At 40.1% G+C, this 72,089-nt stretch overlaps 1 long non-coding RNA gene across 2 annotated transcripts; it reads left to right on the forward strand.

Annotated features, from left to right (window-relative positions):
* Positions 1-1,743: 1,743 nt before the first annotated feature.
* Positions 1,744-43,696, forward strand: LOC134731410 (uncharacterized). 2 transcript variants are annotated; one of them, XR_010113635.1, is made up of 6 exons: positions 1,744-1,829; positions 2,189-2,249; positions 19,009-19,149; positions 37,315-37,678; positions 42,464-42,639; positions 43,348-43,696. It is a non-coding gene; the product is annotated as an uncharacterized lncRNA (long non-coding RNA). The 2 variants fall into 2 exon arrangements; XR_010113636.1 differs by lacking the exon at positions 37,315-37,678.
* Positions 43,697-72,089: the final 28,393 nt, after the last annotated feature.

Raw genomic sequence — 72,089 nt, forward strand, 5'->3', positions numbered from 1 at the left:
AAGGGAACACTTAAACACTGCTGGTAAGAATGTAAATTTGTTCAGCCACAGTTTGAAGACTTCTCAAAGAATTTAAAGTAGAACTGCCATTTAACCCAGCAACCCAATTACTGGGTATATATTCAAAATAAAATAAGTCATTCTACCAAAAAGTTACATACACTTGGATGTTCATTGCAGTACTATTCACAATAGCAAGGATGTGAAATCAACCTAGGTATCCATCAGTGGTGGACTGGATAAAGAAAAGGTGGCACACATACATCACAGAATACCATGCAGCCATAAAAAAGAGTGAAATCATGTCCTCTGCAGTGACGTGAATGCAGCTGAAAGCCATTATCCTAAGTAAATTATCACAGGAATAGAAAACCAAATCCCACATGTTTTCACTTATAAGTAGGAGCTAAATATTGGGTACTCGTGGACATAAAGATGGCAGCAAAAGAAACTGGAGGCTGCTAAAGGGGAAGGAAGGAGGCAGACAAGGGTTGAATAACTATTGTATGCTCACTACTTGATTGATGGAATCACTCACACCCCAAACCTCAGCATCCCACAATATACCCAGGTAACAATCCTGCACATATACCCCTTGAATCTAAAATAAATGTTGAAAGTATTTTAAAGAGAGATTGAGGTTCAGTGGTAGGACAAAATAATAGAAAAATCAGTGGCTCAAGATCCACCTAGTAGGCAGAGCCAAGACTAATTACTATTCTTATCACATGCTGGGCATGCACCGTTACTTCCACTTGAACCTATTCTTTTCTGTCTTCCACTCTAACATGCAAACTTGGAGTAGGTCATTGAGTTCTATGAACCTTGGTTGTGTCGCCTGTAAACTAACGTTATTGGACTAGATGATCTCTAAGCTCCCTATTCTAATGGCCCCTTCTTCTATAAATAAGAGGTGGGCAGGTTCTTTTAACAATTCTTGAAAAGTAACAAGTGAGAAAGCAATGCTCAGAGATCATCAAGTTGGGCTTGATCAACCCTAGCTAATGATTACCACACTTTAGTGTGCAGCAAAATCATCTGTAGTATGCTTAGGATTCAGGCTGCGTATGTGGGGAATACAGTAGAGTTGTGTATAAGAATTACTTCAATCTCAGTGTTTTAAGTTCTCAACTGAGGAGCAAAAGGTCTCAGCCTTTTTATATAGGGCCTTCTCTCTCCAAATAGCTGAAAAAGTTCCAGAAGTACCCACATGTATCATTTAAATGGCCCCTAACCCTCATCAGGATTGGACCCCTTATAAAAATCACTTTTTCAGTCTCCAAGGGAGGGATTAGTAATGGAGGAGTTCACCAAACACCATGAGAGCAACTCCTTACAGCTCAGGTCTGGGATCTTCTAGTGATGCTGGTCTCGGGCCTCTGCCTCCCTACGGGTGCTCATTTGGGATCATTGACTGTTAGCCCTGGGATGTGTGTGGTTTATCATTCTCTCCAGTTAGTAGAGAAATGCTTTCCCTTTTCCTGTACAGTTTTATAAGATTATCTCAGAGTAAAGCTGTTTTGAACCCAGACAACAGTGGGGTTTTTCTGTTTGTTTTTTCCCACCCCTCATGAGACTTATGCAGTTATGTTTATCTTCCTAGAGCACCCAGAGCTCATTGGTGGTGGAGGGCGTCTTACAGCATAGGTGGCCTCTCAGAGTCTCAGCAAAGTCACTCTTTTCCATATGTAATAATGAGCCATTGTTCTATTCATCATTACCTCATAGAGCCCTTTCTTTTTCTCAGTTCTCATTTACTTCCTCTTTTTTTTTTTCCTTTTTCTTTTCCTGTACCTTGCTTTGGTCCTTATAAGTATCCAAATTGCACTGTAAGTATGAATTTTAAAATAATGTCCTCAATTTGGTATATCAAGACTGATCTTAGTAATTTCCTTGCACTAGGTACGTTCAGCTTAAAAACAAAAAGTGCAATCTGTTTTCAATAGGAAGAGATAATGTTTTCCAAAAGCCTGAGGATAACAGTTAAACCCATTGAAAATCACTAAAAAGCCCTTTAAAGGCTACTATTTCCTTTAATGACATTTTTTCTTAGTGTTGGATGTCCCCTACCACCAGACAATTGGTAATAGGATTGCAACTGGTATAGGGAAGGTGGAGGGACTGAGGAGAAAAGAGAAATTGAATTTATGTGTCTTCTCCTTAGCACAGCCTCAAATTTCTTTTTCAGAAAATAACTTCTGCACATAAAGCATTAGGAAGCAGTGTTTCCCAACCACTACATTTGAATGGTGAGTACCCAACCCAGAGGTCTCAGGAACCTACTAGATTCCCAACTCTGCCATGATTTTGCACCAAAAGGCACCCTCACTTAACTTCTTTGTGGATGTAAAATGAAGAGAAAGATGGCTGTCTGTCAGAAGCCAGCACCATGCTCCAGGCATAGGGCTTCAAAAAAACACAGAACATTCAAAAATGAGGATTGTCATGTCAGAGAAGTTTATGAAATTATTAAAATTTGCAAAAACAATTTTAATCCTATCCAGGGGTCAGCATGACAAAGCATTCTCCCCCAGTCAAGCAGCAAGCAAGGGAAAGGAAGATCTGCTCATCTTCCATCTGAGGGACTGGGCCAGGGACAGTTTTATCGAATGTGAATCTAGGCATTGCACCTCCAGACATGACCATCAATGTTTACAATTTTCTTTTCTGCATTTACTCTGGTTTCACCTTTCATATGGGACTCCTCTGACCTTCAATTCTCTCCCAACTCATGTCTTATCAGGCTGGCTCTGACATCTGATAACTGACATCATCTGGCCCTATGACTTCTCTCTCTCATGAATAGGCAGTCAAGGTCTGGCATATCCTGACTTCTGTAATCAATTGTTGTGATGAAAAAATTCATTTGAACAAACATAGAAGTGTCAGAAACATTTTTAGGAAGGCAGGACCGACCCTGGAAACAGAGTGGGAAACGATGACAACATGCCAACTCGAAAATAATGTAAGTTATTCTACAAATAAAACCTAGTCAACATGAACAAATGACTCAACTGCTTCTCCCAACAGTAGCTGTAGAAAATATTTTTTTAAATGTTGAAAATATAAATATTTGGGTAATTACCCACTGCCATTACTCCACACAGTGTCTGGATTTTCAGCTTTACCTTCCAGTCAGATGAAAGATTCTTGAACTGGTATGTGAGTTCCACATCTTCTTTTTAGGAGAACTATTTAGACAATGCTCAACTTACAAAGAAATTGCCACTACTCCTGTGTGAGAAAAGGGCACACAGGAGAAGTAGTGGCAATTTCTTTATAAGTTTAGAGGAACTCTGCTGGTTGAGAGGAACTGCTCAAGCTTCTCTCAACTAGCAGACATTCCTGGACTGCCTGAATCCCTGTCTGCTGTAAGAAGAGAATTTCAAAACGTGCTGGTGCTCTTGGACAGCTCCTGGGTTCAGAAGTGAGGAAAGGGAAGATGTTTCAAGACCTATGTGTATCAATTAGTAATTTTTTTTGCAATTAAATGAAAAACTCTGGTAACAAAAAACATTTGTTTCCTTAGCAAGAAATTCAACAGGAGGACTGAGAGAAAGGCCCCAATTTAGCAACTGGGAACCCAGAATCAAATAGGTTCAGCGGACTTCAGTAGAACGGTCAGGGTAGAGACCATGTTGCAATGGGTTGTCTGAGAATAAGCAGTTTTTTTTGAAGTGCAGAGATAAATTATATACTCTAGACCTTAAAAAAACTTAAAAGACACACAAATGGCCAACAAGTATATGAAAAAATGTTCAACATCACTAATCAACAGAGAAATGCAAATCAAAACCACAATGAGGTATGATCTCAGCCCCTATCATCGAAAAATAAAAACTAATGAATGCTGGCAAGGATGCAGAGAAACAGAAAACTTATATGTGGTTGGTAGGACTTATACTAGCAAAGCTACTACAGAAGACAGTACGTGGTTCCTCAAAAAACTACAAATAGGGCTACCACATAATCCAGCAATCCCACTACCAGGGCATTTATCCAAAGGAAAGAAAATCGGTGTAACAAAGAGACCTCTTCACTCTCATTTTTATTACAGCACTATTCACAATAGCCAAGATATGGAATCAACCTAGGGTCTAACAACAGATGGCTGGATAAAGAAGATGTGGTATATACACACAATGGAATACTATCAGCCATTAGAAAAAGAGGTTTAATTGGACTTACAGTTCCACATGGCTGGAGAGGCCTCAGAATAATGGCAGGAGGCAAAAGGCATTTCTTACATGGCGGCACGGGAAGAGAGAATAAGGAGGAAGCAAAAGTGGAAACCCCTGATAAACCCATCAGATTTCATGAGACTTATTCACCATCACAAGAATAGCACAGGAAAGACCAGCCCCCATGATTCAGTACCTCACCCTGGGTCCCTCCCAAAACACGTGGGAATTCCAGGTGATACAATTCAACTTGAGATTTGAAAGGGAACATGGCCAAACCATATCATCTATATATATGACATTTCATGAATGGAACTGGAGGACATTATGTTAAGTGAAATAAGCCAGGAACAAAAAGTTAAACACCACATGTTCTCATTCACATGCGGAAGCTAAAGAAAAGTTAACCTCATAGAAGTAAAAAGTAGAACACAGGATACTAGAGGGTGAGAAAGGTAGGGGAAAAGGGATGGGATGTAGGGAGAGATTTGTTAAAGGATACGAAATTATAGCTAGATAGGAGGACTAAGCTCTAGCATTCTATAGCACTGTAGGTAACTATAGTTAATAACAATATAAAGGTTCAAATAGCTAGAAGGAGGATATTGAATGCTCCTAACACAAAGAAATGATAACTATTTGAAATGATGGATATGCTAATTACTCCAATCTTATCATTACATTGTATGTATTGTCATATCACTACGTACCCCATAAATATGTACGATTATCTATCCATTTAAAAATTTTTTTAATTTAAAAAATAGAAGAAAAAACCTTAGCTTTAGAATTTGGCAGAGTCACAGAGACAAGAAAAATTTCCCAAAAGGTATCTATAGATATTAAAAAACATAACAGAAGATTAAAAAGGGAAAGGGTAGGTCTTATGGTAAAATAATTTAGGGTTATATGGAGTAAGCAAAGGTAAGCAGATGTCTTTTCATTACTGCAGAACTTCCCAACACCTTTAACAAGCTACTGTGAGTTCTAAATATTCAAAAGGAAGTTAATAGTATATGAATGACTCAAATTTATTTGACGAAATGATTTTTTCCACTGAGTACCTCCTGAAACTAGTGTTTAGAAGACAGGCTACAGAAAATGTGGCTTAAAGGATAGAGGATACCATTTTATAACCAGGTAGAAACACGAAGTAAAAAAGGAGAGATTAAAGAAGCATTAAGGGATACCTGATGGGAGAAGGGCTCAGAAAGTATAAGAAGGTATGTGGCAAAAGTGAACAGGTGGAGGCTAGAAGGGTGCTTCTTCCTCAGCTGTCTGAGAGGCATAAAGAGAGAGGGAGAGAAAAAGGTGTCAGCACATCTACACAGAGCAAAGAGAGTTGAGGAAATTCACAGGGGAAGACTTCATTCTTTTCACAAAAGAAAAGGTTAGATGTGCATAAAGGACAAAGGGCATGGCTGACTGAAGGAAAGAGAAATATAAAGCCGTCAGGGCCTGGGAAGGGGCACCAGGAACAAGGAATAAGTGAAGGAAGGGAGATGGGACAATATCAGTTTCAAAAATATGCTTTTATTAACTGTCAAGATTATAATTCTGCATGAGCTTTGACCTAAAATTTTATTTTAATGGCATTTACTCCATATATATGTATATATATGTATATACATACTTGTATAAGTCTGTAGTTACATGCCCTAGGGTGTTTATTAAAACACTGTTTACAGTAGTAGAAAAATTTAAAAACATCTACATGTAAATTACTTAAAGATAGTTAATAAATTAGCCCACATTCTTATATTAGAAGAGTAGATACGCAGACAATAAGCATATACTGACTTGGGCCGGGCGCGGTGGCTCATGCCTGTAATCCCAGCACTTTGGGAGGCCGAGGCAGGTGGATCAGGAGGTCAGGAGATCGAGACCATCCTGGCTAACACGGCGAAACCCCGTCTCTACTGAAAATACAAAAAAATTAGCGGGGCGTGGTAGTGGGCGCCTGTAGTCCCAGCTACTCGGGAGGCTGAGGCAGGAGAATGGCGTGAACCCGGGAGGTGGAGCTTGCGGTGAGTCGAGATTGTGCCACCTCACTCCAGCCTGGGCCACAGAGTGAGACTTCGTCTCAAAAAGAAAAGAATATACTGACTTGGAAAGATGTCCAAGGGTGAAGAAATCAGTTTATAGAACAATATGTATAACATGAACCCATGTGAAATAAGTGTGTGTGTGTGTGTGTGTGCGTGCGCGCACGTGCGCACATGCGTGCACACAAAAAAAATGTCTGGTGGTTGCATGTCTAAGTACATAGTTCTAGTCTATGGTTTTGGCAGAACTCAGGCTGGAAAAAAAGAGGAATTTTTACTTTTTACTTCATATCCTTCTGTTTGGACATTTTTACAGTAAGCACATACTGCATTTATAGTTTTTACAATTTGTTCCTTCCTGGATCCACACTCTTGAGACCCTCCTCCTTCTCTCCTGCAGCATGGCTTTGCTTCCCAGCTCCCAAGAATCAAGGGCAGGCTGTACTCTCCTGCTGTGACTCAGGCCCTCCTAGACCTCAGGGCCTCATGAAAGACAGAGTTCGCTTAGATTTACTGATAATTTCACTTTGTGACTTCACTTTGTGGCCAATCCTTTCTGGCTCTCTGATCTTCAGACCACAAAAATGTCATCCAGCTCTAAGTTTGATCCCAATTCTACGCAGACTAGAAAGGGCATGCTGGGACAATGACATTAATTTTAGGGGCAAACAAGCTTTGTTTCCAATAAATAACATAGAATGAATTCCTGGAACATAAGTGTGTTTATAAGTCCAGCCTGATCACATAGTACTAAAAAATCAGTAAAAATACCGATCTGGAAATTATTTTTATAGAAACATGATTTTACCTGAAATTCCCTATTATTATTTCTTCTATGGACTCAAAATTCTTCTCTCATTTTTATTTTATTTATTTTCAAGGAGAAATTCATTGTCCGATATTCACTTTTCAGAAAATCCAGTCAAAATTCGCTTACAATAAGCCATGCAGATGTTTCTTATAACCACTAGGGGTCAGACTACTACATTAGTAGAAGTCAAACCCGACTTGAAACGTGGTATTAATTGGTCGAGGATCAGGCTAACGTTCTCCTGCATAAAAACAGAAGACTGACCATTTAAATTAAACATTTTATAAAGGAGATAATGAGAAAGAATGAATTTGACAAGAGAGACTCAGAAAGTTGAAACTGTCATATATAATAAATATAATATAGTAAAGAAATTTCATCCTTAATAAAAATTTCAATTATTCACTTGCTCATTCTCGTTGGCAAGATATTACTCCGATCTAAGTGGGCTCAGATCAGAGGATTAATCATTGAACTGGGCAAATATTAAGAGAGCAGAAACAACTAAAATCGTGAAACTGTCAGCAAAAAAGAAGAAATCCTCATTTATAAAGGATAAACCGCATGACTAGCAGAGGATTGAGATGAATGGCAGAAACATTTTTCCAATGGATTTCAGCTATTGTAACAATAAATCTGAGTCATCTCACAGCAATGGGTGGGTTCAGGAGTGTGGGCAGAGGGCAGCTCTGGACTTGGCCTCTGTTCCACTCCCAGCCCTGCCACAAATTGACCCTGTGGTCCTGAACACACTCCTTCTCTTCTCCTGGTCTCAAAATGTCTTGAGTAAGATTACATAATTTATAAAGAATCTTCAGGCCTTAAAATTAAACAGACTTATCTAATAATATTGTTACATAAAAGGTAAGAAAGTGAGGGGAAAACTTGCCAAGATTTAATTTTTAATAAAAATTTTAAAAATGAGGGTATTCACTCTCAAGATACATTATTACGAATTGTTTTTTAAAAATGGAACAAACTGAGATCATAGACCATATTACTGTCAAAGTAATAAAAAGTCAAAATTTATTTACATTTTTAATGGTAGTGTTTTGAAGTAAATACTCTAAGTGTATATGTAAACATATATGCAGGTTATTCCCTGGAATGATAAACAAATTAAAAACTGGTTTACCTGTTGGGGGTGGGGTAGAATTAAATGGATATGGATAGTGTGGCTGTAAGAATATAAGGTTTGCTTCTTCATATATTGTTTTGATGTTTTTGTGATTGTATTACATGATGCATTACATTTTTTAAATTTTGAATATATCCGTTGCCTATTCAAATTTTTTAAAAATTAATTTTAAACTTTATACATAGGACAAAAATGTGGGCCAATACAAAAATAAACACAACTGAATATGAAAATCCTCCGTGATTTGAATGGGGGTTAGAAATGACACAAGGATATTCGTTACTAATATAAGTTGGCAATACAACAGTGATACTGTGTTTTAAATGGGCTGCATCAAAATACCTCAACCAAATTGGTCACATCTTAATGGTTGTATCTAAAGATTTTATTTGGTAGATTTTTCACCTGTGCCCCAAACCCTCACTGAGCTGCTTATACCTCATATGACACTAAATCAGGAGAAGGAAGAAGTTCCCCCCTCCCGTTTTTTCTTTACATACACACATGCATGCACACACTGGCTTGTGTGTCAATGAATATTAATGTATGCAAATAAACAATGGAGATGGTTACAGGGAAATTGGTTCTGCAAATTGCTAACCTAACTCACAGCCTTCTCAATATACAGGTCAAATGTAATTTCTATCAAAATTCCAGCAAGAGAATTTGTAGACGTAGACAAGATTATTTTAAAATGTACATGGAAAGGCAAAGGAACTAGAATAGCTACAACCATTTTGATAAAGAATAAAGCAAGAAGAATTATTCTACTTGATTTCAAATTATATAGCTACAGTAATCAAGGCTATATGGTGATAAAATAGACATATAAATCGATGGAACAGAATGGAGAACCCAAAATAGACCCATACAAATATGTGCAGTTTATTTTTCACAAAGGTGCAAAAACAATTCAGTGGAGAAATGATAACTTTTCAACAATGGTGCTGAAACAATTGGACATCCATAAGCCAAAAAGATGAACGTGGCCCTAAGCTTCAACATTAAATTAAAATTAACTCAAAAAGTATTAGCCTGAGCAACATGGTGAAACCTCATCTCTAAAAAAAAGTACAAAAAATTAGCCAGGCGTTATGGCATGTGCCTGTGGTACCAGCTACTCAGGAGGCTGAAGTGGGAGGATGGCTTGAGTGTAGGAAGTCAAGGCTGCACCCCAGCCTGGGTGACAGAGCAAGGCCCTGTCTCAAAAAAAAAAAAAAAAAAAAAAAAAAGGATTAAATATTTAAGTGAAATTTTAAAACTATGAAACTCTTAGAAAAGAGTCATAAGAGAAACTCTTCAGAATCTAAGACTAGGTAAAGAATTTTTAGATTTGACACCAAAATCATGATCCATAAAAGAAAAGATTGATAAATTGAATTTCATCAAAATTTCACACTTTTTACAAAAAATTAGCCGGGCATGGTGGCAGACACCTGTAGTCCCAGCTACTTGGGAGGCTGAGGCAGGAGAATGGCGTGAACCCAGTGAACCCAGGAGGCGGAGCTTGCCGTGAGCCGAGATCGCACCACTGCACTCCAACCTGGGCGACAGAGTGAGACTCTGTCTCAAAAAAAAAAAAAAAATTCACACTTTTGCTCTGTAAAAGGTTCTATTGAAAGGATGAAGAGACAAGCTTCAAATTAAGAGAAAATATTTGCAAAAATATATCTGGCAAAGGACTAATATCTATAATATATAAACTATTTTAAAATCTTTTTTTTTTTTTTTTTTTTTTTTTCTTCTTTTCTTTTTTTTTTTTTTTATTTTTTTATTTTATTATTATACTTTAGGATTTTAGGGTACATGTGCACAATGTGCAGTTTTGTTACATATGTATCCATGTGCCATGTTGATTTCCTGCACCCATTAACTCGTCATTTAGCATTAGGTGTATCTCCTAATGCTGTCCCTCCCCCCTCCCCCCACCCCACAACAGTCCCCGGAGTGTGATGTTCCCCTTCCTGTGTCCATGAGTTCTCATTGTTCAATTCCCACCTATGAGTGAGAACATGCGGTGTTTGGTTTTTTGTCCTTGCGATAGTTTACTGAGAATGATGTTTTCCAGTTTCATCCATGTCCCTACAAAGGACACGAACTCATCATTTTTTATGGCTGCATAGTATTCCATGGTGTATATGTGCCACATTTTCTTAATCCAGTCTATCGTTGTTGGACATTTGGGTTGGTTCCAACTCTTTGCTATTGTGAATAGTGCCGCAATAAACATACGTGTGCATGTGTCTTTATAGCAGCATGATTTATAGTCCTTTGGGTATATACCCAGTAATGGGATGGCTGGGTCAAATGGTATTTCTAGTTCTAGATCCCTGAGGAATCGCCACACTGACTTCCACAATGGTTGAACTAGTTTACAGTCCCACCAACAGTGTAAAAGTGTTCCTATTTCTCCACATCCTCTCCAGCACCTGTTGTTTCCTGATTTTTTAATGATGGCCATTCTAACTGGTGTGAGATGGTATCTCACTGTGGTTTTGATTTGCATTTCTCTGATGGCCAGTGATGAGGAGCATTTCTTCATGTGTTTTTTGGCTGCATAAATGTCTTCTTTTGAGAAGTGTCTGTTCATGTCCTCTGCCCACTTTTTGATGGGGTTGTTTGTTTTTTTCTTGTAAATTTGTTTGAGTTCATTGTAGATTCTGGATATTAGCCCTTTGTCAGATGAGTAGGTTGCAAAAATTTTCTCCCATTGTGTAGGTTGCCTGTTCACTCTGATGATAGTTTCTTTTGCTGTGCAGAAGCTCTTTAGTTTAATGAGATCCCATTTGTCGATTTTGGCTTTTGTTGCCATTGCTTTTGGTGTTTTAGACATGAAGTCCTTGCCCACGCCTATGACCTGAATGGTATTGCCTAGGCTTTCTTGTAGGATTTTAATGGTTTTAGGTCTAACATATAAATCTTTAATCCATCTTGAATTAATTTTTGTATAAGGTGTAAGGAAGGGATCCAGTTGCAGCTTTCTACATATGGCTAGCCAGTTTTCCCAGCACCATTTATTAAATAGGGAATCCTTTCCCCATTTCTTGTTTTTGTCAGGTTTGTCAAAGATCAGATAGTTGTAGCTATGCGGCATCATTTCTGAGGGCTCTGTTCTGTTCCATTGATCTATGTCTCTGTTGTGGTACCAGTACCATGCTGTTTTGGTTACTGTAGCCTTGTAGTATAGTTTAAAGTCAGGTAGCGTGATGCCTCCAGCTTTGTTCTTTTGGCTTAGGATTGACTTGGCGATGCGGGCTCTTTTTTGGTTCCATATGAACTTTAAAGTAGTTTTTTCCAATTCTGTGAAGAAAGTCATTGGTAGCTTGATGGGGATGGCATTGAATCTATAAATTACCTTGGGCAGTATGGCCATTTTCACGATATTGATTCTTCCAACTCATGAGCATGGAATGTTCTTCCATTTGTTTGTATCCTCTTTTATTTCATTGAGCAGTGGTTTGTAGTTCTCCTTGAAGAGGTCCTTCACATCCCTTGTAAGTTGGATTCCTAGGTATTTTATTCTCTTTGAAGCAATTGTGAATGGGAGTTCACTCATGATTTGGCTCTCTGTTTGTCTGTTATTGGTGTACAAGAATGCTTGTGATTTTTGTACATTAATTTTGTATCCTGAGACTTTGCTGAAGTTGCTAATCAGCTTAAGGAGATTTTGGGCTGAGACAATGGGGTTTTCTAGATATACAATCATGTCATCTGCAAACAGGGACAATTTGACTTCCTCTTTTCCTAATTGAATACCCTTTATTTCCTTCTCCTGCCTGATTGCTCTGGCCAGAACTTCCAGCACTATGTTGAATAGGAGCGGTGAGAGAGGGCATCCCTGTCTTGTGCCAGTTTTCAGAGGGAATGCTTCCAGTTTTTGCCCATTCAGTATGATATTGGCTGTGGGTTTGTCGTAGATAGCTCTTATTATTTTGAGATACGTCCCATCAATACCTAATTTATTGAGAGTTTTTAGCATGAAGGGTTGTTGAATTTTGTCAAAGGCCTTTTCTGCATCTATTGAGATAATCATGTGGTTTTTGTCTTTGGTTCTGTTTATATGCTGGATTACATTTATTGATTTGCGTATGTTGAACCAGCCTTGCATCCCAGGGATGAAGCCCACTTGATCATGGTGGATAAGCTTTTTGATGTGCTGCTGGATTCGGTTTGCCAGTATTTTATTGAGGATTTTTGCATCAATGTTCATCAAGGATATTGGTCTGAAATTCTCTTTTTTGGTTAAGTCTCTGCCAGGTTTTGGTATCAGGACGATGCTGGCTTCGTAAAATGTGTTAGGGAGGATTCCCTCTTTTTCTATCGATTGGAATAGTTTCAGAAGGAATGGTACCAGTTCCTCCTTGTACCTCTGGTAGAATTCAGCTGTGAATCCATCAGGTCCTGGACTCTTTTTGGTTGGTAAGCTATTGATTATTGCCACAATTTCAGAACCTGTTATTGGTCTATTCAGAGATTCAACTTCTTCCTGGTTTAGTCTTGGGAGGGTGTATTTGTCGAGGAATTTATCCATTTCTTCTAGATTTTCTAGTTTATTTGCATAGAGGTGTTTGTAGTATTCTCTGATGGTAGATTGTATTTCTGTGGGATCGGTGGTGATATCCCCTTTTTCGTTTTTTATTGCATCTATTTGATTCTTCTCTCTTTTCTTCTTTATTAGTCTTGCTAGCGGTCCATCAATTTTGTTGATCTTTTCAAAAAACCAGCTCCTGGATTCATTAATTTTTTGAAGGGTTTTTTGTGTCTCTATTTCCTTCAGTTCTGCTCTGATTTTAGTTATTTCTAGCCTTCTGCTAGCTTTTGAATGTGTTTGCTCTTGCTTTTCTAGTTCTTTTAATTGTGATGTTAGGGTGTCAATTTTGGATCTTTCCTGCTTTCTCTTGTGGGCATTTAGTGCTATAAATTTCCCTCTACACACTGCTTTGAACGTGTCCCAGAGATTCTGGTATGTTGTGTCTTTGTTCTCGTTGGTTTCAAAGAACATCTTTATTTCTGCCTTCATTTCATTATGTACCCAATAGTCATTCAGGAGCAGGTTGTTCAGTTTCCATGTAGTTGAGCGGTTTTGACTGAGTTTCTTAATCCTGAGTTCTAGTTTGATTGCACTGTGGTCTGAGAGACAGTTTGTTATAATCTCTGTTCTTTTACATTTGCTGAGAAGAGCTTTACTTCCAACTATGTGGTCAATTTTGGAATAGGTGCGGTGTGGTGCTGAAAAAAATGTATATTCTGTTGATTTGGGGTGGAGAGTTCTGTAGATGTCTATTAGGTCCACTTTATGTAGAGCTGAGTTCAATTCCTGGATATCCTTGTTAACTTTCTGTCTCGTTGATCTGTCTAATGCTGACAGTGGGGTGTTAAAATCTCCCATTATTATTGTGTGGGAGTTTAAGTCCCTTTGTAGGTCACTGAGGACTTGCTTTATGAATCTGGGTGCTCCTGTGTTGGGTGCATATATATTTAGGATAGTTAGCTCTTCTTGTTGAATTGATCCCTTTACCATTATGTAATGGCCTTCTTTGTCTCTTTTGATCTTTGTTGGTTTAAAGTCTATTTTATCAGAGACTAGGATTGCAACCCCTGCCTTTTTTTGTTTTCCAGTTGCTTGATAGATCTTCCTCCATCCCTTTATTTTGAGTCTATGTGTGTCTCTGCACGTGAGATGGGTTTCCTGAATACAGCACACTGATGGGTCCTGACTCCTTATCCAGTTTGCCAGTCTGTGTCTTTTGATTGGAGCATTTAGCCCATTGACATTTAACGTGAATATTGTTATGTGTGAATCTGACCCTGTCATTATGATGTTAGTTGGTTATTTTGCTCGTTAGTTGCTATAGTTTCTTCCTAGCCTCGATGGTCTTTACAATTTGGCATGTTTTTGCAGGGGCTGGTACCGGTTGTTCCTTTCCATGTTTAGTGCTTCCTTCAGGAGCTCTTTTAGGGCAGGCCTGGTGGTGACAAAATCACTCAGCGTTTGCTTGTCTGTAAAGTATTTTATTTCTCCTTCACTTATGAAGCTTAGTTTGGCGGGATAGGAAATTCTGGGCTGAAAATTCTTTTCTTTAAGAATGTTGAATATCGGCCCCCACTCTCTTCTGGCTTGTAGAGTTTCTGCTGAGAGATCAGCTGTTAGTCTGAAGGGCTTCCCTTTGTGGGTAACCCGACCTTTCTCTCTGGCTGCCCTTAACATTTTTTCCTTCATTTCAACTTTGGTGAATCTGACAATTATGTGTCTTGGAGTTGCCCTTCTCGAGGAGTATCTTTGTGGCGTTCTCTGTATTTCCTGAATCTGAATGCTGGCCTGCCTTGCTAGATTGGGGAAGTTCTCCTGGATAATATCTTGCAGAGTGTTTTCCAACTTGGTTCCATTCTCCCCATCATTTTCAGGTACACCAATCAGACGTAGGTTTGGTCTTTTCACATAGTCCCAAATTTCTTGGAGGCTTTGTTCATTTCTTTTTATTCTTTTTTCTCTAAACTTCCCTTCTCTCTTCATTTCATTCATTTCATCTTCTATCAGCGATACCCTTTCTTCCAGTTGATCACATCTGCTACTGAGGCTTCTGCATTCTTCGCGTAGTTCTCGAAACTTGGCTTTCAGCTCCATCATCTCCTTGAAGCCCTTCTCTCCATTGGTTATTCTAGTTATCCATTCTTCTAATTTTTTTTCAAAGTTTTTAACTTCTTTGCTATTGTTTTGAATTTCCTCTCGTAGCTCAGAGTAGTTTGATCGTCTGAAGCCTTCTTCTCTCAACTCATCAAAGTCATCCTCCATCCAGCTTTGTTCCGTTGCTGGTGAGGAACTGCGTTCCTTTGGAGGAGGAGAGGTGCTCTGTTTTTTAGAGTTTCCAGTTTTTTTGGTCTGTTTTTTCCCCATCTTTGTGGTTTTGTCTACTTTTTGTCTTCGATGCTGGTGATGTACAGATGGGTTTTTGGTGTGGATGTCCTTTCTGTTTGTTAATTTTCCTTCTACCAAACAAGACCCTCAGCTGCAGGTCTGTTGGAGTTTACTAGAGGTCCACTCCAGACCCTGTTTGGCTGGGTGTCAGCACCAGTGGCTGCAGAACAGTGGATTTTCGTGAGACCACAAATTCAGCTGTCTGATAGTTCCTCTGAAAGTTTTGTCTCAGAGGAGTACCCGGTTGAATGAGGTGTCAGTCTGTCCCTACTGGGGGGGTGCCTCCCAGTTAGGCTGCTCAGGGGTGAGGGACCCACTTTAGGAGGCAGTCTGTCCGTTCTCAGATCTCCAGTTGCGTGCTGGGAGAACCACTACTCTCTTCAAAGCTGTCAGTCAGACAGGGACATTTAAGTCTGTGGAGGTTCTCGCTGAGTTTTTGGTTGTCTGTGCCCTGCCCCCAGAGGTGGAGCCTACAGAGGCAGGCAGGCCTCCTTGAGCTGTGGTGGGCTCCACCCAGTTCGAGCTTCCTGGCTGCTTTGTTTACCTAAGCAAGCCTGGGCAATGGCGGGCGCCCCTCCCCCAGCCTCGTTGCCGCCTTGCAGCTTGATCTCAGACTGCTGTGCTAGCAATCAGCAAGACTCTGTGGGCATAGGACCCTCCGAGCCAGGTGCGGGACACAATCTCCTAGTGTGCCGTTTTCCAGGCCCGTTGGAAAAGCGCAGTATTAGGACGGGACTGACCCGATATTCCAGGTGCCGTCTGTTTCCCCTTTCTTTGACTAGGAAAGGGAACTCCCTGACCCCTTGCGCTTCCCGAGTGAGGCAATGCCTCGCCCTGCTTCGGCTCGCGCACAGTGCGCTTCACCGACTGTCCTGAACCCACTGTTAGGCACTCCCTAGTGAGATGAAACCGGTACCTCAAGCAGAAATGAAGAAATCACCCATCTTCTGTGTCGCTGGGGCTGGGAGCTGGAGACCGGAGCTGCTCCTATTCGGCCATCTTGGCTCCACCCCCATTTTAAAATCTTAACAAGGAAAAACCCAATTAGAAAATGAGCAAAAGACATAAACAGACATACTAGTGAAGAGGATATACAGGTGGCAAATAAGTACATTATAAGACATTTCACATCATTAACTGGCAGGGAAATGTAAATTAAAACTACAATGAGATGTCATTACACACCTATTAGAACGGCTAAAATAAAAAATTGTGACACCACCACATACAGACAAAAACGTGTAGAAACTGGATCACTCATACATTGCTGGTGGGAATATAAAATGCTACAGACACTCTGGAGATTATTTTGGCAGCTTCCTATAAAACTAAATATGCAACTGTCATACAACCCAGGAACAGAATGGAGAACCCAAAATAGACCAGCTTTTAGTCAGGGGGGGAAGGGGGTGGTAAAAAAACTTCCATCCGCAAAAAAACCTATACATGGGTGTTTTTAGCTACTTTATTTGTAATAGCCTAAAACTGAGTACAGCCCTGATGTCCTTTCATGAGCGAACAGTTATACAAAATCTGGTCTATCCATACATGCAATACTACTCAGCAAGAAAAAGGAGTGAACTATTGATACACACGACAACTTGAATGAATGTCCGGAGAATTACGGTGAGCCCAAAAAGCCAATCCCAAAAGGTCACGTACTGTATGAGCCCATTTATATAACACTCTTGAAATGACAAAATAATAGAAATGGAGAACAGGTTGGTGATTTCCTGAGGCTAAGAATGAGGTTGGGAATTGGTGAGAAAGAAGGAAGAATACTATAAAAGAATGCTACAAGAATCTTTGTGATGAAAATTCTCTGCATCTTGACTGTATCAATGTCAATATCTTAGTTGTAATATTGTACTAAAGTTCTGTAAGATATTAGCATTGGAGGAAAGTAAGTAGGGTATATGGGATTTCTCCATGGTATTTCTTAGAACTGTGGGTAAATCTACACTCATCTCAAAATGATTAAGTTTGGTTTTATATATATATATTATATATATATACTTATATATGTGTGTGTGTAATTTTAATTTTATACCTATATAAATATGTTTACTTTACATAAAATATTTCTAAAAGAATAATATAAACTATGACCTCAAGTTGTTATGGAAATGAGGATTATAGTAACTATGCATATTTTTTCCTTGCTGGATGTGAGTGTGTGTGCGTGTGTGTACAAATTATTAAGTTATTGTCTACAAGTTCCAAAGCTACTCTTCTCACTGCCTTATGTTTCTGGAACTAAGACTTCATAAACCACACTTCTACTTTCCCAACTTAGGCTTTCCCTCTTAAGCTCCACAAACATAGGGAAACTAAAAGAAGGAGAATAAAGGAACTTCCTCCTTCTCATTTGCTTCCTGTGGACTTCTCTGTTCCATGTCCCTCTGGGCATCGCACAATAATAGGTCTTCTTCATCTGAGAGTATCAAGGCCTTCCAGTAGCAGCAGCTGAATCCAATTTGCATGTTTTCCAATCCTTGCAAAACCAGTCACATTGAATGGGTGTCAGCAAACTTTTGCTATAAGGACCACATAGAAAATATTTCAAGTTTTGCAGTCCATTCGTTTGTATAGCAACTACTCAACTCTGCTATTGTAGAAAGTTGTAGATAATATTTAAATGAATATGCATGGCAAGTATAACTTTATTTTTGGACACTGAAATTTTAATCTTATATGAATTTCATGTGTCACAAAATATTATTATCATTATAAGTGGAATTGTGCTCTCAAAAAGATATGTTTTACTTCTAACCTCCTATATCTGTGATTGTGACCTTATTTGGAAATGAGGTCTCTGCAGATAATCAAATTAAGGTGAAGTCATTAGGGTGGCCCTAATCCAATATGACTGATATCCTTCTTTTTACTTTTTTTTTTTTAGAAATGAGGTCTTGCTATGTTGCCCAGGCCAGTCTTGAACTCCTGGGCTCAAGTGATCCTTCCTCCTCCACCTCCTAAAGTGCTGCAATTACAGGCATGAGCCTTCATGCCCAACCAAATGGTGCCCTTATAAGAGAAAAATGTCATGCAAAGACATGGACACAGAGAGGAGTCCATTCTGTGAATGGAAGCCAAGATTGGAGCAATGCAGCTACAAGCCAAGGACTGACTGCCACCTCCAGAAACTAGAAAAAGTCAAAGAAGGATTCTACCTAGACTCTCCAGGAAATCATCGCCTTGTTGCTAACTATTTTGGATTTCTGGTTCCCAGAACTGTAACAGAGTAAATTTCTGTTGTTTTAAGTCATGTAATTTGTGGTACTTTGTGACAGGTGGCCCTAGGAAACTAACACCCTTATTCTTCTATTTTTTAATCAATGTTTTAAAAATATAAAAACCATTCTTAACTCCCAGGTTACACAAAAAAACAGGTAGTAGGCTGGGCGGGCCTATAGACACCTGACCCCCACCTCAAAACATCAACATGTGCCAAGCAATGCCCATACAGTCTGAGTTTTAGACCTGCACTACTAAATTTTAAGAATTTCAATCTCTTCCCTTTTCCTCCACCCTGAGGGAAAGGTAGATGCTTCTGTAATTGCTACTTATATTACACTTTGCTATTCTCTCTTTCCTTTTCAGTTACCTAGCTAATAATTGTATACCTCGTTAACAATTATTTATGTTAAATTTTCTCTTGTTAAAATATCTTTATTTCCTGGCTGGATCCTGACTGATATAATTTTCTTTTTAAAAGATTATTCAAGATTTTATATGAAGTACATTGACCTTTAAGGCTTTTGGAACGCCATGGTAATTATTAAGTTTGATTTTAGGTAATTAAGTTTGATTTTAGGTAATTGAGACAACTCTTTGCAGAGCTGAAATCCCTGACACAAAAATTGCATACTTTATTTGTCACAAACTTTAATTAATAATCATTCCTGCTTTAATAGATTCATTCCTCTGAGGACCCTCAAGTACTTCAGAAGAATGAAAAAATGAATACCACGTTACACCAAAGAAGAAATGAAAGCTGCCAGTGTCTTCTGAAGTTAAACAGGCTCCTGTTCTTTGACCCAGCAATCCAATCCTAGGTACTTACCCAAGAGAAACAAAAACATGTATTTACAAAAAGACTTGTATAAAATGTTCAAAGCAGCCTTATTCATAACAGCCAAAATCTGAAACAACCCAAATGTCCATCAATAGGATAATGAATAAGCAAACTGAAATATAACCATACAATGAAATAGAACTCCATCAATAAAAAGGAATGAACTTCTGATACACAGAACAACGTGAATAAATTGTAGGGACATTACGTTGAATAAAAGAAAAGATACAAAAGAACATATGTAATTTTGTTTATATGAAGTCCAAGAACAGGTAAAAAATAATCTATGATGATGGAAACCAGAAGAATGGTTGACTTAGGGCACAAGAAGAATGTTGACTGGAAATGGGCACAAGGGAAGTTTTGGGGTGATAGAAATATATCCCAGTTGAGATAAGGATGAAAGAGGCTTATATATTTGTCAAAGCTCATCGATATGCACTTTTTTTTTTTTTAGATGAAGTCTCACTCTGTCACTCAGGCTGGAGTGCAGTGGCACAATCACTGCTCACTGCAGCCTCAACCTCCAGGGTTCAAGTGATCCTCTCACCTCAGCCTTCCCAGTAGCTGGGACCACAGTTGTGCACCACCACACCCGGCTAATTCTTTTATTGTTTGTGGAGATGGGATCTGCCTATGTTGCATAGGCTAGTCTCCAACACCTGGGCTCAAGCAAACCTCCCACCTCAGCCTCCCAAAGTGCTGGGATTACAGGCATCAGCCACTGTGCCCAGCCAATCTGCATTCTTAATAGGTGCATTCCACTTTATGTAAATTTTACTTTAAAATCTTAAGAATAAGTAAAAGAAAAAAAAAGGCATAGGTAAATCTCTAATTTTCAGATCTGAAATTCATAGATAACCTTTGGAATTATAGACTCTAAGCCTGTAGAAGGCAAGCACTAACACTATCTTGTTTATTTTATATATAATTTAACATGCTGTAACATATCTATTGATCCAATAGGTGTTAATATTAGAAGCATGAGCATTTTTCAAACATGTAAAGTAGGTGTCACTTCCAAATAAAATCTGCATAAGTAATTCAAGTTTGGCTTTCCCTTTCATCCTTCCTCTTTTACAGTATAAAAGATTCTGAGAATTTTTTTTTTTCTGAGAGATTTTTTTCTCACCAGATTTTGATTCCCAGCAAGCATCACCAGTATACAATAACTCATTGAAGGAAAATATTCCTCCTTTGGGAAAAGACTAAAATTAAACATTTTTCATCTACCTAAAAATCATTACAATGGCATCAAAATGTGAATAATTTATTCTGCTCATAAAATATTGCCTACCACTGACGGTGCTTGGCCGTAAGTTCAGATTGACCCAATTTAAGAATTTCTAGACACAGGCTGGGTGCGGTGGCTCACGCTTGCAATCCCAGCACTTTGGGAGGCCGAGGCGGGTGGATCACGAGGTCAAGAGATTGAGACCATCCTGGCTAACACGGTGAAACCCCGTCTTTACTAAAAAATACAAAAAATTAGCCGGGGATGGTGGCGGGCGCCTGTAGTCCCAGCTACTCGGGAGGCTGAGACAGGAGAATGGCGTGAACCCGGGAGGCGGAGCTTGTAGTGAGCTGAGATTGCGCCCCTGCACTCCAGCCTGGGCGACAGAACAAGACTCCGTCTCAAAAAAAAAAAAAGAATTCCTAGACACAAAAAGTCAATTTCAAGTTGAACATTTGCCTTGTGTCATGAATGGCTAAGTGCTCCTTGTCTTTTTTTTAACCTTACTTTTGATTAAACAAATAATATATTGTTGGGGGCTGGGCATGATGGCTCACACCTGTAGTTCCCAGTACTTTGGGAAGCCAAGACAGGCAGATAGCTCGAGGTCAGGAGTTCAAGACCTATCTGACCAATATGGTGAAACTCCATCTCTACAAAACGAACAAAAAAAACCCAAATAACAAAATAACATATTTTTGGGTGTGTGTGCATGTAACTTAGAGAATAAATTTGAAACAACCCAAGTGCTCATTAATAAGAGAATTGATGAAATAATTATGGAAACATGCAGCTTTTTTCCTTCTTAATGAGATACCTTTAAATGTGGTGGTATGAAAATTTTTCCTGGATATATTAAGTTGTTAAAAAGGAAGTCACAGAAAGATAGGCATAGTATGATCATATTATGTTCAAAAATCTATAACTGCATAAAATAAAATGTATATAAATACTATCAAAGGAAAAAAGAAAATATTTAGAAGGCTCCATCTGCACTGTTAAAGTGGTTAACTAGAAAGAAATGTTAAAAAGAAGGCGTACACAAAAGGATTTGCACTTGAATTTTATAATCAGCACATAAATCCAGTTTCTGGAACAATGCTTGATACAAAGTAGATAACAAATAGTTGTTGAATGAATTAATAGATTACTTAAGGAATCAATGGCTTCTATAACTTTAAAACAAAACAATTATATGAAAAAAACACAAATAAGTAAAACAAATAGAAACCACTTAAAATCTGCCACCCGAAGAACTGTTGTTTACATTTTGGAATATACATATGGGCCAATATTTTTATTTTTAATTTTCAAAAATTGTATATATTTATGGTGTGCAACATGATGTTTCTATATATGCACACATTGTAGAATGGCTAAATCAAGCTAATTAACAGATCTATTACCTTACATACTTTTCTTTTGTGTATGTGATGAGAAATCTAAAATCTACTCTAAGCAATTTTAATAAGTATACAACATATTATTAACTATATTCATCATGTTGTACAATAGATCCCCTGAACTTATTCCTCCTATCTAAATGAAATTTTGAATTCTTTGCATCCAATATTTTTCTTTTTCATATACAATATTAAAACACCAGGCCAGGCATGTAGCACAAGCCTATAATCTTAGCACTTTGGGAGGCAAAGACAGGTGCATCTCTTGAGGTCAGGAGTTCGAGACCAGTCTGGCCAACATGGTGAAACCCCATCTCTACAAAAAATACAAAAATTAGCTGGGTGTGGTGGCTCCAACTTGTACTCCCAGCTACTCAGGAGGCTGAGGTGGAAGGATCACCTGAGCCAGGGAGATGGAGGTTACAGTAAGCTGTGATCATGCCACTGCACTTCAGACTAGGCAACAGAGGGAGACCTGTCTCAAAAAACAAAACAAAACAAAACCAAAAAAAAGATAAAACAATGCACAATATTTTGTAAATCGTCTCTTTCCCCAATCAAAAATATACCAAGGTATGTTATCTTTTTTTTTTTTTTTTTTTTTTTTTTTTGAGACGGAGTCTCACTCTGTTACCCAGGCTGGAGTGCAGTGATGTGATCTCGGCTCACTGTGCAACCTCCCCCTCCCGGGTTCAAGCGATTCTCCTGTCTCAGCTTCCCAAGTAGCTGGGATTACAGGCATGTGCCACCACACCCAGCTAATTTTTGTATTTTTAGTAGAGACAGGGTTTCACAATGTTGGCCAGGCTGGTCTTGAACTCCTGACCTCCAGTGATCTGCCTGCCTCGGCATCCCAAAGTACTGGGATTAGAGGCGTGAGCCACTGCACCCAGTCACCAGGGTATCTTTCTATGCCAATAAATACATGCCTCAATAATTTTTAATGTCTCATTTTATTTTAGCATTCATTTTTTTGTTCTAACAGAACTACTCCCCTTAATTTAAATGCCAATAATGTTCATTCATTGTGTCAGTCAGTAGCTCAATCAATAAATAGTTTTAAAGACCATGCAATATTTCAGGCAGGTACTCAGGCGAGCATAGGAATACAATAGTTAGTGAGGGGAAAAAAGGCACCGTCTTCATAGCAACTTGAGTCTATGAGGTGAGATAAACATTATATGAATAAATAGAAAGATAAATACATAGTTTTAAAATATAATAAGAAACTTTTTTTAAATTTTGGGGACAGGGTCTTGCTCTGTCACTCAGGCTAAGGTGCAATGGCAAGATCACAGCTCACTACAGCCTCTATCTTCTGGGCTCAAGTGATCCTCCTACATTAGCCTCCCAAGTAGCTGGGACTACAGGTGTGCACCACTATGCCTGGCTAATTTTTTTAAAAAAATTTTTTAGTAGATATGAGGTCTTGCTGTGTTGCCTAGGCTAGTCTTGAACTCCTGAGTTCAAGCCATCCTCCTGCCTCAGCCTCCTGATGTGCTGGGATTACAAGTGTGAGCCACAGCACCCAGCCAAGAAACTTTTTTAGATGATACTATTCATAACAGAAAAAAATACGTTTAGAAGATGTAATTCAATAATTTCCCTCTGTGAGTGTCCAATTTAAGGTGAACTTGCAGGATGGGTTGAATTTGGCCAGGCAAAGAGAGCAGAGAACACTGCAGACAGTGAGAACAGAATCGGAGAAGAGCACAGCACTGTGGAACAGAGAGAAAGCAGAACTGAAGAAACTTCTGGAGGAAGGGGGGTGGCACTAGACTAGGTTGCAGGGTAGAACTTTGGATTTTATTATAAATGCAAAGGGGAACCATCAAAGAGGGGTTTTGTTTTTGTTTTTTTCCCCTCCCCATCCCAGTATAAATGTACAAGGTTTTTCTTTCTTGAGTTCACTGACCACTGAGAACAGAATGGATTGTAGAAGCAAGAATGAAAATACACCGATGATGAATAAAATGAGGGTTTCCAGGCTTGGGAAAGTGTGAAGGAGTAAGAACAGCTGTCCATGAATAGCAAGTGTTGCAGAATGATTTGGCAAAGAAAGATGATGGGGAGGGAGTTGGAAAGTGTCTTTCTGTAACAATTCGATGCACACAGTATTTTACGTATAATTTCAGGGTCTTTGTAGAACCCCTGGATAGAAGACCATAGCTTTAAGACAGGTCACCATCCTCATCAAGAGAAAAGCAGGATTTGAGATGGGTTTAATAATTCTCTTGCCCTTACTGCCCTACTTGCCTTCCTTCCTTTCCCTTGAGAATGCACCAAGACCTCAGGAGCCAAGGTAAGGTTAATCTTAAAATATTAAAACTAATTTACATTGTCAGTGTACCTTCATACTCATTTAAAAAAAAGGAGACTGCCCAGAAGGAGTGTGCTGGGAGCAGAAAGAAACCAACTTAGTGCTATACTCTTACCACAAATCATTTAGAATGAACATTTACAAACTGGCTAGTGGGCGATGAAATACCTTCCCAAATTTCTCTGCTTGTCTTTCCCTGTCTGGTCGTTTACTGTGGCACTTCTACATTGCTAAAAATAGGTTCTCAAATATGCCAAGAATAAGTGAGTCCGCTTTCCTCAATCTCCAAGGGATAGGAGGCTGACATTAAACTGAAAGTAATCATTCTGAATAGAGAGATGTTTTATTGTTTGGGGCTTGTTGGTATGGATGCTTCACCAGTGTTTTTTGTTGTTGTTGTTCTTGTTGTTGTTTTTAATATACTTTAAGTTCTGGGATACATGTGCAGAACGTGCAGGTTTGTTACATAGGTATACATGTGCCATGGCGGTTTGCTGCACTCATCAACCCATCATCTACGTTAGGTATTTCTCCTAATGCTATCCCTCCCCTTGCTCCCCTTCCCCCAACAGGCCCAGTACATGATGTTTCCCTCCCTGTGCCCATGTGTTCTCATTGTTCAACTCCCACTTATGAGTGAGAACATGCAGTGTTTGGTTTTCTGTTCCTATATTAGTTTACTGAGAATGATGTCTTCCAGCTTCATCCATGTCCCTGCAAAGGACATGAACTCATCCTTTATTATGGCTGTATAGTATTCCATGGTGTATATGTGCCACATTTTCTTAATCCAGTCTATCATTGATGGACATTTGGGTTAGTTCCAAGTTTTTGCTATTGTGAATAGTGCTGCAATAAACATACGTGTGCATGTGTCTTTATAGTAGAATGATTTATAATCCTTTGGGTATATACCCAGTAATGGGATTGCTGGGTCAAATGGTATTTCTGGTTCTAGATCCTTGAGGAATCACCACACTATCTTCCACAGTAGTTGAACTAATTTACACTCCCACCAACAGCGTAAAAGCATTCCCATTTCTCCACATCCTCTCCAGCATCTGTTGTTTCCTGACATTTTAATGATCACCATTCTAACTGGTGTGAGATGGTATCTCATTGTGGTTTTGATTTGCATTTCTCTGATGACCAGTGATGATGAGCTTTTTTTCATATTTATTGGCCACATAAATGTCTTTTTTTGAAAACTGCCTGTTCATATCCTTCACCCACTTTCTGATGGGTTTTTTTTTCTTGTAAATTTGTTTAAGTTCCTTGTAGATTCTGGATATTAGCCCTTTGTCAGATGGATAGATTGCAAAAACTTTCTCCCATTCTGTAAGTTGCCTGTTCACACTGATGATAGTTTCTTTTTCTATGCGGAAGCTCTTTAGTTTAATTAGATCCCATTTGTCTATTTTGGCTTTTGCTGCCATTGCTTTTGGTGTTTTAGTCATGAAGTCTTTGCCCATGCCTATGTCCTGAATAGTATTGCCTAGGTTTTCTTCTAGGGTTTTTATGGTGTTAGGTCTTACGTTTAAATCTCTAATCCATCTTGAGTTAATTTTTGTATAAGGTGTAAGGAAGGGGTCCAGTTTCAGTTTTCTGCATATGGCTAGCTAGTTTTCCCAACACCATTTATTAGATAGGGAATTCTTTCCCCATTGCTTGTTTTTATCAGGTTTGTCAAAGATCAGATGGTTGTAGATGTATGGCATTATTTCTGAGGCCTCTGTTCTGTTCCATTGGTCTATATACATGTTTGGGTAACAGTACCATGCTGTTTTGGTTACTGTAGCCTAGTAGTATAGTTTGAAGTCAGGTGGCATAACGCCTCCAGCTTTGTTACTTTTCCTTAGGATTGTCTTGGCTATACGGGCTCTTTTTTGGTTCCATATAAAATTTAAAGTAGTTTTTTCTAGTTCTCTGAAGAAAGTCAATGGTAGCTTGATGGGGATAGTGTTGAATCTATAAATTACTTTGGGCAGTATGGCCATTTTCACAATATTGATTCTTCCTATCTATGAGCAGGGAATGTTTTCCTATTTGTTTGTGTCCTCTCTTTCGTCTTTTCATGTAGTCTCATATTCCTTGGGGGCTTTGTTCTTTCCTTTTCATTCCTTTTTCTCTAATCTTGTCCTCATGCTTTATTTCATTAAGTTGATCTTCAATCTCTGATATCCTTTCTTCCGCTTTATCAATTTGGCTATTGATACTTGTGTATGCTTCACAAAGTTCTCGTGCTGTGTTTTTCAGCTCCATCAGGTCATTTATGTTCTTCTCTAAACTGGTTATTCTAGTTAGCAATTCCTCTAACCTTTTGTCAAGGTTCTTAGCTTCCTTGCATTGGGTTAGAACATGCCCCTTTAGCTCAGAGGAGTTTGTTATTACCCACCTTTTGAAGCCTACTTCTGTCAATTCATCAAACTCATTCTCCACCCAGTTTTGTTCCCTTGCTGGTGAGGAGTTGTGATCCTTTGGAGAAGAAGCATTCTGGCTTTTGGAATTTTCAGCCTTTTTATGCTGGTTTTTCCTCATCTTCGTGGATTTATCTACCTTTGGTCTTTGCTGTTGGTGACCTTCGGATGGAAATTTTGCGTGGTCATCCTTTTTGTTGATGTTGATGCTATTGCTTTCTGTTTGTTAGTTTTCCTTCTACCAGTCAGGCCCCTCTTCTGCAGGTCTTCTGGAGTTTGCTGGGGGTCCACTCCAGACCCTGTTTGTCTGGGTATCACCAGCAGAGGTTACAGAACACCAAAGATTGCTACCTGCTCTTTCCTCTGGAAGCTTCTTCCCAGAAAGGCACCCACCAGATGCCAGCCAGCGCTCTCCTGTATGAAATATCTGTCGATTCCCGCTGGGAGGTGTCTCCGGGTCAGGAGGCATGGGGCTCAGGGACCCACTTGAAGAGACAGCCTGTCCCTTAGCAGAGCTCAAGCACTGTGCTGTGAGATCCTCTGCTCTCTTCAGTGCTGGCAGGCAGGAACATTTAAGTCTGCTGAAGCTGCACCCACAGCCACCCCTTTCCCCAGGTGCTCTGTCCGAGGGAGATGGGAGTTTCATCTATAAGCCCCTGACCGGGGCTGCTTTCTTTCAGAGATGTCCTGCCCAGAGAGGTGGAATCTAGAGTGGCAGTCTGGCTACAGTGGCTTTGTGGCACTGTGGTGTGCTCCGCCCTGTCCAAATTTGCAGGCGGCTTTGTTTAAACTGTGAGGGGAAAACTGCCTACTCAAACCTCAGCAATGGCAGGCGCCCCCTCCCTACACCAAGCTGCAGCATCCCAGGTCGACTCCAGACTGCTGTGCTGGCAGCAAGAATTTCAAGCCAGTGGATCTTAGCTTGCTGGACTCTGTGTGAGTGTGATCCACTGAGCAAGACCACTGGGTTCCCTGGCTTCAGCTCCCTTTCCAGGGGAGTGAATGGTTCTGTCTTGCTGGCATTCCAGGCACCACTGGGGTACGGAAAAAAAAACTCCTGCAGCTAGCTTGGTGTCTGCCCAAAAGGCAGCCCAGTTTTGCGCTTGAAACCCAGGTCCCTGGTGGCACAGGCACCCGAGGAAGTCTACTGGTCTGTGGGTAGCAAAGACTGTGGGAAAAGCGTAGTATCTGGGCCAGAATGCACTCTTCCTCATGGCACAGTCCCTCATGGCTTTCCTTGGCTAGGGGAAGGAGTTCCCTGACGCCTTGCACTTCCCGGGTGAGTCAACACCCCACCCTGCTTCTGCTTGCCCTTCGTGGGCTGCACCCAGTGTCAATCCAGTCCCAGTGAGATGAACCTGGTACCTCAGTTGGAAATGCAGAAATCACCCTCCTTCTGCATTGATCTCGCTGGGAGCTGCAGACCAGAGCTGCTCCTATTTGGCCATCTTGCCTGGGAATCCCTGATTCAACCCAGTGTTTTTAACTAAAAGCAAAAATGTAGTCATTTCTCTGCCCCAATAAGGTACTGCACCATATCTTCCCACAGTGTTCTGTAAATATCAAGAATATGACATGTCCTTTGCCTTTAGGTATAAGGGAAATACCAAGATAGTTTCCAGTCTGTAACTTTCTGCTGGGAGGGCTAAAGGAAATAGTCATACCACAAATCTAAGGGTCTCTTCACTGAAGTTTCCATAGCGCCTCTCTAACTTCTCCATGCCATAGGGTCCTCCCCTCCTCTGAACTCATTCAGTGGTCATAGGATCCTCATAGTATTAGGTATCTTTTATAATATATGTCTTGCCTTTACAAGACCCTGGAGGCATTATCTCTTACCTTTATCTGTGCTTCCCATGAAATTGGTGCAGTGCTTGCTCCCTATAAGCGCTCAGCTAATGCCGATTCATACAGCATAAAAGTTCCTAAAACTTGGTAGGGGATACAGTCTTTTTAAAAAAAAAAAAAAAAAAAAAAAAAGGCATCCAGAATAACAAGATGTTCTAGACTTTAGAACAGTTCATATGGCTATTAGGTCATCCTCTGAGATTCACATTCTTGTGAATGTGGTACAGTCTTGAATGTTTTTTAGGAATACTCTGGCTCTGGGATTGTCTAGGCAATAGAAAATGAAGACTCTAACCCCAAGGAGGGCAAAGCTCCTGGGAAGTAACGTGAACACCTCATCTCACCACCTCTGCCTTGGGAGTCAACACAAGTTTATCTTTAAGAAAAACAGACATCTTAAAGAACTCCAGGGCCAGTGGAGGACCCTGGCCTTCCTCAGAAGCTGACACAGAAGGCCAAACCTTGCTCACTCTCAATCTAATTTCCCTAAGCTCATTTTTAACTGGTCAGGTCACCACAACCCAAATAGCCAGCATTCCCACAAGAACAGATCCAGGTCAGGACAGCTGTATTAATTGTATTAATAGTATAATATCCACAATAAAGGAAATGAGAAGCCCATTTCCCCATTGTGAACTCAGCCCTGCGCTGACCAAACCCAATGGAGCAGTCAAGGAGCCACAATTTAAGACAATGACATATTAAACTTGGGCAAGAGGTGAGAGACTAAAACTGCATTTTGAGGAATCATTAAAGGAAACTGAGGGTGTTTGACCAAGAAAAGAGAAGGCCTGGTAGCTGCATTGTAGAATCTGAAGGAAGAAAGTATAAGAAAGATGTTGACCATTCCAAAGCCAGCCAGATGGCAGAATTAGAAGCAGTGAGTGAAACATATACAGGGCAGATGTCTTAGTCTAGGTTCCTTAGAAAACAGACTCTAAGGCAAAGCTTAGGCATTACTGCTTTATTTGGGGGCAAAAGGTAAAAAAACAAAAGACATGTGTGGCAGGGAAGGAGGGAGAGCAAGAAAAAAATCATATGTTATCAGGCTGTACACAGCTTCCCAAGAAACACCGCTGGTCACACGTCTCTGCAGAAGCAGGGCAGGCACTGCACTATGCAGCAGTCAGCAGGAAGAAGAGGAGCTAGTCATTTATCTCCCGGATCCTTCCTGACTCTTCACTCTCCACATGTCACAAATATCACTACACTTGTTTTTATTTTGTTTTGTTTTGAGACAGTGTCTCACTCTGTCACCCAGGCTGGAGTGCAGTGGTATGATCTCAGCTCACTGCAACCTCCGCCTCCTGGGCTCAAGGGATTCTCATGTCTCAGCCTCCCCAGTAGCTGGGACTCCAGACATGTGCCACCACGCCCAGCTAATTTTTGAATTTTTAGTAAAGATAGGGTTTCACCATGCTGGCCGGGCTGGTCTCGAACTCCCTACCTCAAGCGATCCGCCCTCCTCAGCCTCCCAAAATGAAATACCCATACGCTTCTTAGTAACCTTCTCCTACCCCTTCAAGGGGCACTGAGAGAACCAGAGCCTCAGTGATGCAGCAGGATCTGATCTGGCCCAAGCCCTGGAGTTGCCACAGCTCCTGCCACAGAGAATGTGACCAAGGCTGTGCCAAAGCCCAACCGTCACACCCAGGAAAGTCAGAAACTACTGAGTGTAAGGAGATGAGACAGCCACAATGGCAGTGGCGGCCAAAGCTTTATAACTGCAGGAATGGCCAGAAGCTGGGCTAACAGCCGAGGCTGTGGGGATGGGTTCATAGACCACACCAGTACATCAGGTTTTAGTAAAGATGTCAGTTTCTAACATTTGAAACCATCTAACGATAGAATTAGCCAGTGCTTTCCAAACATTACGTATATATGAGTGCCCAGTACCCAGGAATCTTGTCAAGTGAAGATTCAGATTCAGCAAGTCTGGGATAGGGACCCAGATTGAGCATTTCCTACTAACTCTCCAGGGATGCCCCGTTGCTACTCCCAGGCTGCACTCTGAATATTAGGTGAATGTTCTGCTTCACAAAGTGGTGAGTTTTACATCCCTAGGTGTGTTTTAGCAGATCCTGAATTGATTGATCTTCTGTCACAAAGAGTCAGGTATTTTGCAGAAAAGATCTCCTGCCTGGGAATAAAAGGTTGAACTAAATGACCACTATAGAACTTTCCAAATTTAAGATTTTGATTTATTTACCAAAACCTGATGAGCACTAAACCAATAACGAATGATACATTAGTCTAAAAAGAAGAAATGCCTAGCTTTAATCTTATTCATTGCTCACTTTTCAGTGACTCCTTATCAAACCCAAAGCACAATTAGCCAAGATTCTGATTGAAATTTAGAGCTTTATCTAATGACGACTGACCAGAAATGGATGTAATTCAGTCAGTAACTAATATGAGTGATGTTTTTCTCATCATCTCCCTTTCAAAATCCTTCCTCATCCACAAGCAACTCAAGGAGTAAATGCAGAGATGTTAAAATGTATATAGACAGGACATCTAGGATTATGGGATTATTAGAGACTGTCTCCTCCAGACTCTTATTGAGCCTGAGTTAAGCATAAAGTGAAAATTCAATCCTTTCACTTCATTCCCTGATGAGTGAAAACCAAAAGAAAATCTCAATCCAGGGCGTGGTGGCGGGCGCCTGTAGTCCCAGCTACTCGGAGAGGCTGAGGCAGGAGAATGGTGTGAACCCAGGAGGCGGAGCTTGCAGTGAGCCGAGATTGCGCCACTGCACTCTAGCCTGGGCGACAGAGAGAGACTCCGTCTCAAAAAAAAAAAAAAAAAAAAGAAAGAAAATCTCAATCCAGAACCTTAGGAATGTGAGTTTCTAGACAGCTGAGTTTGCTAGCAAGACAAAAGTTAACCCTTTAGAACTAGATATATTTTTCCTTTTTATCTAATGATTTTATTCTAATTATCACTTAGAACTGCCGTACAAATTTGAATTCGCCACTTCTCTTCACTTTTCAATGAATTTATCAAGTTTTCATATTCCCTATTATCAAGAGGCACGGTATCAGCTTTTTTAAGCCTTCTCCACGTACACACTGGGCTTTGTCCCTGGATGCTGAAGCCCTCACACTCCAGGGAGTTTTCAAGGCTGGGCTGGGAGAATCGGCATATAATTCTACGGAGTTAGAATCACACTGCTTCTCTCTGCCACACGGTGGCACTGTTGAAGACTGGCTCTACCCGGTGATGCGTGTCCGCTGCTGCAGAGCCTCTGCCCGCCCAGACCCAGGTAGAAATTTCCGTGGCTCCCAGAGGAAAGACTGCCTCATCTCTCAGGGCTGAGCTCAGCCACGCGGTTGCAGCTCTTCCTTCCTTGCACTCTCGTGCCGCATACGCCCGCTTCCCCAAATGCTGCCCAGCCCCCGAGGGATGCTCTTCAGGACTCGTTCCAACATTCACCACTTCTCAGATCCAAAATCCTTTTCTCTCTTCCCTCCCTCAGAATGGGGTGTATAGTTGGATTTTAATCCTTCAAAATACAAAAGGTCTAATTACAGCCCTCTTTCCTGTACAACCCACACCAGCCTTTCTTAGGAAAGCTATCCTCAGTGACTCCTAGGTGCCCTTACCCAGCCCCAGCCTCCTATTCACTTTCCTGACTTCTTAGACAAGATGCACTGAACACAATTTAACTTTTTGTTAACAAAAAGTGTTAACAAAAAAGTCTCACAGCCATCATTATGAACATCATAGTTTGGTTTGGTTTGGCCGTGGTATGTTTTTAAGGTAAGTATACATGTTTCTTTTGTATTAGGAAAATTACAGATTCGTAGACATGATTTGACGATCCTATTGCAGAGCTAATATTCTGGGGAGATCCTTGATTTCTAACCCATCTCTGGCTGGGAAGCACATGCTCTTTGCAATTCACCATGTGGTCTCCCTACCTCCCTACGCAGGACTCTCTGACGTATGCCATCACTTCTCCTTCAATCTTACAATCTTACTCACTTCTTTTCTTTTTTTTTTTTTTTTTTTTTGAGACGGAGTCTCGCTCTGTCGCCCAGGCTGGAGTGCAGTGGCACAATCTCGGCTCACTGCAAGCTCCGCCTCCCGGGTTCACGCCATTCTCCTGCCTCAGCCTCTCCGAGTAGCTGGGACTACAGGCGCCCACCACCACGCCCGGCTAATTTTTTGTCTTTTTTAGTAGAGACGGGGTTTCACTGTGTTAACCAGGATGGCCTCGATATCCTGACCTCGTGATCCGCCCGCCTCGGCCTCCCAAAGTGCTGGGATTACAAGCGTGAGCCACCGCGCCCGGCCCAATCTTACGCACTTCTTTTTTACATACATATCTTTATGCTCCAGCTAAATTTAACTATGACCATTTCTCCAAAAACAAGCTATACTTTCCCATCTCTGTGCCTTTGCTCATGTTGTTCCTATTTTTCTAAATTGCCCCTTATTTTATCCCTGCCTTTTGAAAGCTTAACCATCCTTTGAGGTCCACCCACACACTAAATCCTCCTCCAGGTTTTTTATAATCCCTCCCACTAAATGTGATCTCTTCCTCCTTTGTACCTCCACAGCAATTTATGCATTATCTCTTTTAAGGTAATTTCATTCCTACATTGCAAACATTTGAGATGTTGACTTCAGTGAACACAGCATTTTAATTTTTTTTCCTACAGCATTGAGAATAGCATCTTATACTTAGTAAGCATTTAGTAAATACATGTTGAATGGAATTTCATTGCCAAAAGCATCCTTGAACGTTTAGTAAAATTCTTCTGCTAATCTAAGCTTGGTCCCTTTTAGCATACTCTAATCACATGAGGATTAAATTCAAGAGAGGAAATATAAAATAGGAAGAAAAGGAGGATATTGAAGTTTTGTATAGGTTGCAAAAGTCCCAAATGGTTCTGAGAGCTAGGAATTTCTACTGATACATTCAGTGACCTCATGGCATAGAAGAAAATCACCCATGTTTGCAGCTGAGAAAGGGGGAATTGGGAGAGGTAAAAATGGGGGTATCATTTCATAGAGCTGATCACTCTCTCTTCTCTTGGTTCTCATCATGACACTCTCGCTTTGCTTTCCTGACATCCAACTGATCCCAGTTCCCTCTCTTCAATCTCTTGATGTTGGAGTACCCCAGTACTTAGTTCCACCTCTTCTATTATTCTCCATCTACCCCTTCTTCCCAAGACGTTAACTTTGCCACATGATCAACTTACAATCTACTAGAAAATGACTGATAAGGAGCACATGTAGGGACTGATCTTAACCATCATAACGTATTTCCAGTTTCTGACACTGGCACAGAGACTTGCAGGCTGTGAGTGACAGGTGGCAGTGAGTGTATAAAATCAGAACTTTAGTTCACCTAGGTGTTTCTTTGGACATGTGATGATTTGTAAGACTGGTAAATAAAATCAAGTGCATGTTTGAGAACTAGCCGTACCCCATGACGTGTATCTGCTGCTGCAAAGAGCTTTTGCTGGTCTAGACCCAGGTAAAGATTTCTTTTACCTGGAAAGAAAAGGATAAGTAGAAATGATCCCGAACCAATGTTTTTCCTTCTGCTTTTCTTGATGGTAATCAGAGAACTCCACAGACATTAGACCTCATAAGGCCAGTCGCTGTGTGCTTACGCATGCCAAATGTTTTGTTCTTTGGAGCCTTTTTAAGAATGGAAGAAAATAAAAAATGCAAGAGCCTCTTATGATCATTTATTGTACTGCTGCTAATTTGAAGCCTGCCACTCATAACATGGGGAATGATGATTACTATACATATAGTACTATATACATAGAAATATATAGTAATATAGATATTATCATACATTTACACATATATTATATACTATAATATATAGTATATATTGTTTATACATAATATACTATATATTCCTATTTTCCTAAATTGCCCCTTATTTTATCCCTGCCTTTTGAAAGCTTAACCATCCTTTGAGATATATATTATATAATATTATATATTATAGCACACTATATATTATATAATATATATTTTTTATATTATATAACATACATAATATAGTATATGTAAAACAATATATACTACATATAGATATAGTAATATGTATTACTATATATTTCTATATATATAGTAATCATTATTCCCCATGTTATGAGTGGCAGGCTTCAAATTAGCAGTGGCACAATAAATAATCATAAAAGGCTCTTGCGTTTTTTATTTCCTTCCATTCTTAAAAAGGCTCCGAAGAACAAAACATTTGGGACGTGTAAGCACACAGTGACTTGCCTTATGAGGTCTAATGTCTGTGGAGTTTTCTGACTTTATATATATATGTGTGTATATGTATATGACTATATATTTATATATGTAGTACTATATAGAGTAATCATCATTTAGTCATCATTCCACAATGAGAGAAAGAGAGAGAGAGAGAGAGTCTTGCTCTGTCGGCCAGGCTGGAGTGCAGTGGCATAATCACAGCCAATACAGTCTTACCTGTACCTCCTGGACTCAAGTGATTCTCCAATCTCAGTTTCTCAAGTAACTGGAACTACAGGTGCGTGCCACCACACTTGGCTAATTTTTAAAAATTTTTTGTAGAGATAGGGTCTCCCTATATTGTCCGAGCTGGACTCTAACTCCAGAACTCAAGCAATTCTCCCACCTTGGCCTCCCAAAGTGCTGGGATTACAAGCATGAGCCACGGCACCCAGCCTTATATATTCTTCTACCATGGAAGTTAGTAGCTTTGTCTCTGGTAAAATGTCTTTCCCCTAGGATACATAAATGCTGGTGTGTGTATGTGTGTGTGTATTTGTGAGTATGTAAGTCTGTGTGTATGTGTAAGTGTATATTTATGCATGTGTGTATATGTATTAATGTGTGTATATGAGTGTGTATGTGATGTGTGTGAAATTCTCTCCTTACCCAGTTCTACACACTGATGCTTTGACTGAATCAAATTGCATTCTCCAGAGGTAGCTGCTGAACTTCCTGATTTTCTTCTATACAAAATACCAAAAATACTTCCAAATAAATGGGTTGTTAAGTACCCTTCACTACTTTGGAGGGCTGTGCCTGATTTTCTTGCCACTGTGGGAATTTTACCAATAGTATTGAATGGAAGTCAAATGTTTAAAAAATAAACAAAACTTACTTTCTAAAAACAGCTTCATTTAAATCATTTTAGAAGCTATCTTTAAAACCTGATACCTATAAAGAAAACATTTTTATTTAAATCTTCATAGGAGAATATGAGTCATCCAAATCATAAATTCTTTCCTCTTATAGTGAAACTTTGGTTAGTTCAGAACTTCTATTTCCTTGATAAATTACCCTAACATGTCCTACATCTGAAGAACCTAAAATAGCTAGGTTTAGAAAGGAGGAATCTAAGCCACATTATCATGGCCAGTGGTCCCTAAACATTTTTAATTACATACCTCATCAATAAAACACATTTTAGCATTTGATCATATTTATGTATATTTATTTGTAAATTATATAGATGTACTACTGTATAGATATCATATTATCTGTATAGCAAAGTAGAAATAAAATAATTTTAGGAGCCAAATTAAAATAAATGTCACTATTTTAAAATTTTTATTTTTTAATGGCACAAAAAGTCCTTTCTTCTCCTCTTAAAGATCTTATTATTGATGGTAATATTTTCAGTTGCAGCAGTGAATTGAATATATTTCATTTTTTGTAAAGTCTTGGTTTATCTTCATGTTCTGAAAGCATAGTTTCAAATGTCTTTCTAGTCGTAATGGCTTCACACTATCATTAATTAATAACTCAAGGCATAATATACAATGACTAAGGCACATGGCTAATGAGACTGGATGTGAATCTATATTAGTTTGTTAGGGCTGCCTTAATAAAGAGCTAAGACTGGGTGGCTTAAACAACAGAAATTTCTTTTCTCACTGTTCTAGAGGTGGGAAGTCCAAGATCAATCAAAGTGTTGGCATCAGTTTATTGTGAGCTGTTCCTGCGAGGGAAGGATCTGTTCCAGGTCTCTCTTCTTGGCTTGTGGATGTTTGTCTTCTCCCTGGGTCTTCCCATGTTCTTCCCTCTATTCATATCTCTGTGTCCAAATTTCCTCTTTTATAAGGACACCAGTCATATTGGTAGAGCCCACCCTAATGATCTCATTTTAACTAAATTACCTCTGTAAAAACCTTACCTCTAAAAAATGTCACATTCTGAGATATTGGAGGGTTAGGATTTCAAAATATGAATTGGATGGGATAGAGACACAATTCAGCTCATGAGAAAATCCATATTTCAAATAGTTTTGTTTATAATGTTGAAGTTATGGGTCAATTTCTTGTCAAATGTGATCACCTCTGCCATTGACCTTGCATTACCTTTATCACATGATTTCAATACATAAATATTTTAAGACCCTTGCCCATTTCCCATGCTTATATATATAAACTGCAAACCCTCATAAGATGCTGAAAGAAAAGGATGAATGACAGCACTGTTGTGTGGCACCACCCCTCCCTCATGGCACCTTGACCATCTGAAATCTAGACCATCTGAGGGCACTACCAATTTCTTCATTGCATAAAGCTCTGATTCATCCTTTTTTATATTAGTTCTAATATATCATAACTAATTTTATATTTAAGTACTATATTTTATATTAGTTCTAATATTTTATGTATACTATATATATACTTAGTTATAATATATTCTTCCAGTGTAGCAATGGATTGTCTTGTGAGTGTGATCATCCCATGTTGGAGACCTCTGATCCAGACCACACTTTCTAAAAACTACCTGCACATTTTCAAATTCAGACTGAAAAAGTTATTTATAAAAAGGGCCTGTGGCTGTGATGTAGGCTGTGAAATCATGTTGCAGTCAAACCAAATCAAAAGGGCCCACAGACTTATGATACTCATTTTCTCTTTTCATTGCCTCCAATACACAGGTATTTAATTGTTCCCTGAGGTTTAAGACAGTGGACTGAGGATAATACAGGCTCCAGCTTTCATTAGTTCAATGGATGATGCTGTTCAATCCACACTATTTGGGGCATTTGTTGAAAATGTCATTCAGAAGGTATCAACACTTTCTAAGTCATGGTTTGATTGAATTTATAGAATTATGTGATAGAAACCGCATTCTTCACAAAAGTCACAAGGCAATAATGACGACAAGGGTTGAAAATGAAAGATGCCAAATATTCTGATCAATTCAATGAGGCAAAAAGACAAGTTAGTTCACTCAGTGCTCCAGGCATCAACTTCATAGAGGGAATGGAAATTCTACCTGTTTCCTAAAGAACTACAGAGGTAAAATCTCCTTTGTTTATAATGCATTTGGCCAAGTGTATTCTAGTTCTGGGGGCCTAAATAGGCCATCAAAAGAGCAACAATGCAGAGGCCAAATTATATATTCAGAGGAAATTAACAGCCTGCCAAAAGGAAAGGAGACCTATCAAAAAGAACAAGATGGAACACCCTATTGAGGTGGCTGTAAAATTCTCAGAGCTGGTCCTGCAACCATAATGCAAAAATAGCAACAAAAGCCAACTAAATGGAGAATGTTTGATGTTTTTCATCCTCCAAGTGCGTTCTAAACTGGCACAAAACAGTTACTTTCTACAGTTCTGGGTAGAAAGGAAATAGCACGGGTGAGCATTACAACGGTATCTAATCATGGTACAGCAAAAGGAGAACAAGTCTGGAGCCTTGGTCCTCTGTGACCTAGGGATACTCACCTTACATCCTGCCCCACCTCACTGATCTTAATTCCCAAAAACACCATGCTTCTGGGTGTTTCTATGACTTGTAATGGTAGTTGGAAGCTAAGTTCATGTCTCTGCTCTACGTAGCTTAAACTGTCCTACTCAAGTCGCTTTGAGTACTGCCTCTATTTCATTGCACATAATTCTACAATTATCCATCTTACTACATCCCAATGTTCTTATCTAAACACTAATCTCCCTTACTAGACTACAAGTTCATTAAGATCGGGGATCATGTCTAATCTTTGTATTTCCAGTGCCAACACAGATACTGACATTTAATAAGTACACAGTAAGTGTTTGGGGGACATAAAAAATAATAATCTGTTCTACTGTTGAAAATTTTCAAAATCCCTAGTGTTGTCATACACATAGTCTTATAGACCCCTCACAATAAATTCATTATCAATATTCTTATTTTAAAGGTGGGAAAATTGTGATCAGATGAGATAAATGATTTGCTCAAGGTCACAGAGCTTTTAGGAGCAGAAGCAGGACTTCCACCCAGTTTCTGATGCCTAGATTAGTTAATATTTTTTCACCACCATACAGCAAATTCATGCCTTCTTCTGAGAGAGAGGGAAGGAGGCACTCATGCCCAATAGTAAGGGAACCAAAGGCAATATTCAAGGTCTGTAAATGAGAGAGTAAGGACCTGTGAGTTGCTTTCTTATACTGATAGAATACCTGGAAGGGTAGCCCTCTATTCTGTACAATTAGTTAATGAATAAATGAATGAACAGGCTGCCAGACTTCAAGGAACAGACAGCAATTTTCATCCAACAATACGGCTCATCACTGGCTCCAGGTAAGGGCCTCAAATGTCCAGGTGAGGCCTGAAGGCTTTGAGGCTGATTCTGAGAGAAAGTACATGTGGGGTAAATCGGTTCTTATTACAGTTGAGACCTTTGTCCCACAAAACAGGCACTGCATTAGTTCAGCTTATATTTAACTTTTTCCAGTAACTGCAAAGAGGCTAGGCATGTGTCCCTGTCTGCCCAGTGATCACTCCTATGCACTTCCCCCGGGATTCTAGAGCAGGGGTATTGAGAGTTTTCAAAAAGAGAGGCTTTGGAGACAGATGCACTTGGGATGAAATCCTCTTTCCTCTCTCACTGCCTGTGTGGTGCTGGACAAGTTGTTTAACTTCTGTGTGCCCCAGAGTCCTCGTTGGTGGAGCTGGGTTGATGCGAGTGTCTATGTCATAGGGTTTCTGTGAGAATTAAATGGGGCTGAAACTTAGGTGATAATTCAACCAAGGTTTCTTAATTTGGAGCCCTAGGACCTCTGAGAGTCCTCAGATTTTTCTCAAAATTCAAAAGGTCTGTGAGAATGTAACCTTGTGTTTTCATTTTCTTAATATAAATATTAATGCAACACAGCTGTGTCATCTGGATGAACATGAGATTCTAATATCTGCCTATGTATTTGTGTTCATAATCAGGTGTACACCAAACTGAGGGCAAATGCTGTTACTACTCACTGTGCAAGACTTTTGAGGCAATTTGGACATAGACAAGTGATGGGAAAATTGAATCATTATATGGCTCATGACAGTGTTGGAAATTCAAACATCCAAAGACCTGTACCTTTGCTAAGTGCCATGCATATGTTGCTGATAAAGACGCAATAGGCCGGGCGCAGTGGCTCACGCTTGTAATCCCAGCACTTTGGGACTCTACTAAAAAATACAAAAAATTAGCCGGGTGTGGTGGTGGGGGCCTGTAGTCCCAGCTACTCGGAGAGGCTGAGGCAGGAGAATGGCGTGAACCCAGGAGGTGGAGCTTGCAGTGAGCCGAGATTGCGCCACTGCACTCCAGCCTGGGCGACAGAGCAAGACTCCGTCTCAAAAAAAAGACACAATAAACACTCTTTTGTTAAATTATACTTACTATTTTTCAGTATGGGGAGTGTGCATTCTAAATTGACCAATCTTCAGTAGTTTAAAATGACTTTATAATTAAAATAGCAAAATAATAATAATTACAATTTAAATAACGATTAGCAATAATTAAGATTGTCATGAGTAAAAATAATTATGCCAACTCATCTTTCTATTAATACACCTAGCATTGACAATATAAGTTCAGCCAATATCTGCTTTTTAAACTGTCATGAATTTGAATTGTATTGGTTATCATTTTGTTTACATATACATACATATATCTATATCTATAGATAGTTTTTTTTTTTTTTTGAGACAGGGTCTCAATCTGTCACCCAGGTGGGAGTGCAGTGGCACAATATCGGCCCACTACAACCTCCTCCTCCTGGGCTCAATCCAACCTCCCACCTCAGCCTCCAGCGTAGCTGGAACTATAGGTGTACGCCACCATGCCCAGCTAATTTTTTGATTTTTTGTAAAGATAAGGTCTCACTATGTTTCCCAAGCTTGTCTCAAACTCCTAAGTTCAAGGGATCCACCTACCTCGGCTTCCCAAAGTGCTAGGATTACAGGCCTAAGCCACCAAGCCCAGCTTATATTTAATTTGCAAATTTGTTTTAGTTTTTATGATTGTATGGCACACATGTAGTTTTATATTTTTACATATTTCAGAAATTTTATAATAAAAAGTAATAAAGGTATGCTGAAGATCTGCAAGAATTTATTTTCTTTAAAAGAGATTTGTATATACCCTGGATTACTCAAATTCAGACATTAAACCAGATTATCTCTTTCATGTTGAAAACCCTATGATAAGGAAACTAATAAGTGTAGGATACACACAGAAGGGCTAGGAACCAATGGGGTGTCCTCAGATCATTATGAGACTTTTCATTATAATCATTAAACTATTTTTTTTTGAGAGAGAGAGAGGGTCTCACTCCATCACCCAGGCTGGAGTGCAGTGGCATGATCTCGGCTTACTCTTCGACCTCCTGGGCTCAAGCAATCCTCCCACCTCAGCCTCCTGAGTAGCTGGGACTACAGGCATGCACCACCACACTCAGCTAATTTTGTTTTGTTTTGTTTTAGATGGTGTTGTTGTTGATGGTGGTGGTGGTGATGGTAGAGACAAGGATTAAGAGCGAGTTGCCTGGGTTGGTCTCAAACTCCTGGGCTCAAATGATCCTCCCACCTCAGTCTCCCAAAGTGCTGGGATTACAGGCCTGAGTCACCACGCTCAGCTCAAACTATTGTTTCTGTCTGCTTTCCTACAAGGAGAAAGTAAAGACAGCAGAGATATTCTAGCTGATCAAGAATGAAATGCTACCATGCAAATTCAAAACTATAAAGGGAAGCATCTCACACTTTGCATGGTTATATCTCATCACTCAGAGGTCAGTAGACAGGGAAAGAGCTAGTAGTTACCATCTAGTCAAATAAGGACTGTCTTGTCCGTGGAGGATTCATTACAAAACTGTTCTTAATATTTGTGAGCTACAAAGTCCACACATCTGAGTGAATTAACCCAGCAGTTTTGTTGTAGGAACCCAGCTGGAAAGTGTTTCTAAACAACTGATAGCAGCTTCTGTTTTCTTCAAGCCTAAACAATGACAAAGACATTTCTTTTTAAAGTTCTAGGGAGGGTGGAAAGGGTACGGCTTTTTAAATGTGTAGTGTTTATTCCTAGGCTGGCATCCTCTTTGCCTCTATTGATGAGCAGCACCTCTCCCTTTAATTTAAATTCAGTAGTTTGGTGATCATGTGGTTCCAGAGGAGAAGGCAGAAGTGATGGTGCAGCAGAGTCCCCACTCCTGTAACCCATGTGCCGAGCTATAATCTGATAGATTCATGTAATAATAGGTTTCTAAATTGTGGAGTCAGACACAAAAGGTCATCAGCAGATGGTGAAACTGGTTGGGCCAAGCTAAGGGAATAACGCACCCTGAAGGGCACACTGCCTTGGACTGGCACAACATCACATGTGCTTTCTTCCTTCTTTTAGTCCTAATGTGAATGGATCTTCTCAAGTACGTGAAGTACTAGAGACCAGAGGAGGGCATCTAACCCCAGACAGCAAAAAGACAGGATGTCCACAGATGCTTGGTGGGAGAGATTGGACCAATAAACATGACAGTGACTCACTCCAGCAATCTGTGCCTCTTTCGCAAACATTTGAACTCAGATTGAGAGTGAGTTAATGGTAGATATAACTAGAAGCATAAAGACACAAAAAGACAATAATGACAGCTTGATATTTTGAACAGTTACTGGGTCCCAAACAATGCTTTAAACATGTTACACCCATTATCTCATTTGATCCTACAACAAGTCTATGAGGTAGGTAGCACTAGTATGTGGAAACTGAAGCCAAGAGAGATTAGGTAAAGTGCCTGATAGTACACATAATAAGCCAGAATTCTAACTCAAGTAATCTCATTCCAGGACTCCAACTAAGCCACTATGCTGGGAGCAGAGATGGGGAAGAATTGCTGAGTCATGATAAGAGAAGGCACTACAGGAAGAAATAGTGAACTCTTACAGCTGGGCAAGCAATGAGTCAGCCTGGGTGGTCACTCCAGATGCTCCCAGACACATCCCAATTTCTGGGATGTCTTGCTGTGAGTGGTTTGTCACATATGTCCTAGTTGTGCAACTGTTCCTTGGGTTCCTGTGAAGCCTAATCTCATTTCCACAAGTATCCTTGTAATAAGCCTTCTCCATTGTTTTGGATAAGCTGTGGATAAACTCTCTTGCCTCCCAAAAGCCTAAACCTGGAGTAAGCTGGAAATGATTCTCCAGCAGTGGTTCTCAAACTTTAGTGTACATCAGAATCACCTGGAGGTTTGTTAAACCAGATTGCTGGGCTCCACCCCCAGAGTTAGTGATTCACTAGGTCTGGGAGGGGCCCAAACATTTCCATTTCTAGTAAGATCCCTGGTGATGCTGATGCCACAGATACAGGGACCGTATTTTGAAAATGGCTAATTTAGAGACTCACTAACCCCAATGTGGAGATGCCCAGAAACAGCGGCCTCAACTGGGAGCTTGTTAGAAATGCAGGGTCTCAGCACCCACACAGGCCTACTGAACCAGACTCTGCATTTTAAAACCCCTAGGTGCTTTGTGTTCATGTAAAGTTAGAGAAGCACTGCTAGAAACATCAGGAAGCCACACACACAGAGGCTAATTTAGCAGGTTGGGAGTGTGGCCTGGGCATGGAGACTTCCCAGATCTCTCTATGTGATTCTAATGTGCAGCCAAGGTTGTGAACTGCTAATCTTTTGGTGACATACTGGCATTTTCTTTTCCTCCACACCAATGCACAGGATATGTACTTCTCAAGGAAAAAAAGTGGTCACTATATATATTAAACTGACAGAGGAAAAGTGGAAATAACGTATGTCTTAGATCTCCATTTTGGCGAAGACAGGCTTCAGCTATAAAGAATCGAAGAATAAAATGAGACCAACAAAGTGAAATCATTTCTGAACCCAGTAAATATTACTGCAGCACTGATCTGCTGAACCAGCAGAGGAGTCTGAAAGAAAAATCTGCTCATCCCAAATGAGTATTTACTCTCAATATGATGTGTTTCACTAGCTCCTTTCCTCTGAAGCACTTTTTTTCCCTTGCATTGTTTTTTTTCTAATTATATGTGTGGCTTTAGACAAATTATTCCAATTCTCTGCACCTCGAGTTTATCAAATAAAAATCAAGAATAATCTCTAGCTCATAGTGTGCAGAGACTGAGTTTGATTCTGTATGAGGTGCCCAGCGCAGGCCTGGCCATCTAGTGGGAGAACAGTAAATGGTCTACTTGGGAGAACTCCTCAGTTAGAACTTTAATGATTAGGTAGCTAATGATCTGTAATACCCTCCTTAGCACCTGTTAGTCTCACTTTAATGAGGAGAGTATGTCCAGCCTTTCACAGGAAGCCACAGATACTCCAGCCAGCAAGGTTGGAGGCAAGGCTGGATCTGGACCAAAGAGGCTGGTCAGCAAGTGCTTGGGAGCCAAGTCCTGAAAACATTCATCAGAAACGTTTCCTGCAGCTTCAATGGCCTATAGACTGGGCAGCAGGCAGCTCTCTAAATTTTACTGCAGTCAGATGTTCAGGATGGGAACCTGCTCAGAAAGGGTGGGGCGCAGCATTTCAGGGGTTATGGTCATCTCCAGGAGAGTGGAGTAGGTTGTGAAGAGGCGAGTACTTCTACAGAATCTCTGAAGCCATCATTTTCACATAGGAAATACAGATGGTAAGGAATTGAGATGAAAAATGAAACAACTCTTTCAAGTGTGTTTCCTCCACACTTCTCTCTTATCCTCCTTTGTCTGAGCTCTTCCATGGGTGGTATTTTAAAAGCTGCCTTTTCCAGTAGAAGTTTTGTTATACTTTAAAAATGCTCAGAGGAATTTTTCCAATTTGGAGTCAATATACTTTGTATACTGATGAGATACTGCAGTTAAGTAATTAGCTGTCTGCAACTAGTTAATTAAGAGGTACTGCAGTACCTTGGCCTCAGGCATCAAGCAAGTCTAGCTGATAAGCTGGAAATTGGCAAATAAGAGGATTGACAAGACACAAGAGCATAATGCGACACTCAGGAATTTGTTTTTACGGTGGGTAAATGAGTGAGTGCCACCTAAAGTTGTACAGGTGGGTCTTTTTAAGAATCCCAAATATTGTCAGGAAAGCAGAGACTTCCAACTGTTGGAAAACGTAGCAGTAAACAGAATTCTTCCTGAATTTCATTCTATTTTTCCTTTTCCTATCACCCCAGTCCTGAAATTACTGAATTCAAAGGGAGAGTTAAGATTGAGAAACCCTTGAGGTTGCCACCTGGCAGGGTCACAACTAGCAGAGACCTCGTGTGGACTTTTAAACGGCAGCTTTTCCTCTAGCCAGACCCTTGCCCTTGCTCCAGCATCCAGCTTGCTGAGTAGGACCTGAACTGGACTCCACCTACACTTACCCTTTGGGAATTCATGCTCAACCTGCACAACCATAGGCAGGACCCCCACCTCCCACCCACCCAGATCAAAGGAAGACTAGACCGGAGAGTAAATCCTCTCGGAGAAGAGATCAGATCATTTCTCCCTACCTTGGAAGGAAAGGAACATTTCCAAGTGAAAGGTCTTGTCTGCTACTCACCTACAGCCCAAGTCCCACGGTGCCTTGAGTGTTTGCGAGTGTCTCCTCACACCCAGAAATGCCCCACTAAGGGACATCTGCATTTCTTGGAGCTAAGAATTACCTATTGGTGAGTGGAGTAGGAAATAGAGGAATAGTATCAGAATCTGGGCGGGCCTTCCACATGCCCACCTGAAGACCATGATGTGTGACCACGCCCCCTTAGGAGCATGCCCTCTCCCACTCCCTGCTCCCATCGCTTGCAAATTCTTACGTAATGAGAAAATCCTGAAAGAGTATACACATGTGAAGAGGATCAAAGCAGAAAACAAATTGGGAAATTACAGATTCCTCCTTAAGTCAAAGCACTAGACGATTTGAATGGTATCTCTCTCCCACGCAGTGTTCTTCAATGCCATGCTCATTGTGAGCTGCACTGACTACCTGCATAAGAATCACTTGGATACATGTCAAAAATACATCCTAGGCTTACTAAATCTGAATTAGTAGGAACAGAGCTAGAAATCTACATCTTTTAACAAAGTATCCAGGTGACTTTTATGTATTCCGAAGTTTGTGAATGACTAATCTACCAGGACTGGTATCTTACACAGTCAATGTTTGTTTATCTATCAGAATCTGGGAGGGCTTTCTGCACGCCCACCTGAAGACCATGTGTGACCACGCTCCCAGAGGAGCGTGCCCTCTCCCACTCCCCAATCCCATGGCTTATGACTTCATTCACATTTAGGAAGTGGACAGTGAATCCCCGATGTCATTTACACAGGTATCTATTAGCCCAAACCTAGTATAATTCTACTTGACTGTAAGCACAGAACAGCAATCTAACTTCCACTGGCCATAAATAATCATGAGCTTTTGCTAAGCTGTTTCCATTAAACTTATATGGGATCAATCATCCAGTTCTGAAACCGCCCTAAAACCAATCATATCTCAAATACATGCCCATTATCGTGTATCCCCTTTCACTCTGTTTCCAAATCTTGGGACAGTGCTGAGAAGAAGCTCTTTGCTGAAAGAGTGAAGGTATAGTGGGGATGGAAGGAGAAACACATGAGTAGGTCAACTTGTGTCTGAACAAGGCAGTCCATTTCCTGGCCACATTCAGAACCTCCTTTTTAGTGCCCATAGAAGACTCCATGAAGTTAAAGGATGCAAAGGGCTTTAGGACAGACCAGGAGAACAGCTTTAAAGTAGCCAGGGTGTATTAGTTTCCTATTGCTGCTATAGCAAATTGCCACAAATTTGGTGGCTTAAAACCACACAGATTTATTATTTTATAGTTCTCTTTTAGTTAAAAATCTGGTATATGTCTCACTAGGCTAAAATCAAGGCACCGGCAAGGCCGCATGCATTCCTTTCTGTGGGGTCTAGGTAGGACATTTCCTTGCCTTTTCCAAGTTCTAGAGGCTGTCTACACTTGTTGGCTTGTGACCTCCTTCGTCCATCTACAAAGTCACAAAGGCAAGGCAAGTCCCTCTCATATCGCATCCCTCTGAGCTCCTCCTGTGCCTCACTATTCCACTGGTAAGTATCCCTGTGACTATACCGGGCCCATCAAGATAATCAAGCATAATCTCCCCATTGTAAGGTCAGCTGATTGACAACCTTAATTCCATCTGCAACCTTAATTCCCCTTTGAATGTAAGCAACATATTCACAGGTTCCAGGGATGAGAACATGGACATCTTGAAGGGGAGGGTGATTATTCTGCCTAACACGCAGGAGAACTCTGAACCCTAGTTAAGGATGAGAGTAGATGTCATAAACACCACATGTCAATTCCAAGATATGAGGTTAGGCTACAAATAGGAAAGTAAATCTAGTGATCAGAAGCATGAGGGATTGAAGCAAACCAAGTTGCAGAACAGGAAAGAGGTTAGATAAAGTGGTTCAAGACCCATACAGAGAGTTATGCAGTAGAGTTGAAGGCTTGCTTTCACAGGATGCCAGTTGCATTGTGGCACCACTCATGAGCTTGAAAGGATATGTAGGTCCAGACAAAATTTCACTGATGCTATCTCATCTCTCAATCTCTTACCATTTGTCATAATCCTCCTGCTTACTTTTCTCTCTTCTGTTTACCTCTCTGATCTCTTCCATATCTTCCTCCTAACCCTTACTTTTTCTTCAAAAATAAATGAAAGAAAATCAACTATATATAAAATTGGGGGAAATTAATGTTTTTACAGTATTTTCTGAATTTCATTACATACATATACTACATGCCAGTGATATCTGGTTTGATTATAACCTTCTAAGAGGCATTACCTTGTATTTATCTTTGAAAAAAATTGAAAAAGTTTTACATACATTTTAGCACCTATTACAAAGAATCTAACAGTATCATGAACCCAGTAAACATTAAAATGTAAATTGATGGGAACAAAAAAGCATTTAAAAATTGTTTCAGGGGAAAAACAAGAGGTCAACCTGAGGTTCAGAGTTAAAGGAATTGCTGAGGAATAGATAATGCTACTAGGAACACTGGCTGAAATACACTGGAATGCAGAAAAAATTGGATTCCTGTTCTACTGGCTGCAGTTCTGCCTGAAGCAGAATTTTTTTCTTTTTTTTTTTTTTTAAATGATACTTTAAGTTCTAGGATACATGTGCAGAACATGCAGGTTTGTTACATAGGTATACACGTGCCATGGTTGCTTGCTGCACCCATCACCTCATCATCTACATAAGGTATTTCTCCTAATGCTATCCCGCCCATTGCCTCCCACCCCCTGACAGGCCCCAGTGTGTAATGTTCCCCTCCCTGTGTCCATGTGTTCTCATTTTTCAACTCCCACTTATGGGTGAGAACATGCAGTGTTTGGTTTTCTGTTCCTGTATTCGTTTGCTGAGAATGATGGTTTCCAGCTTCATCCATGTCTCTGCAAAGGACATTAACTCATTCTTCTTTATGGCTGCATAATATTCCATTGTATATATGTACCACATTTTCTTTTGTTTTTTTTTGTTTGTTTGTTTTTGAGACGGAGTCTTGCTGTCGCCCAGGCTGGAGTGCAGTGGCACATTTTCTTTATCCAGTCTATCATTGATGGGCATTTGGGTTGGTTCCAAGTCTTTGCTATTGTGAATAGTGCTGCAATAAACATACATGTGCATGTGTCTTTATAGTAGAATGATTTATAATCCTTTGGGTATATATTCAGTAATGGGATTGCTGGGTCAAATGGTATTTCTGGTTCTAGATCCTTGAGGAATCGCCACACTGTCTTCCACAATGGTTGAACTAATTTTCACTCCCACCAACAGTGTAATAGCATTCCTATTTCTCCATATCCTCTCTAGCATCTGTTGTTTCCTGACTTTTTAATGATCGCCATTCTAACTGGTGTGAGATGGTATCTCATTGTGGTTTTGATTTGCATTTCTCTAATGACCAGTGATGATGAGCCTTTTTTCATACGTTTGTTGGCAGCATAAATGTCTTCTTTTGAAAAGTGCCTGTTCATATCCATTGCCCACTTTTTGATGGGGTTGTTTTTTTCTCCTAGAGCAGATTTTTTTGGATCTCCTAACTGGAGCAGATTTCAGCATGTGTCTGTATTTGTGTATTAGATGCTGATACAGAATCATCCATGATCTTAAGTCATTCTCTGCCTCTGGCTCAGAAAGATAGTTGTATTCTACTGACTCTTCACTTTTGTGTTGGGTTTATTTTAAATTATAACAGTAATAAATGCTCAATTTATCTTCCCAAAATTCAAACCATGCAGAAATGCATGAAGAGCAAAAGTCACTGTTCTACTCCTTCCCCATTCCACATTCTCTCCCCCCAAAATAACCATTAAAGGTACATATTCTTCCTGGCCTTTCTCTGTGTCACACAGAGGCTTGTGAGCATATAGGTATATCATTTTTGTTGTTCTCATTAACTTGCTTTTTGCACTCAATACATCCTGGATATCCATCCATGGAAGTATAATTAATTCAACCACCTTTTTAATTGGCTTCATAAGGGAAAAATGCCCTGTGATTTGTTTAATTCCTCCTTTGTGGATGGATATTTACTTAGCTTCAGTTTTTTTTAAAAAAAGCATATAATGATTAATTTCACTTGCTTTTTCCTGATCAGTTTCAACTTCAGACATATTCTCACACTATATTGTGATGCTGCTTTTGAAGGCTATTAGGCTCCTGTGGATCCTGTGGAAGGTTGCTGTGGTCATCAATACACAGTATCAGGCCACCTGGAGTTAATCTGGAACAAAGCAAACTCAGATTCTGGACAACGGAGCAGAACCATCCTTCATTCTCCCCTGGGCATCTCTCTATCTACCCATAGGCTTCCTCTTCCCTCTCTATGAACTAACACAGAGGCTTGTGGGACTTAAATCAATAGTTCTCATAGGGCAAATTATCAAGTTTAGGGAATATCTTAGTCTGCCTTATTCCTCAATTTATGGAAGAGTATTGGGCAACAATCTCTGAGAATTCTCAAAATGGCATTTAAAAAAGAATATGGATTTTAGAGACAGACAAATCTAAATGCTCCATCTGTTAAATTCCTGATGTTGATCCAAACACTAAACATTTGTGTTAAGGGTGCTCCCAGGATTGCTGCAAGAATTAAATAGAATATTAGATGCTCAATAAATTTAAGAGTTCCTTTCATCTTCTTGTCTCCTTCTGTGTAGCCCCCTTGAATACCTGGGTCTCTCCTTCAACCCGACAAGGCACCAGTGCCAGCCAATATAGTCTTGCCCTCTCCTTGAATCATGGACTGGAGGCTGCTATTTGGTCTCAGTTCAGCCAGCTGATTTCCCTGAAGACTAGGTTTTTGTCCTTGCTCTTCTTTCACCTCATGTTTAGAAAGGAAAGATTTTCTTGAAGGACACTACTCCACCTAATTGTCCCATCCTCATTTCTCTAAAGCTTAAAAGCCTCTGGATTCCAAAGCCTGCCGGACATTGGATCAAAATTGCCAATCTTGGATTTAGACTTAACCTTCTCTTATTCATCATTCCCTTCATCTCCCCCCACCCCATCATTCAGTCTCCATTTATGTTTCTGTGCCCCCATTCCCTCCAATCTGTGCCCCCATTCCCTCCAATCCCTGTGCTGGTTCTAACATAGCTTTCCTTTGCTAGAACAATGAGGCATTGCCATGCAGTCTATTAGGCTCCCAGAAGTTCACCTGGGCTGATTGTTTATCTTGGTTCTAGTAAATAATGCTGATGAAGAGAAGGAAGTAAAGATGTCCAACAGAAAGGTATGTTTCTCTCTCCTTTCTGTCCCTCTTTCTTGCCTATTAGTCACTCATGGTACAGGAAGCACCCCTTTCTCCCAAATTGGGAAAATTTATCAGTCTATGGAGAGAAATCTCTGACAAAGTCAACTAAATCAATGAGCATACAATAGCCCGTTATGAGAGCAATGGGCAAGAGTGGAAAACAAAAATAGCCACTAATATTCCACAGGCCTGAGATCAAGTTAAAACCTTATAGAAACTAATCAAAGCTGGTCGGGCACGGTGGCTCACACCTGTAATCCCAGCACTTTGGGAGGCCGAGGCGGGCGGATCACGAGGTCAGGAGATCGAGACCATCTGGGTTAACACGGTGAACCCCGTCTCTACTAAAAATACAAAAAAATTAGCTGGGCGCAGTGGCAGGCACCTGTAGTCCCAGCTACTTGGGGTGCTGAGGCAGGAGAATGGCGTGAACCCAGAAGGCGGAGTTTGCAGTGAGCCGAGATTGCGCCACTGCACTCCGGGCTGGGCGAAAGAGCAAGACCCCGTCTCAAAAAAAAAAAAAAAGAAAAAAAAAGAAACTAATCAAAGCTTTCACCTTTTTATATTTGTACCTGGCTGTGTTATTATTAGAGTTATATCTAAGTGCTTTTCTGAAACATTTGCAAATGTGATTGCCAGAATGGCAGAGGCATAATATCAAGCATTCTGCTTTCATTAACGAATCTATCAGAACTTGCCTCTTAGCTTTATCACTAAGACCATTAGTGTCTTTAAATATTAAATAATCATAATAATAAAGAAAGAAAATGTTGTATATAATTTGCAGAGGTGCTATCTGTATTCATTAGGATATTATTTCAGCTGTTTAAACAGAGACCAAATCACAACAGCTGAAAACTAGATAAAAGGTTATTTCTCTCATTAAAGTTCAGTCAGATAGGTTCAGTAGGTAGACACTCTACTCCACAAGATCACACAGGGATCAAAGCTCCTTCTATCTTATTTTGTCATTTCTTACAGTGTTGTTCTTGTCATGGTCTAAACCAGCTGACCCCACTGCCACATTCATCCATCAGCCTATGGGAAAAGGGAAAAAGGACATGGAAGGCAAGCGGCTTCCTTTTGGGAACAAGATCTAGAATTATGGACGTTATTTCTGCTCACATGCCATTGGCCAGAACTTGGTTGTGTTGCCACACCTTGCTAAGAGAAACTGTGAAATGTAATTTCTAATTGAACAGTCATGTGTCCACTTAGACCTCAGGTGATTCTGTTACCAAACTTCACCATGCCACATATACAACTTCTAGCCTACTTAAAAATATATATTTTAATAATCATTTCCCCATGCTGTTAATAAATCTTCATGAACATCATCTTTAATGACTATGTAATGGTTGTACATATGAAAGTATTTCCCTGCTGTCAAACATGTAGGTAGTTTCCAGTTGGGGATTTTATAAATAGTACTGCAGTTAATACCTGCCATATGAATCTTTATTTGCTTTTCTGGTTATTTCCTTGGTATTTATTCCTACAGGTAAGACTGTTTTACTGAAAAGTTATACCAATTAACCTTCTCCTCAGAAGCAAATGAGAGGGCCAAATTTTACACCACCATCACTCACAATAATTTGGTCTTATTTTTATCTTTGCCAATTTGATCAATTGAAAATTATATCTAATTATAATTTTGAACTTCATTCCTTTAATTATTAGTTCATTTATTACTCATGAATTTTAACATGTTTCAGATACTTATCAATTATTTGTATTATTTCTCTTAAGAATTCATCTTTGCCCATTTATTATCTTAGCTTTTTTCCAACTGTAAAACAAGATAGTAATAGTACCTGCATAATAGGGTATGGTGAGAATCAAACAAGAAAAGGAATGACAGAAACTTTGTTTCTTCTGGTTTCTCCTGATCAAGTTCTGCAGACTTGGGCTCAGTCTATGTTGTAGCTACAATGGAGTGGTCTGAAGAGCCCTCATCACTCTGCCACAAAACTCCATCTTATTTTCTTCATCGTACTGATGATGATCAAAGATTCCATTTTTCAATGGTTTACTTATTTATGTCTCTCCTTCCCCACTAGAACCAGGCCCTTGTCTCTCTTCTCTACTGATATTTCTCTACCACCAAAACAGCATCTGGCACACAGTAGATGCTCAATTAATATTTTCTAGATAAATAAATAAACCTTCTTCCCTCACTGCCAGAATCTCTTGACCTTGTTAAAAACTTAGGCATAGTCTTCAATTACCTCTTTTCCAAAGACAAGATGTGATGCCCCCAACAAACCCTCCCACATTCATGCATACTCACTGACTCATGCTTCTAGGCTCTTCTTGCCTCAGCCCCCATCTGTCACACTTACAATCCCAATTCAAAGTGCCACCTCCAGTTGCTCCCTAACATTCCACTGAACTACATCACACATCTGGCATGGTTTCTACTAAAACATATAAGTTTCTAATTAGGAGTAGTCTCTAACGTAGTCTCTAATCACGAATGAAAAGAGAAGGCAAAAAAGAGGAGAAAAACTCTGATCTGGCTGACTATAAAATATCCTCATGCAGAAAGGAATGTGGCTGCCTAACTTTCTGGTTGGAATCTGTGAGCTAGCAACAGGCTGTGTTGGTAACAGAGAGCTTTTTCATATCCTCTGCCAGATGATGTGTACTTTTCCACACCACAGGGTGGAACAAATGGAATCCATGACTGTGTTTCTCAATCCAACACCACTGATGTAGCAGGATTTGGAAATTCTCAAGTTCAGCACGTAGTCTTTCTATATCCTGCTTATCAGAGCTGCTTCAATTAAAAAATATATTCTTGTACATTTTGAGAGGGATTTTCATGGGGTGTTAGGAGAGAACAGATGTGGTCCCTGTGTCTAGAATAAAAGTCTAGTTAATGTCAAATTTTAAATTTGTTTTATTTAGCATGCAGTAAGAGCTAAGAGCTATTGTACATTTTTTTCTTCAGTGTCTTGTCCTGTTTTACTTTTGTTGCTTCAGAATTAATATGAATAGTTTCAAATGCATTTTAATATTTGAAAATTAATTCCACTTTAATTGGCAACTATTATGGTCTATAGGAATAAACATTTTTGAGACCCAATAATTAAGTAATTAAATTTCAGAGTCTCTCTGACAAATTAAAAAGCAGGGAGAACATATGAATTGTTTTTAGAACTTAGGGCTTAATACTCCGTAGTAAAAATGTGAGCTATCTTTCTGAAGTTCCCATCGAAGGCATACCTCCAGTTCTCTCAATTCCGAAGCCTCTCTCAACCTCTCCTTCTCTTCCTGCATATACTCAGTTCCTTTCTGAATTGAATGGAAGTCCTCTTTAGTAAACCTACTTCAAAAGTATGTTCTGACCACCCTTAACCCCAGATCTTCCCATCTTGAAACAAGGGAAAATACCCTCTCCTCTCATTGTTCTATTTAAAAGTGTCTATAAACTCATGAAAAGACTGCATGTTACTTTAGAGTCACACGAGACACATTTTTACTGGAGATTCATTGTCAAGGGAATAAGTGGTTGGCCAGATAAATCTTTTCATGTGTCCCATTGTCTCACTACATCCTAAACGTTCGTTCAACAAGGCTCTCTATCGTGGCCAACATTCAGCATGCCTGCAACTAAAGCAGAGTTTGTTGTTTCTTCAGTCTTTTCCAGATACGGCCTGGGATTTACATCTGGGGAGCAAAGATATAGCAGCCCAAGAATAATTAGGTGGGGCAAAATATTTACTCTGATGAACAAGGCACTGACAAGGCAAGCGAACCAAAATATCCCCAGTCACGGATACGATGACAAACTCTCTCTCTCCAAGTCCTCCTGTCCTACTGTTGTTTGAGTGATTATACCTAACTCCATCTCAATTCCCCTCAATGTTCCTCACAAATTGATGACCTAATACTTCATGCCAGGATATTCCTTGTTATACTGGAATTCTAAGGCATTTTAATTATCATTATGCTTTCAGAGATACTGATTTCTACAATACAGAAAATGTTGAAACTTACAAGTCTGTGAAACCAGAACGTACAAAACCTATCTTGTTCTGAGTAGTATTGAAACTGTCAAGGGATAAATTGGTATTTAATAAAATCATCTTTTTATTATTACCATGGGAACGCTCCACAGTACACAAATACAGATGCTAAAAAGGAATAAAATACCCAGCACCTCTGGCATACATTAATATAAAGGCAACATAAAATGACAGACAAATATACAAAATTCTAAAATAACTACTCAGGACAATATTTAAAAGTTTCCAAGGTTTTCAGTTTAGAAGACCAATTTTTTACAAAGTTCTAGTATGTCAACAAAAGTGGGCATCAGTAAGACCTAGCCCAGTAGCTAATGAATCTGGAAAAGTCAATCTAACAGGACTCTATTTTTTGCACAGTAATTTAAAAGACATTACAGTTCAGATGTTCTAAGATTATTCTTCAGAAGAGTTCAGATAAATGACTTTGATAATGACAGCTTTGAATGTGGGCAGATCTTCGTTTCTAAGAGGAAATCTGAAACTAGGTTGTGGCAGTGACAGTCACAGGATCCTATAAGCAAGGTCACTGTTAGGAATGGCAGTAGCGTGACATCCTCTCAGCTGATAGCAATGGGCCTTGGGCCTGAAATACTTCCTTACCAAGAGATAAAGAGTCCTCACAGCCTGCGTTGGACTTGTCACCTTGGGTGGGAATATCTTTCTGTTTCAGACTCAATGTATGCTCCTTTGTTCTGCATAAGCATGTGTGTTATTTGGCACCTGGCCAACACCATGATTATATCTGTTCCCTGTGGAAAGGGAATGGCATTCTTCCACTATACCACAAGAGGGGTGTGTGCAGGCCAATGACCCTGTGCCAGCTGCCAGGAAGGACCCCCTGTCTGTGGAGGACCAATACCTACCACCAAAGCTGACCTCACTCCATCTCTTATCTATATGAGTGAAGCATTACTCCATCCAGTATTTCACTACTTTGAGTTTTCCTTGGAGACTCCAATACCAAGACGCAGTGGGCAGAAGTGCTTCTACTTCTGCTTCTGATAATAGGCAACAGATGCCACTTGCTTGACAGTCATGCTTTAGATGCGGCAAGAGTCCTGCCTCATAAGCACCTTAGAATGAGAATAAGTTGAAAATGCTAAGCTAGCTGCAGTAGCAGATGAGCTTCCAAGTTATCCTGCAGGACTTGTAACATTACATAGACATCAGTAAGATGGGTTCATCCAGAGGAGATGTGGAGGGAACACTGAACACTGTTTGTCTTGAAGAAGTTGTAGAAACTCCTAGGAAAAGCAGTGTACTGACCTGAATTTAATTTGTGAACCCAACCCAACGGTGAGCCAAAAATGAACTCACTGAGTTACAATAGGCCATCCAGGTCATGTGATCTAAAAACTTACATCATTATTTCACAGAGGCCAGCCTGTCAAACAGCTGTATCAGAATCCACCTGGGGGAACATTCTTTTTTTTTTTTTTTTTTTTTTTAAATACCTTAAGTTCTGGGATACATGGGCAGAACATGCAGGTTTGTTACATAGGTATACAAGTGCCATGGTGGTTTGCTGCACCCATCAACCCATCATCTACATAAGGTATTTCTCCTAATGCTATCCCTCCCCTAGCCCCCCACCCCCAACAGGCCCCAGTGTGTGATGTTCCCCTCCCTGTGTCCATGAGTTCTCATTGTTCAACTCCCACTTATGAGTGAAAACATGCAGTGTTTTATTTTCTGTTCCTGTGTTAGTTTGCTGAGAATGATGGCTTCCAGCTTCATCCATGACCCTGCAAAGGGCATGAAGTCATTCTTTTGTATGGCTGCATAGTATCCATGGTGTATATATGCCACATTTTCTTTATCCAGTCTAACATTTATGGGCATTTGGGTTGGTTCCAAGTCTTTGCTATTGTGAACAGTGCTTCAATAAACATACGTGTGCATGTGTCCTTATAAGAGAATGATTTATAATCCTTTAGATATATACCCAGTAATGAGATTGCTGGGTCAAATGGTATTTCTGGTTCTAGACCTTTGCGGAATCGCCAACACATTGTCTTCCACAATGGTAGAACTTACACTCCCACTAACAGTGTAAAAATGTTCCTATTTCTCCACATTCTCCCCAGCATCTGTTGTTTCCTGACTTTTTAATGATCACCATTCTAACTGGCATGAGATAATATCTCACTGTGGTTTTGATTTGCATTTCTCTAATGACCAGTGATGATGAGCTTTTTTTCATGTTTGTTGGCCACATAAATGTCTTTTTTGAGGAAGTGTCTGTTCAGATCCTTCACCCACTTTTTGATGGGTTTTTTCTTTTCTTGTAAATTTGTTTAAGTACTTTGTAGATTCTGGATATCAGCCTTTTGTCAGATGAATGGATTGCAAAAATTTTCTCCCAAACTGTAGATTGCCTGTTCACACTGATGATAGTTTCTTTTGTGTGCAGAAGCTCTTTAGTTTAATTAGATCACATTAGTCAATTTTGGCTTTTGTTGCCATTGCTTTTGGTGTTTGAGTCATGAAGTCTTTGCCCATGCCTATATCCTGAATGGTATTGCCTAGGTTTTCTTCTAGAGTTTTTATGGTTTTAAGTCTTACATTTACGTCTTTAATCCATCTTCAGTTAATTTTTGTATAAGGTTTAAGAAGGGATCCAGTTTCAGTTTTCTGCATATGGCTAGCCAGTTTTCCCAACACCATTTGTTAGATAGGGGATTCTTTCTCCATTGCTTGTTTTTGTCAGGTTTGTCAAAGATCAGATGGTTGTAGATGTGTGGTTTTATTTCTGAGGCCTTCATTCTGTTCCATTGGTCTATATATCTGTTTTGATACCAGTACCATGCTCTTTTGGTTACCATAGTCTTATAGCATAGTTTGAAGTCAGGTAGCGTGATGCTTCCAGCTTTATTCTTTTTGCTTAGGATTGTCTTTGCTATGCAGGCTCTTTTTTGGTTCCATATGAAAATTAAAGTAGTTTTTTCTTATTCTGTGAAGAAAGTCAATGGTAGCTTGATGGGGATACCATTGAATCTATAAATTACTTTGGGCAGTATGGCCATTTTCATGATATTGATTCTTCCTATCCATGAGCATGGAATGTTTTTCCATTCATTTGTGTCCTTTATTATTTCATTGAGCAGTGGTTTGTAGCTCTCCTTGAAGAAGTCCTTTACATCCCTTGTAAGTTTTATTCCTAGGTATTTTATTCTCTTTGAAGCAATTGTGAACGGGAGTTCACTCATGATTTGGTTCTCTGTTTGTCTATTATTGGTGTATAGGAATGCTTGTGATTTTTGCACATTGATTTTTATCCTGAGACTTTGCTGAAGTTGTTTAACAGCTGAAGGAGATTTTGGGCTGAGATGATGGGGTTTTCTAAATATACAATCATGTCATCTGCAAACAGACAATTTGACTTCCTCTCTTTCTCTTTGAATACCTTTGTTTCTTTCTCTTGCCTGATTGCCCTGCCCAGAACTTCCAATACTATATTCAATAGTAGTGGTGACAGAGGGCATCCTTGTCCCGTGCTGGTTTTCAAAGGGAATACTTCCAGCTTTTGCCCATTCAGTATGATATTGACTGTGGTTTGTCATAAATAGCTCTTATTATTTTGAGATCCATTCCATCAACACCTAGTTTATTGAGAGTTTTTAGCATGAAGGGGTGTTGAATTTTATCGAAGGCCTTTTCTGCATCTATTGAGATGATCATGTGGTTTTTATCATTGGTTGTGTTTATGTGACGGATTATGTTTATCAATTTGCGTATGTTGAATTTGAGTGTGCATCCCAGGGATGAAGCCGACTTGATCATAGTGGATAAGCTTTTGGATGTGCTGCTGGATTCGGTTTGCCAGTATTTTATTGAGGATTTTTCTCATTGATGTCATCAGGGATATTGGCCTGAAATTCTTTTTTTGTTGTGTCTCTGCCAGGTTTTGGTATCAGTATGATGTTGGCCTCATAAAATGAGTTAGGGAGGAGTCTCTCTTTTCGAATTATTTGGAATAGTTTCAGAAGGAATGGTACCAGCTCCTCTTTGTACCTCTGGTAGAATTCGGCTGTGAATCCATCTGGTCCTGGGCTTTTTTTTGGTTGGTAGACTATTAATTACTGCCTCAATTTCAGAACATGTTATTGGTCTATTCAGTGATTTGACTTCTTCCTGATTTAGTCTTGGGAGGGTGTAGGTATCCAGGAATTTATCCATTTGGTCTAGATTTTCTAGTTTATTTGCGTAGAAGTGTTTATGGTATTCTCTGATGGTAGTTTGTATTTCTGTGGGATCAGTGGTGATAGCCCCTTTATCATTTTTTATTGTCTATTTGATTCTTCTCTCTTTTCTTCTCTATTAGTCTGGCCCCTCTGCTGCAAGTCTGCTAGAGTTTGCTGGAGGTCCATTCCAGACCCTGTTTGCCTGGGTATCACCAGCAGAGGCTGCAGAACAACAAAGATTGCTGTCTGTTCCTTTCTCTGGAAGCTTCGTCCCAGAGGGGCACCTGCCAGATGCCAGGCAGAGCTCCCCGTATGAGGTGTCTGTCGGCCCCTGCTGGGAGGTGTCTCCCAGCCAGGAGGCACGGGGGTCAGACACCCACTTGAGGAGGCTGTCTGTCCCTTAGCAGAGCTTGAGAGCTGTGCTAGGAGATCCTCTGCTCTCTTCACAGCCAGCAGGCAGGGACGTTTAAGTTTGCTGAAGCTGCACCCACAGCCGCCCCTTCCTCCAGGTGCTCTGTCTGAGGGAGACAGGAGTTTCATCTATAAGTCCCTCACTGGAGCTGCTGCCTTTCTTTCAGAGATGACCTGCCCAAAAAGGAGAAATTTAGAGAGGAAGTCTGGCTACAGTGGCTTTGTGGAGCTGTGGTGTGCTCTGCCGAGTTCAAACTTCGCAATAGCCTTTGTTACACTGTGACGGGAAACGGTCTACTCAAGCCTCAGTAATGGTGGATGCTCCTCCCCTCAATAAGCTCGAGTGTCCCAGGTCGAAATTCAGACAGCTGTGCTGGCAGTGAGAATTTCAAGCCAGTGAATCTTAGCTTGCTGGGCTCCATGGGGTTCGGATCTGCTGAGCTAGACCACCTGGCTCCCCAGCTTCAGCCTCCTTTCCAAGGTGGGTGAACAGTTCTTTCTCGTTGGCATTCCAGGTGCTACTGGGATATTTAAAAAAAACTCCTGCAGCTAGCTTGGTGTCTGCCCAAACATCCACCCAGTTTTGTACTTGAAACCCAGGTCACCCGAGGGAATCTCCTGGTCTGTGGGTTGTGAAGACTCTGGGAAAAGTGTAGTATCTGGGCCGGAGTGCATCGTTCCTCATAGCACAGTCCCTCACGCCTCCCTTGGCTAGGGGAGGGAGTTTCCTGACCCCTTGCACTTTCTGGGTGAGGCAATGCCCTACCCTGCTTCTGCCCGCCCTCTATGAGCTGCACCCACTGTCTAACCAGTCCCATTGAGATGAGCTGGGTACCTCAGTTGGAAATACGGAAATCACTTGCCTTCTGCGTTGATTCAGCCATCTTACCAGCCACCTCGGGAACATTCTTAAAATACAGATTTCCTGGCCACATCTTGGGGACTTCTAAATTAGTTAGTCTAGAATAGGGCCCAAGCAACTCTACTTTTAACAAACTCCACCGTTGGAAAAGCAACTTGAAAAGATGCATGTATATACTGGACAATGGGTGATATTCCAGGCAGGAAATCATGTCAAAGAGCCATCAGACCGTGGGTCCTAGCAAGAGGCTGAAGCATGGCAGCATTTAGAGAGGAAAGCAGACAGGCAGGCCAGCAGAGGCCGGTGGTTCCTGTCCACAAGGCCTAGAAGAAGGAGCACAGTCACAACCATGAAGTGGGGTTTAGAGAAAGCTGCTCAGTGCTGAAAATGATCAAATCCTGAGCAGGTTATCCACACAGGAACACAAGCATGGCAGGACCAAAGAGGTGAGTGGAACTGGACAAACCTGGGGCTTGGTCATGAGAATAGGACAGAGGCCCAGTCTTTAAAGCTAACACAGAATTAGGGGCATTCGTGCTTGTTGAACATCAATTCTGTGGAAGGTGCTTTTCACAGACTAGCTCTGATGTTACCCTCACACACACTGATTTAATCCCCATTTAATAGATGAGGTGGATTTAAAAGGTGAACAGGGGCTAATTTTTATCTTACTGGGCCACAATATCACCATCTTTAAAATGAGTAGAATAATTCTTACCCTGGCATGGTATGGTCCCTGGTACACAGTAATGTTTACAAGAAATTTCATAGTCTCTGAAAGGAAACCCTACACTTACATTTTGCTATTTTGCAATAAAATGTGTCCAAAAACCTACCACTGCTTTTTATATCTAGTTAACTTCCCTAACTAGCTTTTAAAGCCCTCTCTTACCCAATCACACGCTCCACATCAAACGCATTTCTCACACCCCTCCGAGCCCCACACTCCATGCAAACTAACCCAGAGGCACACCAGGCTTCCTTTACCATCCTCTCTATTGCTAGGTGGTGGAACACATCTGTACATTTTCCCCTTCCTCCTTCCTTATATATATAAACAGTGAATTTGTAGTAAATACACGATCGATACCAGGCACTGTACTGCGTATTTTATTTGCATTATTTCTTTCAAGAGTCACGATGACCCTTAAGGTAGCTATTATTATTTTAACACTTTTACCAATGAGTAAAGTGAGGCCTTAAAGAAGAGACACAGCATACTTAAGATGACACATTTAGTAAATGACAGAGACATGCTTTGGTCTCAGGTTTATCTGTGAACAAAGACTTTGCTTATAGCATCTGTGCCATGCTCTCTGCTGTTGACCCAAGCTGTTGGTCATATAAAGCTGAACTAACACTCACTTCCTCCCTGAAGGGGAGGGCACCTCTAGGTTTCACTGGATCAAAGGCAACACCAAAAATTTTATTTAAGCACATCAAAGTTTGGAAACCAAAAAGAGAATCAGTGAGAACACTTCATTATCCCTTGCAAAAGGTGCCCTAAAGGCAAAACAGGGAAAGAGTGAAGCTTTCTGAATCCTTAATACTTGAGTCTTGTTCCAGGAAGACATTAGGTGGGCCTCATTTATTTATTTATTTATTTATTTTTTATTATACTTTAGGGTTTTAGGGTACATATGCACAATGTGCAGGTTTGTTACATATGTATCCATGTGCCATGTTGATTTCCTGCACCCATTAACTCGTCATTTAGCATTAGGTGTATCTCCTAATGCTGTCCCTCCCCCCTCCCCCCACCCCACAACAGTCTCCAGAGTGTGATGTTCCCCTTCCTGTGTCCATGAGTTCTCATTGTTCAATTCCCACCTATGAGTGAGAACATGTGGTGTTTGGTTTTTTGTCCTTGCGATAGTTTACTGAGAATGATGTTTTCCAGTTTCATCCATGTCCCTACAAAGGACACGAACTCATCATTTTTTATGGCTGCATAGTATTCCATGGTGTGTATGTGCCACATTTTCTTAATCCAGTCTATTCTTGTTGGACATTTGGGTTGGTTCCAACTCTTTGCTATTGTGAATAGTGCCGCAATAAACATACGTGTGCATGTGTCTTTATAGCAGCATGATTTATAGTCCTTTGCGTATATACCCAGTAATGGGATGGCTGGGTCAAATGGTATTTCTAGTTCTAGATCCCTGAGGAATCGCCACACTGACTGCCACAATGGTTGAACTAGTTTACAGTCCCACCAACAGTGTAAAAGTGTTCCTATTTCTCCACATCCTCTCCAGCACCTGTTGTTTCCTGATTTTTTAATGATGGCCATTCTAACTGGTGTGAGATGGTATCTCACTGTGGTTTTGATTTGCATTTCTCTGATGGCCAGTGATGATGAGCATTTCTTCATGTGTTTTTTGGCTGCATAAATGTCTTCTTTTGAGAAGTGTCTGTTCATGTCCTCTGCCCACTTTTTGATGGGGTTGTTTGTTTTTTTCTTGTAAATTTGTTTGAGTTCATTGTAGATTCTGGATATTAGCCCTTTGTCAGATGCGTAGGTTGCAAAAATTTTCTCCCATTCTGTAGGTTGCCTGTTCACTCTGATGGTAGTTTCTTTTGCTGTGCAGAAGCTCTTTAGTTTAATGAGATCCCATTTGTCGATTTTGTCTTTTGTTGCCATGGCTTTTGGTGTTTTAGACATGAAGTCCTTGCCCACGCCTATGTCCTGAATGGTATTGCCTAGGTTTTCTTGTAGGATTTTACTGGTTTTAGGTCTAACATATAAGTCTTTAATCCATCTTGAATTAATTTTTGTATAAGGTGTAAGGAAGGGATCCAGTTTCAGCTTTCTACATATGGCTAGCCAGTTTTCCCAGCACCATTTATTAAATAGGGAATCCTTTCCCCATTTCTTGTTTTTGTCAGGTTTGTCAAAGATCAGATAGTTGTAGATATGCGGCATCATTTCTGAGGGCTCTGTTCTGTTCCATTGATCTATGTCTCTGTTGTGGTACCAGTACCATGCTGTTTTGGTTACCGTAGCCTTGTAGTAGAGTTTAAAGTCAGGTAGCATGATGCCTCCAGCTTTGTTCTTTTGGCTTAGGATTGACTTGGCAATGCAGGCTCTTTTTTGGTTCCATATGAACTTTAAAGTAGTTTTTTCCAATTCTGTGAAGAAAGTCATTGTTAGCTTGATGGGGATGGCATTGAATCTATAAATTACCTTGGGCAGTATGGCCATTTTCACGATATTGATTCTTCCAACCCATGAGCATGGAATGTTCTTCCATTTGTTTGTATCCTCTTTTATTTCATTGAGCAGTGGTTTGTAGTTCTCCTTGGAGAGGTCCTTCACATCCCTTGTAAGTTGGATTCCTAGGTATTTTATTCTCTTTGAAGCAATTGTGAATGGGAGTTCACTCATGATTTGGCTCTCTGTTTGTCTGTTATTGGTGTACAAGAATGCTTGTGATTTTTGTACATTAATTTTGTATCCTGAGACTTTGCTGAAGTTGCTAATCAGCTTAAGGAGATTTTGGGCTGAGACAATGGGGTTTTCTAGATATACAATCATGTCATCTGCAAACAGGGACAATTTGACTTCCTCTTTTCCTAATTGAATACCCTTTATTTCCTTCTCCTGCCTGATTGCTCTGGCCAGAACTTCCAGCACTATGTTGAATAGGAGCAGTGAGAGAGGGCATCCCTGTCTTGTGCCAGTTTTCAGAGGGAATGCTTCCAGTTTTTGCCCATTCAGTATGATATTGGCTGTGGGTTTGTCATAGGTAGCTCTTATTATTTTGAGATACGTCCCATCAATACCTAATTTATTGAAAGTTTTTAGCATGAAGGGTTGTTGAATTTTGTCAAAGGCCTTTTCTGCATCTATTGAGATAATCATGTGGTTTTGGTCTTTGGTTCTGTTTATATGCTGGATTACATTTATTGATTTGCATATGTTGAACCAGCCTTGCATCCCAGGGATGAAGCCCACTTGATCATGGTAGATAAGCTTTTTGATGTGCTGCTGGATTCGGTTTGCCAGTATTTTATTGAGGATTTTTGCATCAATGTTCATCAAGGATATTGGTCTGAAATTCTCTTTTTTGGTTATGTCTGTGCCAGGCTTTGGTATCAGGACGATACTGGCTTCGTAAAATGTGTTAGGGAGGATTCCCTCTTTTTCTATCGATTGGAATAGTTTCAGAAGGAATGGTACCAGTTCCTCCTTGTACCTCTGGTAGAATTCAGCTGTGAATCCATCAGGTCCTGGACTCTTTTTGGTTGGTAAGCTATTGATTATTGCCACAATTTCAGAACCTGTTATTGGTGTATTCAGAGATTCAACTTCTTCCTGGTTTAGTCTTGGGAGGGTGTATTTGTCGAGGAATTTATCCATTTCTTCTAGATTTTCTAGTTTATTTGCATAGAGGTGTTTGTAGTATTCTCTGATGGTAGATTGTATTTCTGTGGGATCAGTGGTGATATCCCCTTTTTCGTTTTTTATTGCATCTATTTGATTCTTCTCTCTTTTCTTCTTTATTAGTTTTGCTAGCGGTCTATCAATTTTGTTGATCTTTTCAAAAAACCAGCTCCTGGATTCATTAATTTTTTGAAGGGTTTTTTGTGTCTCTATTTCCTTCAGTTCTGCTCTGATTTTAGTTATTTCTAGCCTTCTGCTAGCTTTTGAATGTGTTTGCTCTTGCTTTTCTAGTTCTTTTAATTGTGATGTTAGGGTGTCAATTTTGGATCTTTCCTGCTTTCTCTTGTGGGCATTTAGTGCTATAAATTTCCCTCTACACACTGCTTTGAACGTGTCCCAAAGATTCTGGTATGTCGTGTCTTTTTTCTTGTTGGTTTCAAAGAACATCTTTATTTCTGCCTTCATTTCATTATGTACCCAATAGTCATTCAGGAGCAGGTTGTTCAGTTTCCATGTAGTTGAGCGGTTTTGAGTGAGTTTCTTCATCCTGAATTCTAGTTTGATTGCACTGTGGTCTGAGAGACAGTTTGTTATAATTTCTGTTCTTTTACATTTGCTGAGGAAAGCTTTACTTCCAACTATGTGGTCAATTTTGGAATAGGTGTGGTGTGGTGCTGAAAAAAATGTATATTCTGTTGACTTGGGGTGGAGAGTTCTGTAGATGTCTATTAGGTCCACTTTATGTAGAGCTGAGTTCAATTCCTGGATATCCTTGTTAACTTTCTGTCTCGTTGATCTGTCTAATGTTGACAGTGGGGTGTTAAAATCTCCCATTATTATTGTGTGGGAGTTTAAGTCCCTTTGTAGGTCACTGAGGACTTGCTTTATGAATCTGGGTGCTCCTGTATTGGGTGCATATATATTTAGGATAGTTAGCTCTTCTTGTTGGATTGATCCCTTTACCATTATGTAATGGCCTTCTTTGTCTCTTTTGATCTTTGTGGGTTTAAAGTCTATTTTATCAGAGATTAGGATTGCAACCCCTGCCTTTTTTTGTTTTCCAGTTGCTTGATAGATCTTCCTCCATCCCTTTATTTTGAGTCTATGTGTGTCTCTGCACGTGAGATGGGTTTCCTGAATACAGCACACTGATGGGTCCTGACTCCTTATCCAGTTTGCCAGTCTGTGTCTTTTGATTGGAGCATTTAGCCCATTTACATTTAACGTGAATATTGTTATGTGTGAATCTGATCCTGTCATTATGATGTTAGTTGGTTATTTTGCTCGTTAGTTGCTATAGTTTCTTCCTAGCCTCGATGGTCTTTACAATTTGGCATGTTTTTGCAGGGGCTGGTACTGGTTGTTCCTTTCCATGTTTAGTGCTTCCTTCAGGAGCTCTTTTAGGGCAGGCCTGGTGGTGACAAAATCACTCAGCGTTTACTTGTCTGTAAAGTATTTTATTTCTCCTTCACTTATGAAGCTTAGTTTGGCGGGATAGGAAATTCTGGGTTGAAAATTCTTTTCTTTAAGAATGTTGAATATCGGCCCCCACTCTCTTCTGGCTTGTAGAGTTTCTGCTGAGAGATCAGCTGTTAGTCTGATGGGCTTCCCTTTGTGGGTAACCCGACCTTTCTCTCTGGCTGCCCTTAACATTTTTTCCTTCATTTCAACTTTGGTGAATCTGACAATTATGTGTCTTGGAGTTGCCCTTCTCGAGGAGTATCTTTGTGGCGTTCTCTGTATTTCCTGAATCTGAATGCTGGCCTGCCTTGCTAGATTGGGGAAGTTCTCCTGGATAATATCTTGCAGAGTGTTTTCCAACTTGGTTCCATTCTCCCCATCATTTTCAGGTACACCAATCAGATGTAGGTTTGGTCTTTTCACATAGTCCCAAATTTCTTGGAGGCTTTGTTCATTTCTTTTTATTCTTTTTTCTCTAAACTTCCCTTCTCTCTTCATTTCATTCATTTCATCTTCCATCAGTGATACCCTTTCTTCTAGTTGATCGCATCTGCTACTGAGGCTTCTGCATTCTTCGCGTAGTTCTCGAAACTTGGCTTTCAGCTCCATCAGCTCCTTTAAGCCCTTCTCTCCCTTGGTTATTCTAGTTATCCATTCTTCTAATTTTTTTTCAAAGTTTTTAACTTCTTTGCTATTGTTTTGAATTTCCTCTCGTAGCTCAGAGTAGTTTGATCGTCTGATGCCTTCTTCTCTCAACTCGTCAAAGTCATCCTCCATCCAGCTTTGTTCCGTTGCTGGTGAGGAACTGCGTTCCTTTGGAGGAGGAGAGGTGCTCTGTTTTTTAGAGTTTCCAGTTTTTTTGCCCTGTTTTTTCCCCATCTTTGTGGTTTTATCTACTTTTTGTCTTCGATGATGGTGATGTACAGATGGGTTTTTGGTGTGGATGTCCTTTCTGTTTGTTAGTTTTCCTTCTACCAGACAGGACCCTCAGCTGCAGGTCTGTTGGAGTTTGCTAGAGGTCCACTCCAGACCCTGTTTGGCTGGGTGTCAGCACCGGTGGCTGCAGAACAGCAGATTTTCGTGAGACCACAAATTCAGCTGTCTGATAGTTCCTCTGAAAGTTTTGTCTCAGAGGAGTATGCGGCTGAATGAGGTGTATGTCTGTCCCTACTGGGGGGTGTCTCCCAGTTAGGCTGCTCAGGGGTGAGGGACCCACTTTAGGAGGCAGTCTGTCCGTTCTCAGATCTCCAGCTGCATGCTGGGAGAACCACTACTCTCTTCAAAGCTGTCAGTCAGACAGGGACATTTAAGGCTGTGGAGGTTCTCGCTGAGTTTTTGGTTGTCTGTGCCCTGCCCCCAGAGGTGGAGCCTACAGAGGCAGGCAGGCCTCCTTGAGCTGTGGTGGGCTCCACCCAGTTCGAGCTTCCTGGCTGCTTTGTTTACCTAAGCAAGCCTGGGCAATGGCGGGCGCCCCTCCCCCAGCCTCGCTGCCGCCTTGCAGCGTGATCTCAGACTGCTGTGCTAGCAATCAGCGAGACTCTGTGGGCATAGGACCCTCCGAGCCAGGTGCGGGACACAATCTCCTAGTGTGCCGTTTTCCAGGCCCGTTGGAAAAGCACAGTATTAGGATGGGACTGACCCGTTATTCCAGGTGCCGTCTGTTTCCCGTTTCTTTGACTAGGAAAGGGAACTCCCTGACCCCTTGCGCTTCCCGAGTGAGGCAATGCCTCACCCTGCTTCGGCTCGCGCACAGTGCGCTTCACCGACTGTCCTGAACCCACTGTTAGGCACTCCCTAGTGAGATGAAACCGGTACCTCAAGCAGAAGTGCAGAAATCACCCGTCTTCTGTGTCGCTGGGGCTGGGAGCTGGAGACCGGAGCTGTTCCTATTCGGCCATCTTGGCTCCACCAAAAGCTATTTATTTATTTTTTTTTTTATGGGAATTTTTAAATTTGTGTCTAAGTAGGTATATGTATTTGAACATAAGACAGGCCATATTTCATACAGATTGTGTGTATTATGGGTGAAGACATATTTTGTGTAAGTCAGAAATAGGCATCACTTTCACCATGGCTCACCTGAGGTAACTGTTTTGGTTGCAAAGCCACTTGGTGACCAACATCTGTTAGTCCCTTAGGAACCAATCTAAATTAGATAGGTGGCAGGAAGAGAGTGACTCTGTGTGTGTAGCACTGGAAAGTCAGATATATTCAAATAGCAATCTTAAGGTAATTTGGGGTACTGTCTTCTTTTAATATGTTTTCTGATTATAAAAATAACACATCATAATCATAGTATCATTGAAAAATACAAAAATATATAAAGAACAAAATTCTTTAATCCTGTGATCCCGCTTCCAGAGATAACAACTAATATCCTTTATCTTTCTTTCCAGTGAAGTGTTCTTTAAAAGCCAAGGAAAGGAAGATAGGAAAAATGAAGATAAATCCCGAACTTTTAGTCTGCATTTAAGTGTACATCGTTGAGAGAATCCACAGAAACTCCAGGAAGCTTTTATTAAAGATAGAAGTTGTACTTGCCAACACATCAACAATTTATGTTTAGAAACAAGATACTCAATCTCAAGTTATCTTCCCTCTGTAAGCCACATTTAGCTTTTTAAAAATCAAGATATTGAGATGCATTATACATATTGCAAAATTGATGTTTTTAGGTGTACCGTTTTATAAATCCTGACAAATTTATACAGTTGTGTTTACAATACCACAAGAAACAGAACATTTCTGTCACTCCAAATGTTTCTTTGTGTCCTTTGTAATCAGTTTTCTTCCTCCAAGGCCAGAACCTGATAACTACCAATCTGTTCTGTGTCTTAATTGCTTTGCCTTTTCTGGAAGGACATCTCAATGGAATCCTATAGTATGTAGCGTTTGAGACGGGCATCTTTCTTCTAATATATTTGAGATTCATCAGTATTGTTGCATGCTAAATCATATTCCATTGAATAGGTTTGCTGCAATATGGTTTATGTATGCACCAGTTGGTAGACATTTCTATTGTCTGCCAATTTTGGCAATTACGAATAATACCAATATAAACATTTGTGTGCAAGTCTTCATGTGCAAGATGTGTTTTCATTTCTTTTCAGTAAATTTCTAGTAGTGAGATTTTGAAGTTATATGGTAAGTGTATGTATAACTTTAAAAGAAACTGCCAAACCATTTTCCAATCAGGCGGTAAAAATCTGCATTTGCACTGGCAATGTGTGATAGTTTCACCACTCCACATTACTATAAGCACTTAAGATTACCAAATTTTTAAATTTTTAGCCATTTGACTTGCTAGGCTGTTGCTATGATTTAGATTTCCCTAAGCACTTAGAATTATCGGATTTTTTTTTTTTTTTTGAGATGGAGTCTCGCGCTTGTCTCCCAGGCTGGAGTGCAATGGTGCCATCTTGGCTCACTGCAACCTCCACCTCCTGGGTCTAAGCAATTCTCCTGCCTCAGCCTCCCAAGTAGCTGGGATTACACGTGCCCACCACCACGCCAGGATAATTTTTGTATTTTTAGTAGAGACAGAGTTTCGCCATGTTGGCCAGGCTGGTCTTGAAGTCCTGACCTTAGGTGATCTGTCCGCCTCAGCCTCCCAAAGTGCTGGGATTACAGGCATGAGCCACCGCACCCAACCAGATTATCTGATTTTTTTAATTTTAGCCATTGGAATAGATGGGCTGTGGTTATGATTTAAATTTCCCTAGTGACTAATGATAGTGGGCATCATTTTATGATTTTTTTTGCCATCTGTATCTCCTTTGGTGAAGTATAGATTCAAATAGTTTGCCCATTTTAAAATTCAGTGTGTTTGTTTTCTAATTATTGTGTTGTGAGAGTTATTTATATATTCCGCATACCAATGCTTTGTCAGGTAAGTGTTAACCAACATATTATTCTAATGTGCGGCTTGTTTTCCATTTTCTTTTTTTTAGGATTTTTTTTAATTTAACTTTTATTTCAAGTTCAGGGGTACATGTTTATATTTGTTATATAGGTAAACTTGTGTCATAGGGGTTTGTTGTACAGATTATTTTGTCACCCGGGTATTCAGCCTAGTATCCATTAGTTATTTTTCCTGATCCTCTCCCCCATCCCACCCTTCATTTTCCAATAGGCTTCAATGTGTGTTGTTCCCTTCCATGTGCCCATGTGTGCTCATCATTTAGCTCTACCTTGTAAGTAAGAACATGCGGTGTTTGGTTTTCTGTTCCTGCATTAGTTTGATAAGGATAATGGCCTCCAGATCTATCCATGTTCCTGCAAAGGACATGATCTCATCCCTTTTTATGGCTGCATAGTATTCCATGATATATATGTACCATATTTTCTTTATCCAGTCTACCATTGATGGGCATTTAGGTTGATTCCATGTCTTTGCTATTGTAAATAGTGCTGCAGTGAACATACGTGTGCACTTATCTTTATGATAGAATGATTTATATTCCTTTGGGTAAATACCTAGTAATGGAATTGCTGGGTCAAATGGTATTTCTGGTTCTAGGTCTTTGAGGAATCGCCACACTGCCTTCCACAATGGTTGAACTAATTTACATTCCCACCAACAGTGTAAAAGCATTTCTGGTTCTCCACAGCCTCATCAGCATCTGTTGTTTCTTAATTTTTTAATAATCACCATTCTGACTGGCGTGAGATGGTATCTCATTGTGGTTTTGATTTGCATTTCTCTAATGATCAGTGTTGTTGAACTTTTTTTCATATGTTTTCTGGCCAGATAAATGTCTTCTTTTGAGAAGTGTCTGTTCATATCCTTCGCTCACTTTTTAATGGGATTGTTTGTTTTTTTCTCGTGAATTTGTTTAAGTTTTTTGTAGATTCTGGATATTAGGCCTTTATCAGATGGACAGATTGCAAAAATTTTCTCCCATTCTCTAGGTTTTCTCTTCACTCTCATGATAGTTTTATTTGCTTCAGAGAAACTCTTCAGTTTAATTAGATCATATTTGTCAATTTTTGTTTTGGTTGCCATTGCTTTTGATATTTTTGTCATGAAATCTTTACCTGTGCCTATGTCCTGAATGGTATTGCCTAGATTTTCTTCTTATAGTTTTGGGTTTTACATATAAGTCTTTAATCTATCTTGAGTTAATTTTTGTAAAAGGTGAAAGGAAGGGGTCCAGTTTCAATTTTCTGCATATGGCTAGCCAGTTTTCCCAGCATCATTTAATAAATAGGGAATCCTTTCCCCATTGCTTGTTTTTGTCAAGTTCCTCGAGATTAGATTATTGTAGATGTGAGGTCTTATTTCTGAGATCTCTATTCTGTTCCATTGGTCTATGTGTCTGTTTTTGTACCAGTACCATGCTGTTTTGGTTACTGTAGACTAGTAGCATAGTTTGAAGTTGGGTAGCATGATGCCTCCAGCTTTGTTCTTTTTGCTTAGGATTGTCTTGGCTATACAAGTGTTTTGTGTTTTTTTTGGTTCCGTATGAATTTTAAAGCAGTTTTTTCTAATTCTGTGAATCCGAAAGTCAATGGTAGCTTGATGGGGATAGCATTGAATCTATAAATTACTTTGGGCAGTAGGGACATTTTTGCGATATTGATTCTTCCTATCCATGAGCATGGAGATGTTTTTCCATTTGTTTGTGTCCTCTATTATTTCCTCCAGCAGTTGTTTGTAGTTCTCCTTGAATAAGGCCTTCACTTTCCTTATTAGTTGTATTCCTAGATATTTTATTCTCTTTATAGCTATTGCAAATGGGAATTCATTCCTGATTTGGCTCTCTGCTTGTCTATTATTGGTGTATAGGAAGACTTGTGATTTTTGCACATTGATTTTGTATCCTGAGACTTTGGTGAAGTTGCTTATCACTTAAGAAGCTTTTGGGCTGAGATGATGGGGTTTTCTAGATATAGGATCATGTCTTCTGCAAACAGAAACAGTTTAACTTCCTCTCTTATCCTTTATTTCTTTCTCTTGACTGATTGCCCTGGCCAGAACTTTCAATACTATGTTGAATAGAAGTGGTGAGAGAGGGCATCCTTGTCTTGTGCTGGTTTTCAAAGGGAATGCTTCCAGTTTTTGCCCATTCAGTATGATATTGGCTGTGGGTTTGTCATATATAGCCCTTATTATTTTGAGCCATTCCCTTCAATACCCAGTTTATTAAGATTTTTTAACATTAAGGGTTGTGAAATTTTATCAAAGGCTTTTCTGCATCTATTCAGATAATCATGTGGTTTTTGTCTTTAGTTCTACTTATGTGATGAATTACGTTTGTTGATTTGAGTATGTTGAACTGGCCTTGCATCCTGGGGATGAAGCTGCCTTAATTGTAGTGGATAA

Source organism: Symphalangus syndactylus, chromosome 9 (genome assembly GCF_028878055.3).
Source record: "Symphalangus syndactylus isolate Jambi chromosome 9, NHGRI_mSymSyn1-v2.1_pri, whole genome shotgun sequence".
Classification (NCBI taxonomy): Eukaryota; Metazoa; Chordata; class Mammalia; order Primates; family Hylobatidae; genus Symphalangus; species Symphalangus syndactylus.